At 37.6% G+C, this 72,089-nt stretch overlaps 2 protein-coding genes and 1 long non-coding RNA gene across 3 annotated transcripts; all 3 read right to left on the bottom strand.

Annotated features, from left to right (window-relative positions):
* Positions 1-19,550: 19,550 nt before the first annotated feature.
* On the bottom strand, positions 19,551-21,168 carry LOC133853793 (uncharacterized). Its single transcript, XR_009896741.1, has 3 exons — positions 21,093-21,168; positions 20,053-20,198; positions 19,551-19,895 (listed from the first exon to the last, which is right to left on the bottom strand). It is a non-coding gene; the product is annotated as an uncharacterized LOC133853793 (long non-coding RNA).
* A 3,251-nt stretch (positions 21,169-24,419) lies between these two features.
* On the bottom strand, positions 24,420-61,317 carry LOC133854001 (phosphoacetylglucosamine mutase-like). The gene is made up of 9 exons (XM_062290025.1): positions 60,732-61,317; positions 60,356-60,446; positions 58,989-59,108; positions 58,408-58,869; positions 57,991-58,209; positions 57,790-57,814; positions 57,322-57,498; positions 55,885-56,004; positions 24,420-24,563 (listed from the first exon to the last, which is right to left on the bottom strand). The coding sequence occupies exons 5-9, from the start codon at positions 58,143-58,145 to the stop codon at positions 24,420-24,422; spliced, it is 621 nt and encodes a 206-aa protein (XP_062146009.1). The 5' UTR covers positions 58,146-58,209; positions 58,408-58,869; positions 58,989-59,108; positions 60,356-60,446; positions 60,732-61,317.
* On the bottom strand, positions 46,198-52,331 carry LOC133854149 (uncharacterized). Its single transcript, XM_062290208.1, has 2 exons — positions 52,321-52,331; positions 46,198-49,962 (listed from the first exon to the last, which is right to left on the bottom strand). Exon 2 carries the CDS (start codon positions 49,641-49,643, stop codon positions 48,687-48,689), a length of 957 nt encoding a protein of 318 aa, XP_062146192.1. The 5' UTR covers positions 49,644-49,962; positions 52,321-52,331; the 3' UTR covers positions 46,198-48,686.
* Positions 61,318-72,089: the final 10,772 nt, after the last annotated feature.

Here is a 72,089-nt window from a genome sequence, read left to right as displayed (position 1 = left end):
CGAGCAAATGCATCTTCCCCATTTCTTGTCTACTCTCCATATAGAAAACAATATGAGTTTCAGGGAAAGAATTAAGTAGGTACTCGCTCACGAAGGACGTAATTGGCATGTCACATGTGTAATATTTATAGGCGTGCTTTTGCTCTGATGGCTCCTTGAGAGAGGGAGAGAGAGAGACAGAGAGAGAGAGTGTGTGTCATAAAGACAGAGAGTGTCACAAAGAGAGAGAGAGTGTGTGTCACAAAGACAGAGAGTGAGAGAGAGAGAGTGTGTCACAAAGACATAGAGTGTGAGAGAGAGAGAGTTTGTGTCACAAAGACAAAGAGAGAGAGAGAGAGAGAGAGAGAGAGAGTGAGAGAGAGCGTGTCACTTGTCACAAAGAGAGAGAGTGTCACTTGTCACAAAGAGAGAGAGAGTGTGTGTCACGGAGAGAGAGAGAGTGTGTCATTCATTCATTCATTCAAAAAGAGAGAGAGAGAAAGAGAGAACCGCGTCGATTTACAGGAAATTTCCACACGGTTTGTGCCTTTGCGCAGGAAGGACGTTGGCTTGAAATTAGAGCAGTCCCAGCAGATGCGCTATTTTCTTCATTTGGCTAGAATAGCGTGAGAAATGAGAAAAACTCACCTCCATCAGCTTATCTTCACCAACGCTAGTTTAGATTTTCGGAGGATTTGTGAACAGTGTCACGCCACATGAGGCGTGACACTATTCACAGATGTATTGATATTTTATTATTTTTTCTTCCTTTCTCTCACTCTCTTGAAGCTTTTTTCTTGTTCTTCTACATTTTCTCATCCACCGTCTTTCCCCTTTGGGCGATTGCTTGGCTATGGAGCACCTCAATATCTCTGCCAACAAGTTCTCCGGCGACGTCTCCGGCGCCCTCTCCTTGTGCAACCACCTCGCCTTCTTCAGAATTTCTCCACGTTTGCTTGGCGTCTTCTCCGACGCCGGATCGCCAGGTCTTAAGGAATTATCTACCAGTGCTTGAGATTGAGCGAAATGGGATACCGGCTTGAAACTCGAAATGCGAACACGAGTTTCCCATTATCTGCCGCTCGTTTCCATTAGGAAGAAGGAAGGCCAAGCACTGCCATTAAGATGAATGAGCAAGAACGAAACTTCCATTCCACTGCACTGAACCTTCAACCAAGCTGGAGGGATCAATCACCTGATTCACCTAGTTGGGCGTTGATTCTTGCTTAGTCCTATTCTGATTTTGGGCTGGAGCTTGAGGGAGAATTTGTAGGAGAATGGGATTTTTTCTAGTGAAAAATTCATGGCCATGGGTCATGTGGGGATGAGTGTAGACGAGGGGCTGCGTGGAGATGCAGATGCGTGGCAGCGTGGAGATAGGTTTTTAACAAAAATAAAAAATAAAAAATAAAAAGAATAAAAATGCTTATTTTAATAAACAGAGAAGAGTTTAGATAAGCTGATGGAGGAAGGTGTTGAAAAGTGGTTAGCTAAACTAGTAAAAGTGGGTTTTCATTAGCTATTGTAGATAAAATTTTAGATAAGCTGCTGTGTGTCAGTGGTTTAGAACTTTAAGGCAAAATAAAGTAAAAAAAAAATAAAAGAAGAGAAAATTCTACTATCATATCCGCTAAGAGGACTACTTAGTGATAGGTATGATTGTGATAAGTATGTTTGTAACAACAAGAATTTTGATTGTATTTGTTACGGTGTTTGAATTTTTAAATTTTATCTTAAAAAGTTAAATTATCTAAACATCTTTTTTAATTTTATAGTTGAATTCAAATTTTAAAAAATTGAACATTCAAGCGTGCAGTCTTCTTCTGTTAATTTTGTGCCCCTATATTGTGATTGGATTTTGATCAAATAATAATTTTTAGTTTTTTTAAAGAGACAAAAATGACGCATGAGAGACTTTCTAAATTTACTTAAAAATGTTAAGCTTACAAAACATTTTACAGGAAAAAAAAAAAAAAAAAAAAACTCCTACAAAGTGGTGTGTGTTAGAATATTATCTATAAAATGTTTTGTAAGCTTATAGCCTTATAATATCTCATCCAGAGGAATTCCAAACCATATTCACCCATACATAACAAGAGAGAGAAGTTTAGAGCATTCACGTCCGATTAAGTAAATCGCTAAAACACCGTTTTATTATTTATTCAGTTTTTAACTTTTTCAAAGCACTACAGCTGGTTGTGCATTTTATTTACTGTTTTTACTATTCCATCTATTTTTATCTATTTCCACTATTTTCAAAAATGAGTGAGGATAAATTGATTATTTTAGTTTAAAATAACAATATTTTAGCTATTTTAGTTAAAATAAATATTTTATTTAGCAAAGACATGTACATAACTTAATAATAGATTGTTATTTTTAAAATTAGTAAAAAGTGATAATGTGATATAAAGTAAAAAGAATTTGTATATAAAAGTAAAAAAATTTTGTATTATAGTAAATTTTTTTATTTGAATAATAGTAAAAAATTATTAATGTAATATAAAAAATAAAAAAATAGAAATATTTTGATATGGATTATTTTTAGAAAATATGAAAAAATGAAAAAAAAAAAAAAAAGTACATAAACAGTAAAAAATACTATTATATTCCGTTCATATTTTTGCCAAACAACACCAAAATTACAAGCAATCCTAGCCAGCATCCTTCCAATAAAAAAAAATAAAAAATAAAAAGAAAAAAAAAAAAGAAAAGAAAGGAAATTGCAATCCGTTCATGAGCATAATGACATTGACGAACTGACAACTTGATCTGTATGATAGGGCCATTAAAGCATCAAATGGTGGCCGTAGGATTTTTCTTCCCCTCTCTCCTCTCTCTCACGTGTTCGAAATTTTGACTAAAGAAATGATTTTTTTGCATATTATTTGTAATTTTTTATATATTATTTTTTTAAATTAATAATGTAAAAAATATATATAAATGATGTGCACGTAATGTCTCTTTCAACTACACCTATATATTTTGACCACTTCCCCTCTCTCCTCTCTCCCATGTGGCCTCCTCTCCTCTCTCTCATGTGGCCAAAATTTCTGCTACCCCTGTATATTTCGACCACTTCCCTCTCTCCTCTCTCCTCTCTCCTCTCCAGTCTCCTCTCTCCTCCTCGAAATTTCGGCTACCCCTACATATTTCAACCACCTCCCCTCTCTCCTCTCTCCTCTTCGAAATTTCGGCTACCCCTACATATTTCAACCACCTCCCCTCTCTCCTCTCTCCTCTCTCTTACGTGGCCTCCTCTCCTCTGCAGTCTCCTCTCTCCACCTCGAAATTTCGGCTACCCCTATATATTTCAACCACCCCACACACTGTGGAGCCCACCCCATGTGAAAGGGTGTTGGTACATTATTTGTACACTTGGTGTACAAGAATCACTTTCCCTCTTCTCTCCGGATAATGATAGTTGTACATCACCCCTACAACAAATGTACAACACCCCTTCACATGGGGTGGGCTCCACACACTGTGGAGCCTACCCCATGTGAAGGGGTGTTGTACATTTGTCCCTTCTCTCCTCTCAAGGATGATTCAGCAACCATAAAAAAAAATAAAAAAGAAAAAGAGGATGATTCAGCCTGTAATTATTTGCTTTTTATGTTTTGTTTAACTTGGTGATATGTTGAGCTGCATAATATTTGTTTCTTGATATTAATGTACCATGTAGAAAAATTTAGGTCCTTCAGGAAACAATATGCCCCTAGTCTGTATTTTTGCTTTACCTCTCAATCTTGTGCAGTAAATGTTTTGATTATTTGAAGCGAGAATGATTTAGAGATTCATAGTTTAATATCAACTCAAAAAATAAAGTAATCTCAACTTGCATGTGATCCATTTCCATTGCAAGGAAGGCACTTTGTGAGACTTTGTATGCTACCATGCTTGCTTTTTGGGTGGCTAGCCTAGGAAAGTAAACTATTAAAATGACATCTTTTTGTTCAATGCCTCTGCATGTTTGTTTCCTTAAATAAAGCTATCGATCAGCTTGACTACTGTTGACTGCTAAAAACTGATATAAGGAGTTGTTGTGCCTGCCATAACGATTACATTTAGCTGTTTAATTGACAATCCCCCTCCCATCTTTCCTCTTGTATGCACAACTACATTTGTTTATCATCTAATTAAAACAAGCCGGCCAGGTATTTTGTTTTAATTTTTTGTTTCACTTGTGACTCCCAAAGCTTATCTTTGTATCTTGGAGGGATATTAACCAATGGATAGTGGTTTATGCTGAGAAAAGCACCGATACTTATTAAGCTATTGTTCATGAACAACCACTATACTACTGTTGCTGCTATAGTTAGGCCATCTCCAACAGTTGGAGTTAAAATAACTATTCAAAAAGTGTCAATCTCTACTTTAACCATCGGCTATCTTAAAAACATTCCAACAATAATCTCTATCCCACTCTTCATTTTTTTAAAATATTATTTTTTAATATTTTTCTTTATTTCTTTATTTCTTTTCGCTTCTCCCTCTCACTCTTCGGTCTCCCCCAACCCCCAACCCCAACCCCAACCCATCTCCCCCAACCACCAACTTCCGGCCAAAACACTCTCCGGTCACTCCTCCTTGCCGGTGGGTTCAGTAGAATTCCACAACAACAACAAACACAAATTCTTACAAGGTTGATTACACGGCCTCAGGCTGTGTGAGTTGCATTGGCAACCCATTGACAGTCACGCCAAGATCGGGCTCAGCCTGAGCCTCCGACGACGCAAACACCTTAAACCCAACTCTCCGGGGCTGAGCCCAGCTCGTACTCGGGTGAGTCCTAGCGAACTCGGGCACCAAGTTCTTGCCCTGAGATGAGTCAAACTAATAGACGCCATGGATCAAAAGCTCTCCGAGAAATCTTGCCCTGAAGCTGGAAGAATTATTAAGAAGAAGAACAAGGAGGTGGCGATTGGTCGAATCTGAGTTGTAATATTCTTTGGGATCTGAGAGGCTAACCCATAACCGGTCGATCTCTTCCATCCCCAACAACCGGCCAACCCCATCAAACCACCCTTGCCCACCCACACCCAAGACCCATAATCGATCGATCTCTTCCGTCCCCATCCCCAACAATCGGCCAACCCCATCAAACCCACAACCAAACCACCCTTGCCCACCCAAGACCCATAACCGGTCGATGGTGGCTAGTGCAGTCAAAGGTCCCTTGTCGGTGGTGCGGTTACGAGTCAGAAAGCGAGCTGGTGAGTCCCCTCCACCGTCCCATTTGCGCCGATCAACTCGTCGACAGTGCCGAGTAAGCTGGAGAACGATCAGAACGCCTCGCCGGTGGAGAGGGCAAGGCTGAAAGAGGTCGAAGGTGCGTCCGGAGTGACGAAGCTATTGGCCTTTTCCTTGTCCACTGCTCGTTGGGGATGACGGAGAGACCGATGGAGAGGGACAGAGAGACAAAGAGGGATAGGGGGGAGAGAGAAAATATCAATAAAATATTTTGACTTGTGTGAACAGTGAATAGGCAACTCTGCCTATTCATTGTTCAATGTTAGATGAAAATTTTTACTTTGGCTATTCTGCTGGAGAACAAAATTGAGCCAAAATAGTTAGATTTAACCATTTTGGTTAGAATAGCATGTCTGTTGAAGATAGCCTTAGTCAATAATGGCTTAATAAAAGCAGGGGAAAGACAACACTGCACTCACACACCCAAGCAATGGAGTCTCACCAAGGCAAATTGAGAGGTCTCATCTCTGTGGTTAATTGGGAGCTAATCATGAATTTCCCGATAAGAGTTGATGACTTGATGGGGTCAAATGTTACGTTCCGCGTAGAGGGTTGATGGGGACGACTGGGCAAGTGGAAACCCTTTGCACTTTGCATGATGTGACTTCGACTATGTTGCCCAATCAGGGCCATCTATGATGCCTAATAGGAGGCAGCTAGATCTAGCACGTAGAATTTGGAGGAATAAAACTATAAAAATAATAAATAATAAATAATAAAAAAACAATAATAAACCTGAATGACCTCGATAGTTGTTCAAAACAGGTTCTGATGCATTTCATGCCCTTATTTCTCGCACGCACGATCCATTGTACTTTGTGGGGTTGTCACAATTCCAATATCAATGGCAACCGCTCCAAGAATTGAACTGATTCCCTTCGACCAAACTTAAAACATAGGGCTTATTTGGTAAGGATATGTACGTAACATAATAGTGAGTTGTTAATTTTGAAATTAGTAAAAATTAATGATATGATATAAAGTAAAAAAAAGGGAAAAATATATATTAGCCCCTCAAACTACCACTCATTCTTCGGATAGCCCCCCAAACTACCATTTTTTGATTTTTTGGCTCCATCCGTCTATTTATGCCGTTAATTTTAACAAAAATTGGCCAAAAACTCGAAAATACCCCTCCCTTAACCGTGAGAATTTCAAAGTGTAGGAGGGATATTTTCGAAATTCTGTTTAGAATTAATGGCATAAATAGACGGATGGGGCCACAAAATCAGAAAGTGGTAGTTTGGGGGGCCAGAATCTAAGCATTGGTAGTTTGGGGGGCCATCCGGAGAAAAGGTGGTAGTTTGGGGGGCTAAAATATATTTTTCCCTAAAAAAAAAATTTGTATTAAAAAGTGAAAAAAATTTGTATTGTAGTGAATTTTTTTATTTGAATAGTAATAAAAAATTATTGATGTAATATAAAAAATAAAAAAAATAAAAAATTTTTGATGTTAATTGGTATTAAAAAATATGAGAAAGCAAAAAAATATATATATATATATATATACATAAACAATAACCCACATTACTGTATTCCATTCAAGTGTTTAACAAACAAGGCCATAATTAGAACGTACTTAATACATAGTGAAACAATGCCTAATCCATTTGTACAAAGCTCATAATTATTAGGGGGGGAAAGAGGCTACGTAGTACTTGTTTAGCAGCTTCAAGTAGAGACTACCCACCTCACTTCCGCCAACGGGATGTTTTCCTTCTCCACAAATTCAGTTGTCAACTGTCCCCACAAAATAAGATAAAACAACATAATTATAATCCACTTGTTGATACAGGCATTCCAAGTAAAATCCAATAAGACATACACCTCTACACCCCTACTTTTAGTAGCTAATCCTCACCCCCCAAAAAAAAACCCAAATCAACTTTAATTAACAAAAATTCTTCAAATTAGAATCTTGGAGTCTCTAAACTACCATTTGTTTAATACCCAATTTAGCTTCTTACAAAAGAAACCCACTAAAAGTAGTAAATTTGAATTGTATTTTATAACCTAAAATCTTTCTAGAAAATGTTACTTCCATTCAACCAAAATATTTATAAGAAAACAGTAGCATATCACCCTTTCCAGCTAAAATTAACATTCTCTTTGTCCAAAACAAAATGAAATCCTTCCTGACAAAAAAAGGGCACCACATACATACATAAATATGTATACATAAAGAAAAGAGAGTGGGAAAGAGAAAGACTTGAATCGTTATTAATACAATTCTTTAAGAAAGAAAGGAAGAACGAACAAACAAACAAGATTTCAGTCAATCAACTACTGAAAATCCAAAGATCAAGGTGAGGCTTCTGCGAGTGGGGGGCATGTTTGCATGAATAAAATGTGTGCTGTAACGAGTGAGAGTGAGTACATACAAGTTATGCTAGCTTTTTTCTTTCATATAATATTAAACTCTTTAATTAAATGAGAATTATTTAAGGAATTTTTTTTTCTTTTTTTCTTTTTTTAGTGAAAAAAAAAAAAAAAAGGCAGGGGAGAGGGACCATCAGATGCTGGAACTCACTTTTTGAGCATAACATTAGTAGCATCTTACATGTTATCTATTATCTCGAACTATTTATGAAAGTTTCCAGTCATTTTCTACCCATTCTAATATCTAACTTTTTTCCAACAATACCACCCAAACCAAGAACATATGACAAAGGGCTTGTCTTACTAAACACGTGATACTGCATATACAGTCATACAAATGCACATAGTCAAATATCTAGTTCTAGATTAAAAAAAAAAATCCTAAAATTCTGAGACACCTAATTCAGTGATGCTAGAATCTATATACAATTATCACTGATTCATGATGAGCAAACTTGAGCTACAAGAGACTAAAAATGTTATGAAAATGACATCCTAGTGATGAAGATGATCAGAGAAACTTAAAATATGACTTATGGCAATAGCACTGTGATGGACAAAAAATAAATACTCCACCAGTCATTGAAGTAAACTTCCTGACAGCATATCCTTCAGGGCAAATGAATCTGTCATCCTGCAAATACTCTTGCGTCCTTGACCATCTTTCCTGCAAGAACATTTCATACGCCCATGAGCAGAATGGTCGTCTCTGAACCCCATCAACCAAAGAATTCAAATACTCTTCTCTAAATGCGTAACATTTAGATTGTGTCATGTCCCCAGTTCAACTCCCGAATCTGAGTTCTCAACAATAACACTTAAGTCACAAATACGATATGAAAATTGGAGAAATACATGAGACAAGCATTTTTGTACAATGTGTTAGCTTCTAGAACCCAGAATATGATCAAAATCTAGCAATTTGCAAAAGTAGCAAACTTCATACTCAAAGGGATTTTATCAAACACGTAGCAGAGATAACATATGAATGTACATAAACAGAGATAAATTTAAACGCCAGCAAAATCAAAGGAAATGCGTCTTACAGAGAAAATCCCCATTTCACCGAAGGAATGAGCCTCACAAACCCAAACTGAATCACCAATTCCCTTACGCCCAGGTTGTTCCTATAACACTACAAACCCAATCACTTACATCCAGGTTTTCCTCTAATTCATCTCCTTTTGGAGCAACCAAACTTCCCAGAAATTTTTCTGTCGCCCAGCAAACATGCAAGAAATTAAAATTGTAGATATCGATCTATTAATTTTCCCTTGCCCAAAACCGACAATATGATAGAATTCAAATCGGCTTTTCATCTTCTAAATAAATAATAATAATAAATCCATAAAAAAGTTAAAAAGCCTTAAAAATTTCATTTCTTCTACATTTTCCCACAGTTTCTCAGCAACCAAAAAACCATTTTAAAAAAAAACAACAACAAGAAGAAAAAATCAGACATGTGGGTCGTGACACTATCTAGTCGACGCAATTACATCCCAGAGGAAATCAATAGGAAAAAGATAGTAAAGCTTACCTCTGTGGATTGATTGTGGCGTGGCTCGACTGTTCTGCAACGGAGAATGTCATAGGTATATTAGTAGTGGCCTAGTGTTATGGGTATAATAGTATTGGGCATTTGTCTTATGCTCCGTTTGTTTCGGCGTAAAATGATTTCTGAAAAATGATTTCGGCATTTTCCGGTGTTTGGTTGGGGCGAAAATAACAGTCAACGAAAATCATTTTCGGTTTGACCGTAAAAGCTTCTTTAATTTTCGGAAAACGATTTACGATTTTTAAAACCGTAAATCGTTTTCCGAAATTAAGCTCTTCATCCTTACACGCATGTTTGATATCCGATCGTTAAAATTTAGCAATTGTTGGTCATCGGGATCCAGTCGGCGCCGGAGTCCGACAACATCCAGTCGCCGGAAACCTGACGGCGCCGGAATCAGGCCACCGGAATTCTGCCGGTGCAGGAATCAGGCGGCCGGAATTCTGCTATTACCGGAAACTGGCACCGGCAGACCAAATTCCGGCCGGGATATCGCCGGATTTCGGCCAAGCAGGTCGGATCTGGCCAAAACGGCCGGATCTGGACGGATCCGGCTATTGATCCGGCTGGATCTGGCCAAAACGGCCGGGATTCGGCCGGAACTCGACGGATCCGGCTATTGATCCGGCTGGATCTGGCCAAAACGGTCGGGATCCGGCCGGATCTGGACGGATCCGGCCATTGATCCAGCCGGATCTGGCCAAAACGGCCGGGAACCGGCCGGATCTGGACGGATCCGCCCATTGATCCGGCCGGATCCGGCCGAAACGGCCGGGATCCGGCCTGATCTTGACGGATCCGGCCATTGATCCGGCCGGAACCGGAAGACTCCGGCCTGAATCCGGCCATTTTGGCCGGATCCGGTCAAACTTTCTCGCCGGAATCCGGCAACGGCGACCGGACGTTGCCGGATTCCGGCGACAATTACCAAACTCTTATTTTTGCATTTCGTAATTTTTTCGTGCGAACCAAACACCGAAAAATATTTTCGAGAAAATCATTTTTTCTGAAAATGATTTCTTCGAAATCATTTTACGACGGAAATCATTTTACGTCGAAACAAACGGAGCATTAGTAGTATAATGGGCTTTTGGCCTTATTAGTTTAGTAAGCCTTTAAGTGGGTATATATAAATAAGACCAGCAAATTGTTTTAGTCATTTAAGTTGTAATCCAGTCTTAGACTGAAATGGAGGGTGAGTACCTCGAAATGCTCTTTGGAGGCCAAACACTTCGAAAGCCTATTTTCAATATAATTTTCCTTTACTGATTTCTTTACTGTTCTTTATAATTTCTTTCACATTCTGCCATTTCTATTCAATTCCATTTACATTTCTGAAATACAAACCCTAGAATTTCCTATCAACCAAAAAACCTGTTACAAATTGGTATAAGAGCCTTAGATCCAATTGCCCACTCTGATTTTCTGTCTATGAGAACTTGATCTAACACCATTATACTACTAAGGCAAAGGCCCAATACTATTATACCTATAACACTAGGCCCACCACTAATATACCTATGACACTAAACATGGAGAGAGAGAGAGAGAGAGAGGGAGACCGAGAGGTGAGTTTCTAGGACTGCCGAGAGAAAGAGAGAGAATCGCCGACTTTCTACTGTTGGGTGTGTGGACTGAAGGAAAGGCTAAGTTGTTTTTTCTCTTTCCTTTTAATGTTTAGATGACATTAGTCAGACTGTCCATTATAAACGAATGGCCTGGATCGGATTAGTGAATTTTTTTTTTTTTTTTTTGACAACGATCGAATTAGAGAATTGGGGTTTATGTTGTTTCATGTTAGTGGGAGTGCAATTCTATCATAAAAAGACAAGTAAAATATCCACGCTTCATACAGTAACTACAAAAAGACAAGTAAACGTGTAACAATTAATCATAAAAAATGAGAGTCCAAAATTGGACCAAAATCATCATAAATTAAAATTATTCGCATCAATCATATCAATATAATTAAAGTTTTCTATATAATAGGCAAACCATAACGCACAGTAAGTGCAACACAACCTTATTAAAAAAAAAAAAAAAAGCGCACACAATTTTCCCCCACTTATTTGTATACACTATACGTCATCAGCTAGTCAAATGTTGGCTCCGTTGTTCCCTTCGATTACAATTGCTTCAACTTCAACTTCAACTTGAGGACGCTGGGGGATGCAGGTGATCAGGCTCCATTAAAGAAAGAAGTCAAATGTTAGCTTCGTTGTTCCCTTCAATTACAATTGCTTCAACTTCAACTTGAGGTACAATTGCTTCATGTTCAACTTGAGGACGCTGGAGGATGCAGGTAATGATGAGAGCAGGAATGGCTTTGAGGATGTGACAAAACCAATCCAGTATCATTTCATACCAAGGAGATACGATAAGGAGCAGAGGAAACACAAACCAGAAGAGTGACAACGGGAAAAAGAGGGAGGCCACCAATGAAAGAGTGAGGGGACCGGAAAAATCTCCTGGCCCCAACTGAAGTGGCTCCACATTGAGAGTAAGAGGCAGCTTGGCAGAGGTGGTCAAGAAGAAGAGAAGTAGTATGGCATTGACAAGAGACGTCACAAATATTTCAGTATGGAAGTTGGGATCTAGAGCCCAAGGCTTGGCTTGGGGGATGAGGAGCCAAAGGGTGAGATTGATGAGTGGCGGAAAAACATATCGCAAATCTAACAAGAACTCCATTTTTCTCTGCTTTCCAAAAAAAAAAACAATACAGAGAACAGAGAAGTAGGCTAGGGGCGTGAATTTAATCTCTAAGCTTGTTGCTACTTTCTTTATAAAGGGTGACAGGGTGAGCGTGGGACCAATTTAGGTACTTCTCATTTTCGTGACAAAATACATTTTGATATTTTAAATGGGAGTGTTTCACTAAAATTAAGCTTATTTTCTTTAGGTAGGTTTTTAGGAAATCATTGAGAAAATTAAAGGAAACCCAGTAGATGTTATGCGAAGAAGGGATATACGAGAAATGGGAGGGAAAAGGAGGAGGCAAAGAGAGCCATTATTGCCCAAAAGCGAAGCAGGCAAAGAGAAAAAAAACAACGACTTTAAGACCGTAGGAAAACAGAGAGAAATAGAGAGTAGAGTACCAGCACAAGATAACAAAACGAAAATGACCACTTTATCTTAGATTTATGGTGGAGAAAAAGCCAGAAAGCTACTTGCTCGGCCAAAACTTTTATGGGTTCGATGCCATTCAGAGACTATTTTGACATATTTGTGATATATAGTACACGGTTTATGTGGTAACTTGTAAACATTACACAATTAACATAACAACAAACATCATCCTCACATACAACATTGCACAATCACAACATTTTTTTTTTTTTTTTTTTTTTTTTTGGACAATAACGTACAACATTACAAAATCAGAACAAATTCCAAAAGTAAGAACATTACAAATTAAATCAGACTCTCATACTCTCATTTTGTAAATACGTGGTCAAAGCAACGTTATTCTTGAGGCATTGAACTCGATCTCTGTTAGAAGAAAAGTATACCAACAAGAAAAAAACAAGAGCCCATGAACGTGCTAGTGCGAATTGGTGAATGCCGCATGTTTTATGTTTTTCTAGTTTCAACCTCCATTTTGGACTTGTATTTCACAGCTTCATTCTCGATTTCACACCATGCTTGTTCAGCCTTTAGACTTGCATGCCTGTCCCTCAACTTTGTTAACACTATCACCGCCCACACAAATTTCAGGATTGAGCCATTTCAATAAATCACAAGACCGATCATGCTGCATATATTATCTCAAATAAAATAAACCACTTTAATGTTTGAATCCTACTTATTAAAAAAAAAAAAAAAAAAAATGTTTGAATCCTCGTTTTATCTCAAGTGAAATTTTATGTTCCTATTTAATTTTGGCTAAAAGCAAATTTAAGTTGAAGGAAATTTTTATCACTGCACTTACCTTTATATCAGAAAACCAAAACCAACTGATTTAATAATTGCCCGCGGTGTTTATTTGACTTTAAAACTCGAGAAATTATGCGTTAGCAATCACATGTAAGACAACAAATGGTATCCATGGCCTGCCCCCGCCCTCTTCCCCTTACTGAGCAAAATGTTCATTACTTTTTCATATTTCTGAATAAATATATCACCATTACTCAATAAAAAGAATAAAAATCACGTGAATTCTTAATTTTTATTAAGAATTTACTAAAATGATTACAAATTGATCTTTATGTCTTTGTAGATTCTAACCAAAAAAAAAAAAAACTGATCTTTTGATTGGAGATTAATATGTTTTTATTATATTTTAGTTACATCAAGTTTACATTGTCAACTTTATTTGTATTTTATTCTTTTCTTTTTGAGTAATAAAATTTAGGGGTAATTACCTTTTCCCCCCATGAACTACCGGCCAATGTCATTTTGCCCCCACGAACTACCACTTCGACCAAAAGAGAGCATCAAACTTCCATTTTTATACACGTTGCCCTCTTCCGTCAGGAATTCCGTTAATTTTGGATGGAATATGCCATTTTTTACCGTTAATTTTGACTTAAAGACCAAAATACCCTCTACAGTAATTAATAAAAAAATATTAAAATTAATATATTTAAAAAAAAAAAAAAAAACCAAAAATCTGAAGGAACCCGCCACCCCTTTAGGTGGCCGGGTGGCCTGCGAGCCACCCCCAGAGGTGGCTCCGGCCACCTCTGGGTGGCTCGCGGCCCACCCCGGCCTAAGGGGTGGCCGCACGGCCTCCCCAGAACCTGGGGGGGCCGCGCGGCCACCCTAGGTCATTTCTAGGGTGGCCGCGCGGCCACCCAGCTTCCGGGGTGGCCGCAAGCCACCCCAGAGGTGGCCGGAGCCACCTCTGGGGGTGGCTCGCAGGCCACCTGCCGCCACCCCTTTCATTCAGTCTTTCTTTCTTTTTTTTTTTTTTAAATGAGGGTATTTCAGTCATTTTCAAAATTGAGTTAGGGCATTTACGTCTTTGCATGAATTAGACTGACAGAAGGGGGCAAAGTGTGTAAAAATGGTAGTTTGATGCTCTCTTTTGGTCGAAGTGGTAGTTCGTGGGGGCAAAATGACATTGGCTGGTAGTTCATGGGGGAAAAAGGTAATTACCTCTAAAATTTAACATATATTTTGTTTATATATGGAGGCATGAGTCATACTCATGGAATGATATTTTAAGATAAGAAATATTTTCAATATTTAATGTTAAACAAATCTAGTATAAATACAATATCATATTCATTAAACCTAGTGTCACGACCTAAGTGTCTGATTTTCTTCTTCTTCTTGTTGTTTTTTATTTTTTATTTTTATTTTTTAAAATGGTTTTTTGGTTGCTCAGAAACCGTCGGAAAACGTAGAAGAAATGAAATTTTTAAGGCCTTTTAACTTTTTTATAGATTTATTATTATTATTTATTTAGAATATGAAAAGCCCATTTGAATTCTATCATATTGTCGTGTTTGGGCAAGGGAAAATTAATAGATCGATATCTAAAATTTTAATTTCTTGCATGTTTGCTGCCTTTCTGGGCGACACAGAAAAATTTCTGGGAAGTTTGGTTGCTCCAAAAGGAGATGAATTAGAGGAAAACCTAGACATAAGTGATTGGGTTTGTGGTGTTATAGAAACAACCTGGGCGTAAGGGAATTGGCAATTCAGTTTGATAAACTGTATTTGGATTAAGGACTGATTATGGAATGGAAATGCAATGAACAAGTGAGATAAGGTAATTTGAGGAATGAAATCGGATTGGAAATTGTTGGCAAATTCGAGGATGCCTTCCCTCCAAATTTCTCAAACAATACAATTCAAAAGCTGGGTTATTCTAGAGGCTGGGGCCTTATATACTTGCCCAAACACTCCATCAAAACGCATATTACTAAACATAAAATGACACTACTGCCTTTCCACTTAAAACGAAACATACTACTAAACAAAACGCAGACTTCCTTCAACGCCCCATTTGATCAATTGCCCCCAGTTGTACGCTTGATCACTCAAGATGCCTCCAGCTGTTTCGCAACACCTTATAAACTTCATTCTCCTAATGCCACGTAGCCTTATCCTCACGCAGCTTCTTCACTTCAACTTCCATCTTCACTTCCACTCAAAGTTCGTTCCTTCATTTTCCTTATTTAGAACTGCTCGTGAGTCGGCTGGCAAAACGGGTCACCCGACACGACCCGTTTACGACCCGCTAAGACCCGCGACCCGTTTAGCATAGACCCAGACACGACCCGTTTATGTTAACGTGTCGGGGCTCCAGACACGACACGAACACGATAATTTCACGGGTCACCCGACACGACCTGTGAATCCGTTTATCATAATGGGTCGAATCGGGTCGACACCACCCGACACGACCCGTTTAGCTTAAAAGTTTTTTTTTTTTTAATAAATAAAATAAAAATTATTATTATTATTATTATTATTATTTTGGGAGGGGGGTTTTTTTGTTGGTATTTAAATTAAATAATAAACATTTATAACATGTGAAATTTGAAGTGAACTTCTCTCTAGGTTCTCAACTTTGGCGCTTAGCTCAAAAATCAGATAGGTGAGACCCAGCCCACCAGGGTATTAATGGAATCAAGGTGGTTTACATTAATTAGGCATATAAATTTTTATTGCGAGATTCAAATCTATACCCTAATGTGTGAATTTCGACCTTTTCAATTCAAATGAATTGAAGAGTATCTAGCTAGTATAATGTGAACGGCAAAATTGTTAACAAAAATGTGTAAAGACAATTTTTGCCCTTCACATTACACTAACCGGATACTCTTCAATTTATTTGAACCAGAGAAGATCATTGTCCCTAATGTGTACATTGTACCTAATCACTTTAAAAATTTCCTTAGGCCATTAAACCACCACCTTATATAATTTAGATAATTTAAAAACAAATAGTCCAGCACCCAGACACAGATTTAGTGCATAAATATATACATATAGAATGAGCCAAATAGAATTTTTAGAGCAAAGGACAATGTAATTTGCTTTGTGTAGGCCTTTTATTTCGTTTTACATCCATTTTTTTTTTAATAAAAAAATTACAATAAATAATGAAAAAGTACACATATCTCCCTCAAACTACTATTTAATTGTCAATGTATCCCCTAAGACCAACAAAAAGACAAAAAAGTCCCTAATTTTTTTATAAGACAAAAATATCCTTATAAATTTTTTTAAAAAAAAATACTAAAACTAAAATTTTTTTTAAAAAAATTAACTAAATTAATTAAAAAACAAAAAAAGGACAATAATTTTTTTTTAAAAAAAATCAAATGAAAAAATAACTGAAAATTATAAAAACAATTTTTTTTTTTTTTTTTTTTTTTTTTTTTTTTTAAAAAAAAACGAAAAAATAGAAACCAGTTTTTTTATTAAATTAAAAAAAATAACGTTTTTTTTTTAAAAAAATAAAGAACAATTTTTTTTTTTAAAAAAAATCAAACAAAAAAATAACTGGAAATTATTTTTTAAAAAATAAAATAAACAAACGAAAAAAAAAAGAAGCATATTTTTTAATATTTTTTTGGAATAAATTTTTGTTATTTTATATTTTTTTTAATAATTTTTTAAGTTTTATTTTATTTTATTTTAATAATTTGATTAAGGGTATTTTGTCATTAGGGGGACATTAACATTTTTTGGTAGTTTAGGGAAGGACATTGACACAATTGGTAGTTTAAGGAGTACATTGACAATGAGGTGGTAGTCTGAGGGGATTATGTGTACTTTTTAAAAATAAAAAAATAAAAAAAAATTCCTGTAATTCTTTCTATTCCGTTTAATTCAACAAATCTTGCCTTCTTGCAACTGGCAATATCTTTGCTGTCATGACATGGTGCTAGCAGAAGTATATGTAGCAATTTGCTTGTTATTGTTAATTTTGTCTTAAAATACCTCTATACTGCCATTAAGAGGGATTTGTTTTGACTACTTTGAATGCGTTGTTAAGTTTGTTTTAGGATACCCTCCGGATGAGGTGTTAATTTTTTCAGAGAAAAAATAATGGGCATCAGCAAGTTCCAAGGCCTTTTGGTGTGTTTTTCTACAACCGCTATTGTTTTTATTTTCCATTCTTAGTGATATGTATTGCTAGACTAAAACAAAAACTAATGCTAAATATCACATTTTATTTCATAATTATCTTAAAATGTTGGTGTAACAATTCTAACCAAGTAATGTTAGAAGGAGGACTAGAGAGCCATTGTGTCCTCCCATATGTCATGTAGCTTTTAAAATCACCATTAAATATTAGATGATCATTATTAGATTTTGATTCAATAGTGATTTTAAAAGTCACATTACATTTAATTCATTTGAAATGAGTCGGATAACGAGTAATTCTACATGTATATTAAGTGTCCATCAAATGTCTATTAAAAAATGAGGTGGTTTATAAAATCATCATTGATCATGTGATTGATCAAATGATGATTTTGATTAAATGGTGATTTTAAAAGTCATTTTATTTTTTAATGGACACTTGATGAACAATTAATGTACTATTAGAATTACTCTCGGATGACATAATGAGGACTCTCCTGCTAGCATTACTCATTCCAACCAACTGTTGGATTAGTCTTTGTTATATATATATATATATATATATATATATATATTCTGAGTTAGTTGGGACTTTTACATCAACATTATAAGATAAAAATACAATTTTTAACGTTACTCAAACAAATGAAATTTTAGCCTAATGGTGGATTCATATGGGATATAAATTTATGCAAATCCCTCCAACTATCTCTAAAAAGTGTCACAACTGTCATGTGTTGCTCATTCAGCGTTTGAGACGAACGTTGCCTCCGCCCTAGACGAACGCTGCCGCCACCCACACCGGGACTTCTGAGAAAATTCCACACCGGTAACTCTCCGTCTATTTCTTTGTCTGTGTTCTCTCTCTCTCTGATTTTTTCTGTCTGTCTTTCTCCGTCTCTTTCTCTGTCGGGGTCCTCTCTCTCTGTCTGTCTTGTTCAACCACAAAGTAGTGATGGTCGTGAATACGGTGAAAATGGGTTCCATTGATGTCCAACTAGATTATTATTTGGGTTTGATTGGTGATAGTTGGATTTTTTTGTTTCTTGTATTTTCTATTAATTCATTCTTTAGTCCTGATTCAAGTGTAAAGCAATTATTTCATAAGTTTTTGTATGTTCTAAAGGAAACAAAGTTGCATTAACGCACACAAGGTGTATGATAAAATGTCTCAACCAATTTTCCGAATTACTGATTGCAGGGAAATCAAGACCAATGAAGAATCACCGAGTTGATACTGGATCACTCTCTCCGGATTTGCTTTGAAAAGAATGTGAAAGTCGAAACCAAAGTAATTCTTGGTGATCCAAAAGAGAAGATTTGTGAATTTGTTGAGAATTTGCAGGCCAATTTGCTTGTGATGGGTTCCCTGTGCTTTTGGTCCTATTAAAAGGATGTTTTTGGGAAGTGTAAGTAACCATTGCACCAACCATGTGCAATGCCCAGTGATCATAGTCAAGGGCAAGGGGATTGCCTGATTAGCTAATAGGGGCTGTTTGTCTACTACAATTTGTGCTGATGCTAATGGGGCTCCAAGATCATGTTGTAATTTGGGAGTGCATTTGAGATTTGTGACCAAGTTTTAAGTGCCAAGTTGTTGTATTCAGGGCTGCTACTTGACCAGCTATGCTGTATTATCACTCTCCTGCATCCTTTTCAAGCTGTTTTGAAGTAGAAATTTGAGTATGGTGCATTATCTTATGTTTTCTGTTGTTGTAAATCGACGTTGTACTTGTGTGCTTATTTTTGTTGTAAATCAATGTTGTATCAAACATAGCTTAATGCTATTTAGAGGTCTAACGGATTTCTCCTGACAAATCATTATTTGCAAGGTCTAAGACTTGAATGCGTGAGAGAAGACATAATTGATTTTGGCTCAATAACAACATCGTTTTCTTAATTAAAATATTTCAATGCTTTTAATTCAATATCGAAGTTCATTTTGATTTTTCTTGTACGGTTTGTAACTAATCTTTAAGCATTTTGAGTTATATACGTTTGACACCAAACAACAATTTGTAAATCTATATATTTATTCAATGAACACTCTGCTTTGGTTAAGTTAGCCAAAACAGTTCCTCAATTTCTTTCACCATAAATATGTAGCTTAGCAAACCTCTCCCAAAAGAAAATATGAACTTTCAAAAACCAGGGATGTATTGAATTTCTAAAATTCATGCAGAATCATGCATGTCTTGTTCACTCACGAAAACATGCAAGAAACAGAACTTTCTCAAGAAAGCTGGTACCTTATATGCATGCATAAACCAAAACCTGAGAACTCGTGTACTCATGCATTTATATTGCCTAAATAGAATTTGGACATGGCACCTTAGCCTGGTATGCTGAGCATAGTTTCTATTAATGATCAATGATGTACAATTGAAATGTATCTACTAAGCTAAAAGATTACAACTGAACAGAGCATAATTCAAATTACAAAAAATATAAGCTATATCCTATTCTTTGGCTGTATAAGAAGCGGTGTAATCATCTTGAGCAACTGCAGGCTTTTCCTCTGTTATTGGAATTGTATAGCAAACTAGAATTTGAGTCTCTATGTGGATACAATGGCTGATGTAGATTCTGAGTTGGAACACTTTGCGGCAGGAAGAGACGAGCTGGAATTTATGGGATTGGTCATCTTACCATAAAACTGCCTAAGGAGTTGGAGATTGGACACCTACAACATTTCATATACGTGCAGTCATATACTAGCGAGTTTTAACTGTACACAAGACAAAAATCAAACAAACCAACAGAAATTCAACTATACCCACTAAATAGATAAATAAACACGCAGGGAACAGAGCAGCTTGTTTCAATCCTCTGCGACTTACCAGTTCGTCATTGGAATCCTTCAAATAAAGAGAAAATCACAGTTAATGAAGCACCCAATGGCTCCAACATGCAGTTAGGGAAATGAATGCCCGTCATTGGTCCTTAATTATCATTCTTATTCTTACAATCAATAAGAATTCTCAAGCTGTTCCACCAAAATCAACAACAAAAAACCAGTTATCATAGACACAAATTAGTTGAAAATCACAACTTCAGTGCATTAATAACTTCCCAAATACTTAGTTGTAGACATATACAAAAGCACATGTAGTACTCATTTACCATAGATGTTCATAACTGAAAAACCAATCACATATAGCCACATACAACCAAATCTTGTGCATTACAACCTCACAAAAAAGACCAATCAATGACAATGTAAAGCAATGAGCCTCTTCTATTACAATGTAAAGCGCCAATCAATCCCATCTATTTCTTTGTTGGCTCATCCAAACTTTATTTTCAGATTAGAGGATATGTTTTTACCCAATAAATGCCATAGTTTTAGAGTATTTAAGAAAAGAAAGACATTGGTGTACTGAATAACTAGACATTGAAACACAACCTTATACCTCTTTTTCAAATATTCAAGAAGCTAAATAACTAACATCACATCCAGCATTTTATTTTCCAAAAAATCAGAAGTGAAGTAGAAGTGGTTTTCAACAGAATGTTTCCTTCGTATTAGAGGGCACTGTGACCCTAATTTTTTTTTTTTTTTTTTTCTCTTAATTCGTGGCCTTTTCTTTTGTAATTAATCCACTTATCCATGGCTTCATGGGTCGAGCTTCTGCTACAATGTGAGTTATGCTTTTCCCAACTAATCTTTAACTTCATGTATTCAGTTTATGGTTTATTTGGCTTAAAAATAGGTGCTGATGTTCATAAATTACTGTTAGAATCTATCAGAAGTGAAGTAAAACTGGGTTTTTGCAGATAACTTATCTGGGTTATTCAAGCAACCCATTTTTTGATTCTTGAAGCTACATAGAATCAGATGTGAGGAGAGAAAGACAGAGACTAAGACTGAGAGACTTACCTGTGGAGGAGCAGCGCTTGAACCGTCAGAGTAGCAACGTTGGTGGAAAGCCCAAATAGTTATGCTTCTACGAGACCTACAGAAGCATTGCCAAATTATTGCCAAATTTACACCAATTACCAATAAATCCGACAACTAATTTTGTCTTATGCATCCCAACTTTCAAATTTTTTATACCCATCTACTTATTCAAAACCAACAAATCAAAGATAAAAATTTAACACCCACATGAAAGGGGCCCTCCATAATCTATGGGAATAAGAAACACCCCAAAGAGCTAGTCCCAAAATTCAAAACCAGCACCATCATTCCCACACCCCAATACACCAATATATCAATCTGAATCATTCATCCGCAAGATAAGTTCATACAAAGGAGGGTGCTATGGACTTAGTCTTCTCCTTGAGCAACCTGCAGATACTAATAGAGATTACGTTGTTATAGCTGTGGTGTAGAGCTTCACATATAAGTCTAAAGAGTCGTTTACACCCACCCAATGGTGGCGCGTGAAGGCGCGTCACGCTAGGGCTTTGAGGGATGGATAGACGATTTCTGGTGGAGGCAAAAGCGTTTGTATTCTCGGTGATTGAAGGGGCGTCAGTGCTAAGGGCGGAAGAAAAGCGGAAATTTTATTCCAGTGCGGTACTTCTTAGTAACCAGTGCATCGAATGGCTGGTTTCGACTATGGAGGTGCTGAGGGGTGGTCATGGTCTGTCCGATTTTGACAAATCTTTCAGGGAGGAGGCGAAGGTGACGATAGTTCGTATTGGAGGTAACATTAATGGCCGGTTTGTGGAGGCAGCGGTCTATGGGGTGGGCGTTCAGAGAGGGTTTCTTCGTATTCCTGAGGGGCGGGGTGGATGGGGTTGGCTCAAGTTTATTAGTGAGTTGCATAAGGCTTTAGAATTTTTTGGTTCTTCGGTAGGGTGCGGGTTCGGTGTTTCCTCGCCGGAGGAGAAGTTAAGGGGGAAGAAGGTGGGGGTTTGTTTGGGAAAGGCAGCGGGACCACTGTCTTTCGCAGAGGCGGTTCGCTCGACGCCAACCATCAATGCTTTTGGTAGTCGGAATCTGGTCTTACAGGAGGAGGTGGCCTGGTGCGAGGAGGAGCAGTTCCCGATAAAGGAGCGGTCTTGCGCGATTGTCCGGCAGGCGGTGGACTGTTCCGCCTAGGAGAGAAGCCTTTTGGATCCGGTGGGTAAAGACTTCTGTGGCGTTGGTTCCAAGGTTCGAAAAGTCAGAGATTACAGTATAAGGGACAGCGACGTCTCAGTCTGCAGAAAGATTCTAGAACAGGTTGGAGTTTGGCTGGATTGGGTGAGTGGGTCTAACGTGGGCTGGAGCAGGATTTCTTCTGTTGGGCTGAAACTAGGCCGGTGCAGGATCTCTTCAGCAGTGCTTAGAAGGCCACGCTGTAGGGATGGTTTTAGGAAGTTGGGCTTTAAGCCCAACTCTAAGAAGGCTAAGAGGTTATTCCCGGATCAGGTTTGTGGTCTCGACGAAGCGAGGTTGGACGCTGGAATGTCAGGTTTGGGCTCTTCGGCGCCGGAAGCCATGGACGGGTCGATTTCTACCCTTCCGCTGGATTCGGGTTCTAAAGGATTTGAGTTTCCCTCTTTGGGGACGAATGCGTTGGGAGAGAGGATTCGTCTGTCTCTTCCAGTGATGGCGGACAGTGGGGCTCCCATTTACCCGTCAGAAACAAAATCGGTCATGAGGTATCAACGGAAATCGAAGGCCAAAGCGAGTAAGTTGGATATTTCCCTGATTGATGAGGCAGTGACAGCTTTGAGTTCGCCGATGACGCAGTATTTGGGTACTTCCCAGGCTTTGGACGGGTCTGTGGTTCAGAAATTGCCGATGCCAAGTGGGGGAGTGGGTCTACGGCGTGGGTTCCTTCTCCCGAGAGTTCCCTCCCCCTTGAGCGATTGCAAAGCGATGACTATTGATAAGGGTGAGACTCCCAACTCGAATGGCTTGATCCAATCTCAGGAGTGGCCGGTAGGGTTCAGCCCATCTGGGGAGATTGTTTTGTGGGACCAGGGAGAGAAAGGTGACTCTCCTCACCCCTTGGGCGTTATTCCTCCCGACTTACTTTTGGAGTGGGAGTCGGATGGTGCTGAGGATGAAGATTTGGCCCTAGCTTTATTGGATGCCATTGAGGAAGATTTTCATCGGGGGAGTATGGGGAAGTGGTATAAGATCAAAGGAAGGAGAGAACTGCAGAATCTGAAGAGCTCCATAAACTACGACGGTGCGAGTGTGCGTTCTAGGAGTAGAAGAGGAAAGGCTCAGGTTCTGTAGTTTGTGGGTTGTGTGTGGGTTACGGGTGTTGTGTTTTAGGGTGTTGGTTCCTGTGGGTTCTTGGGTGGGTTTATTGTGTGTTCATTGAGGGTTTGGGTTGGGGTTTTTTGTTCTTGTAGGTTTTGGCTCTCGTGGGTTGGTTTTGGTGGGCTTCTTTCTTTCTTTTTTTGGTCTGTTTTTTTTATTTCCAGCTTTGCGTGTTCTCTTGTATACTGCCGGTGTATTAAGGGGCGCCTGACGCTTTTAATAAAGTCAGATTATTACGTATCAAAAAAAAGTTATGCTTCAAAACCCCATCCATTCAAACAACCGAACAGGAAACCAAAGCCCCAAAGTAGAACAAACCCATCAAAGAAAAACGATGAAAAAGGTTCACAACAGCTTCACTTGTGGAGGAGCAGGCCCCACCTCGTCAATCGTTGTCTTCGTGGTCTTCTCCGAAGGCATCTACATCTTAAATAAAATAAAATAAAACCCCTTTGGTGGCTGTTTTTTTTCTCTTTCTTTTTAATGTTTAGATGGCATTATTTGGACCGCTGATTATAAACCAATGCCCTGGATTGAAAATCCTCTTTCACGTCGGTGAGATTTAAGGGGGGCCATATTTGCCAGCTGCCGGGGTTCGAGTATGAGAAATACAAACCAAAAAAGTGGTAATGGGAAAATGAGGGAGGCCATGAATGAAGGAGGGAGGGGAGCGGAAAAATCTCCAACAATCAAGTGAAGTGACTCCACCATAAGAGTAAAGCGAGCAGCTGCACTCACTTGAAGTGGCTCCACAATAAGAATAAGAGGGAACGTTTGGTACGCAAAAAAAAAAAAAACTCCAGGAATGAAATGATTATTTTTATAGAATAACTATTCTTTTGTTTGATTGCACATCATTATTTGTTTCTAAGTATGAAGTAATTAGCCACATTTGTATTGATCAATATCACAATATCAAAATCAAACTGGTCCAATGATGACCCTTTCTATGTCGCATACCTGTCAACTTAGTTGCAGGACAAAAGATAGAGGTTGCTTTTAAGGACTGCCCAAACCTAAGAACTCGTCCACAAGTTCTGAAGCATTTATGCCCTTATTTCTAGCACGCACCATCCAATGCACTTGTGGGGTTGTCACAATTCCCATATGAATGGCAAACACTCCAAGAATTGAACTGATTCCCTTCAACCAAACTTAAAACATAAGCAAAACATACTTAATGCAAGTGAAACAATGCCAAATCCATTTGTACGAAGTTCATAATTATTAAGGGGAAAGAGGCTATGCATTACTTGTTTAGCAGGTTCAAGTAGAGACTCCCCACTAGGTCTCGTATCTCTCCCCGACAATATCGCGACCTGCCTCACTTCCTCCAACGGGATGTTTTCCTTCTCAACAAATTCAGTTATCAACTGTCCCCACAAAAGAAAATAAAACAACATAATCATAATCCACTTGTTGATACAGGCATTCCAAGTAAAATCCAATAAGACATACACCCCTATACCAACTTTTAGTAGCTAATCCTCAAAACCCCCTCACAAAAAAAAAAAAAAAAAAAAAAAAAAAAAAAAAAAAAAACCCAATTGAACTTTAATTAACAAAAATTCTTCAAATTAGAATCTTTGAGTCTCTAACCTTCCGTTTGTTTAATACCCAAATTAGAAGCCCACTAAAAGTAGTAATTTTGAATTGTATTTTATATCCTCAAATATTTCTAGAAAATGTTACTTCCATTCAACCAAAAATATTTATAAGAAAACAGTAGCATGTCACCATTTCCAGCTAAAATTAACATTCTCTTTGTCCATGTTAGATTATATATTATTATATTATTATATATTGTGTATTGTTGTCCCACATGGGCTATGTTGTGTATATACCTTTCATGTACTAGCCTATATATATAGGCCTCTCATGTACAGTATTTGTGTAATTCAATATATATCCTTCTCTCAACATGGTATCAGAGCATAGGTTCTCAATCACCAATTTATTTATTCTTTTATCTTCCGGCCTCTTCCCAGCAATTTTCCGGCCCCGCCGTTGCTTCCGCCGTATCTCATCGCTCTGTCTTCCTCGGTTCCCCGTCTTCCAGTCCTTGTTTCAACCTGGTTTATATACCATTCGAAACCTTGGGAGACCACCGTGATAGAGCCGCAAAGAACAGCCCGATCGGAGCCTCCACGCGCCTCCACGCCCCGCTTGAAGATTCTGCCGCCGCCACACTCTGCTGCCGCTCCACCGCCAGACGATCCAGCCGTTCGATCGCTCCAATTTCAGCACAGATCCATAGATCCGCCGCCTAGCTGCTCAGGGACACCAATTTTGTCCAAATCCGACGGTGGACGCGCCTCCACGCGCCGCTAGAAGGTTGCAGTCTGCTGATTCACGCGCCCACGCGCCGCCACACCTCGCGCGTGTCCTCCACGCGCCAGCCTTTTGTAGCGCCACGTTAGCCCTAGTGCCACGTCAGCTGCTGCCACGTCAGCCCTAGTGCCACATCAACTGCTGCCACGTCAGCCCTAGTGCCACGTCAGCTGCTGTCACATCAGCACTAGTGCAACGTCAGCGTTGACTTTGACCGTTGACTTTGACCTTTGTCCGTTGACCGTTGACCTCTGCTGACCAGGTATTTTCTACTTATTTTCTCGTTCTGATTTCATTTTTCTGGTCTATTTCTGCATTTGGCATCTCCAGATGGCACAAAACGAGATTCTTCCTCATATTCATGCTACATTGGATGGCACCAACTACGTTGTTTGGTTCCAATCTATGAGGAGCTTTCTTAAAGGCCGCAAGCTCTGGCTTTATGTGACTGGGGATATCCCCAAGCCTACTAAAGTCGATGCCGAAACTGATGATGCTTTCCACACTCGTCTTATTGATTGGGACAGCAAACATCATCAGATTCTTACGTGGTTTCGTACCACCACCATTCCCTCTATTGCGGCTTTATTTGGCAGTTTTGATGATGCTCAGGGTGCTTCGAATATGCTTGCTTCTCGCTACTCATCGATTGATGGTTCTCGCGAGTACCAGATTATTTTTGATCTCTATCGTCTGAAGCAAGAATCAGATCAGACTATTACGGATTTTTTTGCTCACATGCAGTTCTTATGGGATCAGTTGGCTCTTTCTGATCCTGCTTGGAGGCACCCTATTGATGCTCAGATGTATGCTGCCCGCAGGGATCAGAATCGTCTCTATCAGTTTCTGATGGCTCTGCGGGATGATTTTGAGCCCGTTCGTGGGCAACTTTTGCATCGCTCTCCTCTTCCCACTTTGGACCAGGCTATCTGTGAGCTTGTTCGAGAGGAGACCAGATTGTCTACTTTGCGCTCTCAGCACACTCCGCATACTCATCCAGTATTAGCTGCTCCATCTCCTCAGACCGAGCACTCTGACAGGTCTGTTCGTGGACCCTCCAAGAATCGTGACAATCCTTTTTGTCGCTATTGTCGCCGTCGTGGGCATACCATTGACAAATGTTGGCGCAAGGCCAAATCTTCTACACCTGCTGCAGCTGTTACCACTACTGAGAGTGCTTCTTCTTCGGCTGCCCCAGCTACTCCCTCTGGCAACTCTACCGGATCTACTCTCACCTTATCTCCAGCTGACTTTGAGGCAATTATCAACCAGGTCCTCGCTCGTTCTGGTAATGCATCTTCCTCTGTCCTCTCCGTTTTGCCAGGTAAATCTTCCTCTTGGCTTTTTGACTCCGCCTGCTGCAACCATATGACGCCATATGCCTCTTCATTTACCACTTCTGTCCCTCCACCACATACATCTTTAATTCACACAGCTGATGGCTCTTCTATGACGGTTCAATCCTTAGGCACTGTTCATACACCTTTCCTTTCTGTTCCTGATGTCTTTCATGTGCCTAAATTATCCTTTAATCTCTTATCAGTTGGGCAACTGTGTGAATTGGGTTATAGACTTGTTTTTGACTACTCTGGTGTGTATGTGCAGGATCCTCGGACGGGCCAGACACTTGGGACCGAGTGTAGAATTGGGCGACTGTTTGAGCTTTCCTCCTTACTCATTTCCATCCCTGGTGTCTCTGCTGCTGCCGCTTCATCGCTGCCATCTCTTGCTCTTTGGCATTCGCGTCTTGGTCATGCATCTGTGTCTCGGGTACAGGTTTTGGCTTCTAAGGGTTTATTAGGTTCAGTGTCCAATAAGTCTTTTGATTGTATTTCTTGTCAACTTGGGAAACAACCAGCTTTGCCTTTTAATAATAGTGAGTCTTTTGCATCTGCTTCTTTTGATTTAATTCATTCTGATGTTTGGGGGCCTTCCCCTGTTCCTAGTATGAGTGGCTCACGCTATTTTGTGATTTTTGTTGATGATTTTTCTCGTTACACCTGGGTGTTTTTAATGAAATCACGTTCTGAATTATTGGATATCTATCGCAATTTTGCAAAAATGGTTGAGACTCAGTTTTCTAAACACATTAAAGCTTTTCGTTCTGATAATGCCTTAGAATATACTCAACAGGCTTTTCAAAATATTTTAAAACACTATGGCACTGTTCCTCACTTGTCTTGTCCAGGCACCTCACAGCAAAATGGAATAGCTGAACGTAAACTTCGGCACATTCTAGACACTATTCGTGCTCTTCTTCTTTCCTCTTTGGTTCCTACTCCTTTTTGGGGTGAAGCCACTCTCACAGCTGTCTACACTATCAACAGGTTGCCTACACCTCTTCTTGCACATTGTACCCCTCACGAGCGGTTGTTTGGCTCTTCTCCCATTTACCATCAACTTCGTGTTTTTGGTTCTGCTTGTTTTGTTTTGCTCCAATCTCATGAACGTACCAAACTCGAGCCTCGTTCTCGATTATGTTGCTTTCTTGGGTATGGGGTAGAACAAAAGGGTTATCGGTGTTATGATCCCTTGTCACACCGCCTTCGCATCTCTAGAAATGTGGTCTTCTGGGAGCATAAGTTATTTCATGAAGTAGGGAAATTTTGCATGCCCTCTTTCCCTCCCTTTACCACACTTCTAGAGACACCTCTCTCTCCCTCTACCTCTGATGATATTTGCCCCGAGTCTTCCTCACTTGAGTCGCAGTCTTCCAATGCTCATGATGACGCTACGCCTGAGTCCCCAGATTCTGTTCCTTCCGAGGCTCCGACTCCTGCCTCCCCACCTGCTCTTCGCCGATCCACTCGGGTAAAGTCTCTTCCATCTCATCTCCAGGACTTTCATTGTTTTCATGCCTTAGCTGCCTTACATGAACCTCACTCCTATCGTGAGGCTTCCACTAACCCTCTTTGGCAGGACGCGATGAAAGAGGAACTTGATGCATTACACAAGAACCATACATGGGATCTGGTTGACTTGCCTCGAGGGAAGTCTGTTGTTGGGTGTAAGTGGGTCTACAAAATCAAGACTTGTTCTGATGGTACTGTTGACAGATACAAGGCTCGTCTTGTGGCCAGAGGTTTTACTCAGGAGTATGGTGTGGATTATGAGGAGACCTTTGCTCATGTTGCTCGCCTATCTTCTGTGCGTGCTCTATTGGCTGTTGCCGCCTCTTGACATTGGTCACTTTCTCAAATGGATGTAAAAAATGCCTTCCTTAATGGCGATCTCAGTGAGGAAGTCTATATGCAGCCACCTTCTGGTCTCTCTTCTCCTCCGAACAAGGTCTGTCGTCTTCGTCGGGCTCTCTATGGACTAAAGCAAGCTCCACGGGCATGGTTTGCTAAATTTAGCGCCACTGTCTCTAGTCTTGGCTACTCCATCAGCTCTTATGACTCTGCCTTGTTTATTCGCCACACAGATCGAGGCATCATTCTTCTGTTGTTATATGTTGATGACATGATTATCACTGGCAATGATTCTCTTGGTATTCTGGAGCTCAAGCAATTCCTCAGTCAGCATTTTGAGATGAAGGATCTTGGCACTCTCAGCCATTTTCTTGGCCTTGAGATTTCTTCTTCTTCTGATGGTTTATATTTGACACAGGCTAAGTATATATCTGATCCGCTTTCACGGGCCAATCTCACAGACTGTAAGATCGTCGACACACCGACTAAGCTCAATGTCTGCCTCAATCTACAGGATGGCGAGCCTCTCCGTGATCCGTCTCTCTATCGGCATTTGGTTGGTATCCTTGTCTATCTTACTGTTACTAGGCCTGATATCTCATATGCTGTCCATCAGGTGAGTCAGTTTATGGCTGCTCCCCGTTCTACTCATTTCTCTGCTGTCCTTCGCATCCTTCGCTACCTCAAGGAGACATTATTTCATGGGCTTCACTTCTCCTCTCTGTCTCCTCTTGAGTTGTATGCTTATACTGATGCGGATTGGGCAGGTGATCCTACAAATCGTCGCTCCACCACCGGTTCTTGCTTCTTACTTGGCACCTCTCTTATTTCTTGGCGCAGTAAGAAGCAATCTGTTGTTGCTCGCTCTAGCACTGAGGCAGAATATCGTGCTTTAGCTAACACCACCTCGGAGCTCCTTTGGTTGCGATGGCTATTACAAGATATGGGTGTCACTCTTTCTTCAGCTACTCCTGTCTACTGTGACAATAGAAATGCTATTCAGATTGCCCATAATGATGTTTTTCATGAACGGACCAAACATATTGAGATTGATTGTCACTTTGTCCGTCATCATCTTCTTCAGGGTTCTCTACAACTTCATTCTGTCGCGTCTCATGATCAGTTCGCGGACCTCTTCACAAAGTCTCATCCTCCAGGGCGGTTCCACGATCTTGTGTCCAACCTCAAGATGGTCTCTTGCACTCCACCTTGAGTTTGAGGGGGGGGGGGGGGGGTGTTAGATTATATATTATTATATTATTATATATTGTGTATTGTTGTCCCACATGGGCTATGTTGTGTATATACCTTTCATGTACTAGCCTATATATATAGGCCTCTCATGTACAGTATTTGTGTGATTCAATATATATCCTTCTCTCAACAGTCCAAAACAAAACGAAATCATTCCTAACAAACAAACAAGCACTACGTACATACATAAAGAAAAGAGAGTGGAAAAGAGAAAGACTTGAATCGTTATTAATACAATTCTTTAAGAAAGAAGAAAGAAAGAAAGCAAGAAATAAAGAGAGAAAGAATGAACAAACAAACAAACAAACAGGATTTCAGTCAAACAACTGCTGAAAATCCAAAGATCAAGGTAAGGCCTCTGCAAGTGGGGCATGTTTCCACGACTAAAATGTGTGCTATAACGAGTGAGAGTGAGTACATACAAGTTATGCTAGCTTTTTTCTTTCATATAATATTAAACTCTTTAATTAAATGGGACATATTTAAGGACTATTTTTTTTTTCTTTTTTCTAGTAAAAAAAAAAAAAAAAAAGGCAAGAGAGAGGGACCATCTCACTTTTTGAGCATAACATAGTAGCATCTTACATCTTATCTATTATCTCGAACTATTTTATGAAAGTTTCCAGTCATTTTCTACCCATTCTAGTATCTAACTTTTCTCCTACAATACCACCCAAATCAAGAACATATGACAAAGGGCTTGTCTTACTAAACATGTGATAGAGCATATACAGTCATACAAATGCACATGGTCAAATATCTAGTTCTAGATTAAAAACAAAATCCTGAAATTCTGAGATACCTAATTCAGTGATGCTAGAGTCTATATACAATTATCACTGATTCATGATGAGCAAACTTGAGCTACAAGAGACTATAAACAAGTGAAGAAAAGCAAAGAGATCAGCACAAACAGCGTCAAATGCAACAAACAGATAAGAGTAGAGATCGAATCTTTGATTCAGCATCTCTCAACACTTCCATCTTATATAATAAGCATAAATTGGGATATGAAACCCCCAGCATCAAAAGCAAAAATGTTATGAAAATGACATCCTAGTGATGAAGATGATCAGAGAAACTTAAAATATGACGTATGGCAATAGCACTGTGAGGGACAAAAAATAAATGCTCCACCAGTTATTGAAGTAAACTTCCTGACAGCATATCCTTCAGGGCAAATGAATCTGTCATCCTGCAAATACTCTTGAGTCCTTGACCATCTTTCCTGCAAGAACATTTCATACGCCCATGAGCAGAATGGTCGTCTCTGAACCATCAACCAAAGAATTCAAATACTCTTCTCTAAATGCATAACATTTAGATGGTGTCATGTCCCCAGTTCAACTCCCGAATCTGAGTTCTCAATAATAACACTTAAGTCACAAATACGATGTGAAAATTGGAGAAATACATGAGACAAGCATTTTTGTAAAATGACTTAGCTTCTACAACCCAGAATATGATCAAAATCTAGCAATTTGCAAAAGTAGCAAACTTCATGCTCAAAGGGATTTTATCAAACACGTAGCAGAGATAACATATGAATGTACATAAACGGAAATAAATTTACAAAGAAAAAATCAGACATGTGGGTCGTGACACTATCCAGTCCACGCAATTACATCCCAGAGGAAATCAAAAGGAAAAAGATAGTAAAGCTTACTTCTCTGGATTGATTGTGGCGTGGCTCGGCTGTTCTGCGACGGAGAACATAGAGAGAGAGCGAGGGAGACCGAGAGGTGAGTTCCCAGGACTGCCGAGAGAAAGAGAGAGAATCGCCGACTTTCTGCCGTTGGGTGTGCGGACTGAAGGGAAGGCTAAGTTGTTTTTTCTCTTTCCTTTTAATGTTTAGATGGCATTAGTCAAACCGTTCATTATAAACGAACGGCTTGGATTGGATTAGTGAATTTTTTTTATTTTTATTTTTTTGATATCGATCGAATTAGAGAATTGGGGTTTATGTTGTTTCACGTTAGCGGGAGTGCAATTCTATCATAAAAAGACAAGTAAAATACACACACTTCATACAGTAACTACAAAAAGACAAGTGAAAGTGTAACAATTAATCATAAAAAATGAGAGTCCAAAATTGGACCAAAATCATCAAAAATTAAAAGAGTAATGATTCATCACGACTTAAAGATACAACTTTTCACCACCTTGTCTATGTGGCAAGGTGGTCTCCCACTACTTTTTGAGTTTTTTAATTTTTTAAAAATAAATTAAGGTGAGGGACCACCTTGCCACATAAACAAGGTGGTGAAAAGTTGTATATTTAAGTGGCGTTGAATCATTACTCAAATTAAAATTATTCGTATCAATCATATCAATATAAGTTGAGTTTTCTATATAATTGGCAAACCATAACCTACAGTAAGTATAACAGAACCGGGAAAAAAAAAAAAAAAAAAACAGCACACACAATTTTCCTCCACTTGTTTGTATACAAAGGCCGATCAGGATCCATAAAAGAAAGAAGTCAAATGTTGGCTTCGTTGTTCCCTTCGATTACAATTGCTTCAACTTCAACTTCAACTTCAACTTCAACTTCAACTTCCAACTTCCAACTTGAGGACACTGGGGATGCAGGTGATCATGATCCATTAAAGAAGGAAGTCAAATGTTGGCTTCGTCGTTCCCTTCGATTACAATTGCTTCAACTTCAACTTCAACTTGAGGATGCTGGGGGATGCAGGTGATCAGGCTCCATTAAAGAAAGAAGTCAAATGTTGGCTTCGTTGTTCCCTTCAATTTCAATTACAATTGCTTCAACTTCAACTTGAGGTACAATTGCTTCATGTTCAACTTGAGGACGCAGGGGGATGCAGGTAATGATGAGAACAGGAATTGCTTGGAGGGTATGAAAAAACCAATCCAATAGCATTTCACACCAAGGAGATACGATAAGGAGCATGGAAAACACAAACCAGAAGAGTGATAATGGGGAAAAGAGGGAGGCTAACAATGAAATAGTGAGGGGACCGGAGAAATCTCCTGTCCTCAAGCGAAGTGAGTCCACACTAAGAGTAAGAGGAAGCTTGACAGAGGTGGTCAAGAGGAAGAGTAGTATGGTAATGACAAAAGACATCACAAATATTTTAGTTTGGAAGTTGGGATCTTGAGCCCAAGGCTTGGCTTGGGGTATGAGGAGCGAAAGGGCGAGATTGATGAGTGAGGGAAAACCATATCGCAAATCTACCAAAAACTCCATTTTTCTCTGCTCCTCCAAAGAACAACGATATAGGCTGCTCTGTGTGTGTGAGATAGAGAGAGCTAGGGAGAGGGAGAGGGAGAGAGGGGGGGAGGTCTAGGTTTTGTTGGCGATTTTGTTGTGTCCAAATTGAGGGATCGGAGTCCGTTTATATAGCGGGTCGATGTTGTTTGGGTCCGCTTGCTTGTTTGTGTGTGCAGGATCTGGCCGTTGAATCTATTCATTCTAGATCTTTCTGATCTAGAATTTATTTGGACAAATTCCACTGCCTGTTGGCTGTTGCATTATTCTTTTCCATTGATATTATTATTATTATTTGTATTGTGGGTTTTTATAAAACCAAGTTATCGAAAGAAAAAGCACAAGAAAGCCTAGCAGTTCTAACTCACCACAACAATGTACTGAGAACAAAAAATGAAAAAAATGGGTACCAGCAGTTCTAACTCACCACCACCACAACCTGCATTATGACATCATAATCAAATGGTCAGAAATTGTCTTTGGGAAGAAAAAAAAGTAATAAAAGAAAAGAGCTATTGAAACTCTGAATTGCCTCACTAGTACTCAGGCTAGGTATTTTTTAACACCAGATCACTTATAATTATGTCATCTCACCAGCCAGAGAAAATACAAAGAACAAACCAATTGCCCAGGAAGAATCTTTGTTTATATATATGCATGACCAAACACACACAATTCAAGGTACACCTGATATACCTACCTCTTTCTGAAGTTACACACACACAGAGCAGCCTGTATTGTTTTTTTTTTTCTTTTTTTTTGAGGAGCAGAGAAAAATGGAGTTTTTGGTAGATTTGCGATATGTTTTTCCCCCACTCATCAAACTCACCCTTTCGCTCCTCATACCCCAAGCCAAGCCTTGGGCTCAAGATCTCAACTTACATACTGAAATATTTGTTATGTCTCTTGTCATTGCCATACTACTTCTCTTCCTCTTGACCACCTTTGTCAAGATCTCTCTTACTCTTTGTGTGGAGTCACTTCGCTTGAAGGCAAGAGATTTCTCCGGTCCCCTCACTCTTTCATTGTTAGCCTCTCTCTTTTTCCCATTATAACTCTTCTGGTTTGTGTTTCCCCTACTCCTTATCGTATCTCCTTGGTATGAAATGCTACTGGTGTTATGAGCCTGATAATTTGAGTTTGGTAGGCTCATAACAACTGGATTGGTATTTTCACAACGAAGCCAACATTTGACTTCTTTCTTATCTTGATCGGCCTTTGTATACAAACAAGTGGGGGGAAATTGAGTGTGCTGTTTTTTTTTTGTTTTTTTTAAAGGTTGTGTTACACTTACTGTGCATTATGGTTTGCCAATTATATAGAAAACTGTACTTATATTGATATGATTGATGCGAATAATTTTAATTTCTGATGATTTTGGTCCAATTTTGGACTCTCATTTTTTATGATTAATTGTTACACTTTCTCTTGTCTTTTTGTAGTTACTGTATGAAGCGTGCGTATTTTACTTGTCTTTTTATGATAGAATTGCACTCACACTAACAAGAAACAACATAAACCCCAATTCTCTAATTCGATCGCTACCAAAAATAAAATAAAAATTCACTAATCCGATCCAGGCCGTTCATTTATAATGAACGGTCTGACTAATGCCATCTAAACATAAGGAAAGAGAAAGAACTTAGCCTTCCCTTCAGTCCGCACACCCAACGGCAGAAAGTCGGTGATTCTCTCTCTTTCTCTCGGCAATCCTGGAAACTCATTTCTTAGTCTCCCTCTCTTTCTCCATTTTCTCCATCGCAGAACAGCCGAGCCACGCCACAATCAATCCACAGACGTAAGCTTTACTATCTTTTTCCTTTTGATTTCCTCTGAGATGTAATTGCGTCGACCGGATAGTGTGACGACCCACATGTCTGATTTTTTCTTGCTGTTGTTGTTGTTGTAGTTGTTTTTTTTTTTTTAAATGGTTTTTTGGTTGCTGAGAAACTATGGGAAAACGTAGAAGAAATGAAATTTTTAAGGCTTTTTAACTTTTTTATAGATTTATTATTATTATTTATTTAGAAGATGAAAAGTCCATTTGAATTCTATCATATTGTCGTGTTTGGGCAAGGGAAAATTAATAGATCAATATCTAGAATTTTAATTTCTTGCATGTTTGCTACCTTTCTGGGCGACATAGAAAAATTTCTGGGAAGTTTGGTTGCTCCAAAAGGAAATGAATTAGGGGAAAACCTGGATGTAAGTGATTGAGTTTGTGGTGTTATAGGAACAACCTGGGCATAAGGGAATTGGCAATTCAGTTTGATAAACTGTATTTGGATTATGGACTGATTATGGAATGGAAATGGAATGAACAAGTGAGATAAGGTAATTTGAGGAATGAAATCGAATTGGACATTGTTGGCAAATTCGAGGATGCCGTCCCTCCAAATTTCTCAAACAATACAATTCAAAAGCTGGGTTATTCTACAGGCTGGGGCCTTATATTGTTGCCCAAACACACCATCAAAACGTATATTACTAAACATAAAATGACACTACTGCCTTTCCACTTAAAACAAAACATACTACTAAACAAAACGCAGACTTCCTTCAACACCCCGTTTGATCAATTGCCTCCAGTTGTACGCTTGATCAGTCAAGTTGCCTCTAGCTGTTCCGCAACACCTGATAAACTTCATTCTCCTGATGCCTCTTAGCCTTATCCTCATGCAGCTTCTTCACTTCAACTTCCATCTTCACTTCCACTCAAAGTTCGTTCTTTCATTTTCCTTATTTAGAACTACTCGTGACATTTCCCACCCCTTTCAAAACACTTTGCTCACAAGGTATGGGTAGGCGTGTTTCAGGTTGTAAAATTCCTCCCAAATAGCGTCATCAAGGTTACTGCCCTTCCCAACAAATAAGCAGTTCTATGCACATTAATAAATGAAACCAGCGTGTGGGGGGAACATTTATTTCCCTCAAATTCCCCACCCACCCCCGAAAACCCTCTCTCCCTCTCTCTCTCTGTCTCTTTCATTCCAAGCCAGCAGGACGAGCTCTACAACTGTCGTCCAAAGGTGGCCAACCCTCTTTTTTTCTCTTTGTTTAAATTAAAGGGTTAAATACCGTATTAGTACTTGAGTTTTTAACTTTTTTAAATTTAGTACTTGAGTTTTCATTTAGTACTTCTATTACATTTTTTGTCCAAATATTAACGATCTGTCACGTGTTAACCGCTGACTTAAGTACCAATAGGGTATTTAATCCTAAATTAAAAGTGATGTTTGTTGTACACAACTCCTTTGTTTTCATTTTAAAAAAAATAAATAAATAAATTTGCTTGACACATTTTGTGTTAAATTATTGAAAGAGAAGTTTCTAAGTTTCTTAATATAACACCGATGAGTCAGCGATGACATTCCAATAAAAAAAAAAAAAAAAAAAAATTGAAGATGTTGATGGGGACCACTCAATAACTAGAACTAGAAGCACACGCTTCTTTGCCACTAGGAATGTAAATAAATCAGTCCGTTTGATAACCCGCTCGATATCTGTTCGGTTTAGCCTAATCCGAACTCGAGCTCGATACTATTGAAACTCGTTCGTTACTGTAGAAATCCGCTCGATTAGTAAATGATACATACCCGACTCGCTCGACAAAACTCGATAGGAGCTCGCGAGCTCAGTTCGTTTAAAGCTGAACCGGATCGCTCGCCTGATTCGTTAGTCCAACTTGTTAGCTCGTTCATATCTCTTATATATTACTAAAAATGAGTTATATAAATTTAAGCATGTATATTAGTAATTAAGTAATATATGTTATATATGTTACTTAATATTTATGTGTGTGTATTAGTTAACATACTAACTAGTTAATTCATAATTCCCAAGGGGTAGCTCAATCGGCTGGAGACCACGCCTCATGAAGCGGAGGTCACTAGTTCGAATCCCCCCTCTTGTATGGACATGTCAAAAAAAAAAACTAGTTAATTCATAAATTAACGTATTATCTAGTTTATTAACCTATAGTAAATAAATGTAATTAACTATATGTTACTCAATATATATATATATATATATGTAGGAGAAAGTACACTTTACCCCCCCTGATGTATCCACCCATTGGCAATTTGACACCCAATGTTTAATTTTTGGTAGATGACCCCCCTGAAGTTGTAACTGTGTTTCACAATAGACCTTTCGTCCACTTAGTCCGTCCAAAGAGACGGAAAAGAGGTCACGTGCAACGCACATGACCTTTTAAAGCCAAACTTTCCAAAATTGTCCCTGTTCAAAACGGTGAGTTTGAGACAAATTGTCACTCACTATCGGACAACGCCTAACGTCCCCACCAGACAAATTTTCGCAGTACTAGACCCCCCTAATGGTGGTGGCGTTGGGTGAACTACCAACTGGTGCTGGAGCATCGATTCTCGTGGCAGTACGAAGACGGGTTTGACGTGCTAAGATTCTCAAAAGCTCCATTAATGGCAATATCATGCCTGATTTAACTGCTTTCTCTGCAAGGTGTTAAAATACTTTAGCATGCATCACCCTGTAAAATAAAGCTCAACGACAAAATATGCAAGAGAAGCACAAGTGAACAAGACTGCATACACTCAGCCATGTCAATTCTCCATGATTAGCAAGACACAAAGCTAGTCCTCTTAACTCATGACCCTGTAAAGCTCCTTTTACAAAGCCTGCATGAGCTAACCTCTTAAGAGCTTCACAAGCAATCACCTTGTGCAGTAGCATCTGCAACATCAATAAGATCCAAAAATTCCTTTGCGAATTTCACTATTCCTTGAACAGCTTCCACAACATTTTCTTTCTTAGCTGTTAAACTGAGAATGTCATTCAAATCAAGCCCAGTAGTGTTGTTTTTCTCTACCCATTAATAATCCTATGTTCAACCCTGTTCTACCCAACAGAAACAGAGGCCCATTGCTTCACGTTTTCTTTGTGTTCTCTCCCTTTTCTGAAGCTGGTATAGAAAAGCATGAAGTCACAACGTAGACTACGTAGTCACAACCGAAACAGAGGCCCATTTGCTTCGCGTCTTCTTCGTGTTCTCTCTCTCTCTCTCTCTCCCTGTCTGTAACGTGCACCACTGTAGATTTAACGTTTGTTTTGGTTGTTCCCTGTAATTGAATCTCTCTGAATGCTTTAAGATTGGCAGGTTATAATGAAAGAGGGGCAAAAACCTGTCGCGCCACGTCGGCGTGTTTGGGCTCGAGTACCACCACCATCTCTCCCTTTGCTACTCTTGAGTACTGACTGTGTCTCCGACAAGAACCGCTTATTATAATTTTGAGACGTAAAAAGAAGCAAGAGAAATGGGCTTCCCCTTATTAAAAATCCTACCTTCAGGAGAATCAGTACACTTTGGTGACTTAATTAGACCCCAAACCGTAGACTTTTTGAGTTAAAGATGCAATCGAGCAATCGATGCAACAAAGAAGCTGCTGCTCCTCCTTCCCGCTTTCAAGCAGCAGCCAGCTAGTTCCATTTTCAGCTTTCTTGCTTGTGGACTGACTTTGTAGATCACTGAAGAAGCAGGTGCATGCATGCATGGGCATTGCGTACGTGTTATTAGTTTCCTCTGTTCTTCCCTATGCAAGTGCTCTCGTGGTGCCGCGGCAGTGCTATTGGTTCTGGGCTTCTATTTACGAAGTTAAAGAGTCGAAGTTAGCTATTAAATGAAATGGTGCAGCGTAGAGTTAGAGCAGGAGGATCTACGAACAGCAGTAATGGTGATGCTACCTTTCGGCTCTGGTGGCATCGGTCTCCGGCACCACCATTAGTGATGGGTCATCGGTCTCCGGCACCACCAATGCCAACTCCTCCACACCTCACCGCACAGAAACAAGCACAAAACATAAACAAGCACCGACAGGAACAAGCCCAAGACACCTCACCGCTCGTGTCCACCATGGAGGCCCTGGTGGCAGACGACGGCGTCATCTTGCTCGGCTACCAACTCAAGTCCCCGGAGGCCGACGAGCTCTTCTGGGAACTATGCCAGATTAGTGGGAATTGGGACCGAATGTTGGTGCCGGCGATGAGCTTCGTCGGTAAGTCGTTGGCACTCGTTGATGGCAACGTGTGGAGACAGCTTGAAGAGGGCCTCAAGGTAGCAAGAGTATATTGAGTCGCTGCACACCGTTTTGAGTAGGGCCGGCAATTTTGACACGACACGACAATCCGACACGAACACGACACGAAATTAGCGGGTTTGGGTCATAAACGGGTAGAGACCCGTTTATCTTAGTTTGAGGGGTCGGGTTACGGGTCACCCGCGGGTGACCCGCCAGACACGATTAGCTTTTTATATATATATATGTTCACTTATTTGTCCTTAATGCCTACGGGGCAAACTTAGGAGTCCAAGTCCAGATCTGTGATATCATTGGGATCTTGGGCATCTTGGAAGAGATCAAAATTATAATGATGTTGAGCAGAAGATTCTGCAGTGGATGCTTTATATATATATATATATATAAAGGAAATGGGATTAGATTTAGTGATTTAGAATTTTAGGATTATTAGGTATTTAGGTAATTTAGGACCGGTTGCCCTAACTTCTCCATTTCTTCAGTTTTCTTTTCTTTCTCCTTCACACCGCGCCGCCCCGCCCCCGTTTCTTCCATTTTCTTCTTCTTCAGCACCGCACCACCACCGCCGCCACTCCCTCTTCTTCTTCCATTTTCTTCTTCTTCCTCTCGCTAGACCCACTAGATGCAGCGATGGGTCTTCTTCAACGCCGGCCCTTCTTCTTCAGTTCCCGATGAATGGCAGCTGGGTCGTGGGGGAGTTTGGACGGGGATTGGAGCTGGGGAGCGCCGAGCACATAGTTCGAGGACGTTAGTGGTGCGAATCGGGACGTTTCAGGGACTAATCGGCTGATCCAATGAGTTTGGACCTGGGAGCAAATCACGGCAGTGGAGTTGAGTTTGAAGGTGAACAAGTGTGCTTGATTGATGAGAAAGTATAGGAAATTGAAGGTATTTAAATCTTGGTTGCTAATAATTTGTGTTTTTAAATGTGATTTTGGGCTGTATTATTAATTTATTTATGGGCTTTTGACTTACAAGAATACTCTACCTGCAGTTTAACTTTCAATGATAAACATCATAAACTTATATAGCTGATTTTCATTCGATTGTTGTATTGATTTTGCATTTATTTTCTTGATTTTGGAAGAGGCTGAGATTAAGTAGGGTGATTTTTTTTTTTCTTTTCTGTAATATATATATATATATATATATATATATATATATATATATATATATATATATATATATATATATATTTTCTTTTAAACGGGTCGTGTTGACCCGATTTGACCCATTATGTTAAACGAGTTTCACGGGTCGTGTCGGGTGACCCGTGAAATTACCGTGTTCGTGTCGTGTCAGGGTATAAGCTAAACGGGTTGCGGGTCTTAACGGGTCGTGTCGGGTGACCCATTTTGCCAGCCCTAGTTTTGAGTGGGGCAAAATAAGAAAATTGGGCTTTAAAAGGTCATGTGCAACGCACGTGACTTCTTTTCCGTCACTTTTAACAGATCATATGGACGGAAGGTCTATTGTGAAACACGGCTACAACTTTAGGGGGGTCATCTACGAAAAATTAAACATTGGGTGACAAATTGCCAATGGGTGGATACATCAGGGGGGTAAAGTGTACTTTCCCCATATATATATATATACACACACACACACTAAATAAGCATATAGTATACTAGCTAAGTAAATATTGTACATATTAAGTTATTAATAGTTAGTATGGAGGTATTTCACAAACTCGAACTTGAACTCCGCTTTGATTACACATTGAAAAATTTAATAGCTTATTTCGAGTTCTAGTTGAGCCGAGCTTATCAAGTAATCTGGCTCAACTCGGCTCGAATGTCATTCTCAACAAGCTCGAACTTGAGCTCGAGCTCGTCTAAGTTTTAAACGAGCCTATCTTGAAATCGTAAAACTCGACTCGGCTCACTTCGGTTAGATCCATATTTGCCACACTGGCCGGTACAAAGAGAGAATTGTCTGGTCCCTTCTCTTTTTTCTTTTTATAAAAACAATATTAACAAATAATTTTCATCCCAAAGAACCCAAAACTCTTTATCAAATCGAAATACTTTTTCAATATCCAAAAGGTTGCTTGATTAAACCCCAAATGTCGCAAATCTACAAAAGAAAATGCAATTATGCTCTGCTCTCCTGCCTCTCCAAAAAGCAATGAGTTTGGGGGAAAAGAATGTAGGGGCTAAATAGAATAGAATTTCTATTAGGGGTTTGCGCCAATGAAGCTTTTAGGGCTTTAACGAAGTCTGGTTGTCTCAAGTATTTGGTCCAAAGTTCTACTAGGATTAGACCAACTAAAAAAAATAAGGATAATAACAGTGACAATGATATGATGAATTCCAAGGCAAAGAAATTACTAGCTAGTCTTTATTGGTGGGATCATGGCTTTCCCATTAACTTATCACAACATATAATAATTTAAGGGTAAATTTACTTACTCCTTTAAATTATTATCCAATTGATAATGTTCTACTTAAGTTTTTAATTTGAACAATATCCTTTCAAACTATAAAAAATTGTCAATATTTCTTAATGATGAAAATGCCTTTAATAAAAAAAATACTAAAAATTCAAAAAATAAATAAAACTAAATAAATAAATAAATACATAAAAATCAATGGTGGCCAAATTTAAAACTTAAAAGAAAACTTAAAAAAAAAAAAATCCTTTTTGATAAAAAAATATATTAATTGCATTTTTTTAAATAAAAATTTTTGTTTAAAAAATTAAAAATGATTTTTTTTTTCTTTTTTGAAATTTATTGGAGTATTTTTGTTTTATTGAAAAAATTGTAAGGTCATTTTTGTCTTTTTACTGGCCTTGGTCGACATTGACAATGTTTTAGCAGTTTGGGGCCGGAGACATTGTCCCAATTGAATTTTTGGGAGAGACTTTATCAATTAGGTGGTAGTTTAAGACGGGTATATGAACTTTTAATCCCATAATTTAAAGAGATGAAAGCATGAAAGAAACATAAAATTAAAGTGGTTCAGCCTATGACCTAAGTCTACATGTCAAAGTCTTTTCTTGGTTACATCTTTCCTTTATTATTCGATTGTATACAAAACTGATATTTTTATAAAGAGAGTATGAACGTTACACGTCTCTTCCACTTGTACATTAGAAAAAATAAATTTAATTTACATAAACCATCTTCTAACTCTTATCTCAATAAATTCAATAATAATGTAAAGATAAAAACTTGTATGGCATTCTCCTTTTTTTCGTATATGACTTTCACAGCTTCATTGTGGCCTGCTATTCCTTCATGAGTGGATATTGGAAAAAGTTCAATTTCTATAACAAAAACAATATACATGAACAATCATTGTTCAAGTGTATGCATCTTGAATTAACTGGGTATAGAGATGATCTTTTTCTTTCACCTCTTCAATTAACTGGCTACGTATAAAAACTTGGTGGCGTTGGAAAGCTTAATCAGAGGGCTACAATTTTGTATTTCACGAACATTTTGTAATTCCAACATTTATTAAGCAAAAGTTGTCGTTTTATATTATTTGTAATGCAAAGTATTTTTATTTCATTTCTTTTATTATTATTTTTTAGGGTTTGAAATTTAAGCTCTATATAAGCCTATTAAGATGGCTTTAACCTCCGGTTTATATATTTTTATCAGTTTATCAATATAAAACACTCAATGAGTGATTTTTTATCCCTATTACCTCGATTTCTTGATAGAATTTTAATTTGATAGGAAGAACTATAATTTCATTATTTTTGCTATTATGAGCCCACTTCGCCACTCTCGATCAACTATTTTCTCATTCTCAGTCAAAGGGCTCAACCTAAAAAATTACATGAATGTCTTTCCGACTTCGACCACAAAAAAAAAAAAAAAAAAAAAAAATGTATTTGCCTCAACTTTGATTCCTTTTTTTCACTCAAAGGGCACACGTGTGTGTATATATACATCATACAAAGGGTTTACCCTCATAAAATATTTTAATCATCCTCAAACTTCTTTAGAAATATGATAATGATTTTAAAAGTTGCGTTTACTTTAAAACGACAAGAAGAAGAAAAAAAAATGATTATTAACATTACTCGTATGGATAGAAATTTCCTACGAATCGATTTGTAGGAAGTTTTATGCAACCCACATATAAGAATGACATGTGTCCCTTCACATGTGAGAAGCACATATTTTAATAACATGTAATTCTCTCACATGCTTTTTTAAAAGCATTAATAAAAAAAAAAAAAAAAAACATGTATTTTTCATATGTTTAAAGGACACATATCATTCTTATATGTGGGTTGTATGAAATTTTCTACAAACCGATTTGTAGGAAATTTCTATCGTTACTCATATAGCTTGTCAGAAGGAAATAAGCCCAATTTTGACCCTAGTCAACTAACTAGGGTTGATGATTTATTTATGATTGTCAAACCGAATCTTAACACTGTCCAATCATATGTTCGCACGTATTACTAAATTGTAAAGGAATTGTAGGTCCAGGTTCAACATTATTAACTTTTTTTCTTTTCTTTTTTCTTTTTTTTTTATTATATATATAAAAATTAATCTTTCTAATTGTGGAGGGAGAGATGTTTTCTATGTTCACTAGGAGCTTACAAGCGTAATTGCTGAAATGTTTAAAAAAAAAAAAAAATAGGTTGGAAAATTCTGTACAGAATGATGACATTATATGATATGATATATGTCCACACAAAGAAACTTATAAATAATAATTTAGCATATATATAGTAACATCCCATATTCAGAGTAATCATATATATATATATTTTTAATGAAACTTATTCCAAATTAATTTCACCTTCAATTCGAACAGGTAATTGCAATAAAATAAAATAAAATCACACACAAATTTGTTGACAACTAAAAGAAAGTTCTATCCGCCCTCTTCCATTTATTAGTTGACAAGAGCATTCCCAATAGTTTTCTTATAACCCATTCTCTTTCCTACATATAAGGAAAATCAAATACCCTATCGGGCAAGCTTGGTTGACTTCTTCTTGCGAGGGCAGGGTGGAGTGCCTAGCACGTTGAGATCGCCCCTGTGTGAGGCTATAGTATATCTGTGTGGTCCTTAGGACAAGCCTAACATTTTTCCCAACCCCTCTAACCCTGTTCAAGTACTTAGGCTTATTCCTAAACGTCAAGGCATACGTATCACTCGGAAGCTAGCGCACCGTCCCTTCAGTGATAGTATCTGATGCAACGAGTCATTTGGCATTAGCTGCTCCATTCTTTGCTGTATTTAATTAGTGACGTTAAACAAATGTCAATTGTAAATAAATAATTAATAAACAAAAAAGCATTTTACATACACATCTCTCTCGTGTTATGTCGTTTGGATAGGTTCCATCTTTTTTTTTGTATGACTTAACAAAAAAAATTGCATGGGTCGGAGGAGTGCCGCCAGACGTTTGTGCTTGCCAGGAAAAAACATATATATATAGGTAAATTAAAGTTGGTATACATACATCCTTGTGTGACAAAGCTCTTGGTGCCGCAACAATGCGATGTATCGTTTAGACATAGCAAACCCTTCATATGAGTGGCATAGTCCTACACAATTAACATTTCCAATAGGTTAGTTATGTGATATGCACAATGACATGAAATTAGGAAAAGTAAAAAAAATAGTAATATAAGTACTCGATTATAACCTACACACCTAAAATGCCTCGTCACACCATTTGGCCAATAAAACTGTCACGTCTTTGGGGTCTCACCCCGTCAAAGGCGCATCCCCTACTCTAGCCCGTACCATCTCGGGCGTTTTGCCCGATTGAATTTCAAGCTTCTACTTTTTTAGGCATCTCCAGGTCCGCATCTTCTGGCTCACGTCCTTGAAGACTTCTTTTTTGACTTCCTCGGGATCAAATTGAGGCAAGATGTAAAACTTTGCCTACACAATATAAAATTTGACATATTAAATTCTAGAATTTTTTTAAAAAAAATACAAAAACAAAAAAAAAATCAAAAACAAAAAAAACAAAAAATAAATAAATATAGATTAATAATGTGTTACGGATACGAAATACCATCAATGCCTCCCATAAACGTTGCCTCCTGACAGGGTCTATATTCCCCCATTCATCCCGCATATGGACGAAGGACCCGGTTCTAATTTACTTGCCGCAATTTCATCTGAATTTGTCGGTGCTCAGTCCTAATGGCTGGTACGAATTATTGAATTACATCAATATCTTCTTTCCCGATGGGATCTCCCACTACAAAGCCAAGTCTGTAATTATTTCGTATTGAGTGTCCCCATTAGAATTTGTACCTAACACATGCACATTATTTGTTAGCGATATAAATTTGAACTATATATATGTATAAAAATATTTTATATATATATATATATATATATATATATATATACACATACTGATCAACAGGAGCTGGTCAGGGCACGGCTCTTGTTCAGTAGAGTCCATGGCATGTGCACCCAGTGGGCCTTCCGGACCATGTCTCGCCCCTTGGTCGTATGCCACCAAAGCATCCCCATGCGGGCCCTGCAAACCCTCCGGACCACGCGGCACCCCAGCATTCAGATGTTGTGTCTCAGCACCACTAACATCCGGCATACCCACCTCAACGAATAAGTCTGCCATCTAGGTAGGGGAAGGAGTATCAAAGATTGTCGAGAGAAAGAGAGAGACAATCACCAACTTTCTACCGTCAGGTGTGCAGATTGCAGATAGACTGAGGGTCTGTTTGAGTTTGCGATTTCAAAAGGTGCATGTTAGTTTATAATTGGCCACATTCTGTTGGACAAAATCACTTATATGTAAAGATGCTTTTTATCAGAGATTCCGCTATTCAGAAGTGTTCCAGAAGATTCTGCTCAGTTTGCAAGACAGAAAATTTGGTTCCCTGCAATCCGTCCGGACGACGTGTCATCCCGTCCGGACGCCCAGTTGTCCAATGCATTAGCCATCCAGACGACGTGTCATACCATCCGGACGCACATCAGACTAAAGCATCATCCATCTGGACGACGTGGATTTCCGTCCGGACCTTCCTCTGTGTCGAGAAGCTTCGAACTGCTCCAGCTTGCATCCGTCCGGACGTTTCAGCAGCCCGTCCGGACGATTCTCAGTGTTCAACCAAGCTTCAGATTTTCTTTCCAAAAGCAAATATGGGAAGATTGCTACAACCGTCCGGACGACGTGGATTCCCGTCCGGACGTGCTACTGCTTAAGGCAAGTTCGCAATTCAAACTCAACCGTTCGGACGGCAATCCTCCTGGTCCGAACGCGCTAAGCCTTTATAAGGAAATTACTTACAGCGGATGTGCGACAGTCCGGACGACAGTGCTTCACCGTTCGGACGCGGCTATCAAACAGGAAAGATTTTCAGCGAAAATCTCGAAATTTTGGTCGCACAATTGTCCGTCCGGACGCCCTGTGTCCACCGTCTGGACGGCGCCCAGCTTTATCAAGCCAGATGCTCATTTGAGCCCTCAGCCTATAAATAGAGGCCCCTGTGCTTGAGAACTGTAAGAATTCGGTATTGAATTCCACTAGAGCTTAGAGAGTTATTTTGTGAGGTTATTGAGCTGATTTGTTCTCTTTGAAGCCGTTGTTGTGTGTGTTGTTGCTGCGCTTAAACTGAAATCTATCTTAGGGGTCGGCCCTAAGGTAAAGGATTCCATTGAAGACCTCTTCAGGTAGGAGACTTGTAGCGGACTAACCGGTTACGTGGATTTTAAATTTATAAGTTTACTACTCGCAATAATACGTATCGATTGTACTATAGTAAGGGTGATCGAACCACAGAGATTATTGGTTGTTTTGCGTAATAGGATATCTAAAGGAATGTATCTAACTTAACTTTGAAGTAAAAAAAAAAACAATATTAACAAATAATTTTCATCCCAAAAAACTCAGAACTCTTTATCATATCCAAAAGGGAGCTTGATTAAAACACACATGTCGCAAATCTACGAAAGAAAATGCAATTCTGCTCTGCTCTACTGCCTCTCCAGAAAGCAATTTGAGTTTGGGGGAAAAGAATGTAGGGGCTGAATAGAATAGAATCTCTGTTACGTTTGGGTTTGTGAGGCTCATTCCTTTGGTGAGAAAGGGATTTTCTCTGTAAGACGCATTTCCTTTGATTTTGCTGGCGTTTAAATTTATCTCCGTTTTGTACATTCATATGTAATCTCTGCTATGTGTTTGATAAAATCCCTTTGAGCATGAAGTTTGCTACTTTTGCAAATTGCTAAATTTTGATCATTATCTGGGTTCTAAAAGTTAAGACATTGTACAAAAATGCTTGTCTCATACTTATCAAAAACAAAAAAAAAAAAATGCTCATCTCATGTATTTCTCCAATTTCACATCGTATTTGTGACTTAAGTGTTATTATTGAGAACTAAGATTCGGAAGTTGAACTGGGGACATGGCACCATCATCATTCTTTTACTTTTTCGCTTTGACATCTTCAGACAAGAAACACCATACTTGTTTGGATTACTATATCACTCCTCTGGGATCTGATATTTTTATTATAAATGCCCGAGCTGCATTTAGAGAAGAGTATTTGAATTCTTTGGTTGATTGGCGTATTTGAATTCTGCTCATGGGTGTATGAAATGTTCTTGCAGGAAAGATCGCCAAGGACTCAAGAGTATTTGCAGGATGAGAGATTCATTTGGCCTGAAGGATATGCTGTCAGGAAGTTTACTTCAACAATTGGTGTATCATTTCTTTTTTGTCTGTCACAGTGCTATTGCCATAAGTCATATTTTAAGTTTCTCTTATCATCTTCATCACTACGATGTCATTTTCATAACATTTTTACTTTTGATGTTGGGGGGTTCATATCCCAATTTGTGCTCATTATATAAGATGGAAGTGTTGAGAGATGCTGAATCAACGATTCGATCTCTACTTTTATCTGTTTGTTGCATTTGACGTTGTTTGTACTGATCTCTTTGCTTTTCTTCACCTGTTTATCTTCTCTTCTCGTAGCTCAAGTTTGCTCATCATGAATCAGTGATAACTGTATATGACGTAGCGGAAGACTAAGGTAACTAATCAAAGAACAGCGTCTTCGATTCTGCAAGGAGAAGCATCTTCGTCTTCTACCCCAAAAGATAAAACAAGCCCGCAGACTAAAATAAAGATAAAACTCCGCAGAGTATTTGAGAGAGAATTCTCTGATTTTATAATAATTCAATTGATTCTGAGTTTTACATAATAAGCAAGCCTATTTATAGAAGAGAAATACTTGTAGAAAAAGTAAACCTATCCCTAGTAGTAAAAGTAAACCTTTCCTAATACCAATAGTAAACCTTATTCTAGTAGTAAAAGTAAAACTTATTCTAAAAGGAAAAGAAATACATAAAGCAAATCTAGTCCTAATGAGAAAAACATAAAGTCTTGGCTTGACGATCAAGTCTTTTCTTTTGTACTTCCATTGTCTGCGAATAGGTAAGCTTCTAATCAAATGGTGCTGCTTCAGTATTATTTTGGACATTTTTTCTATTTTCGTTTTCATCGAAAATATTAATAAATTCCGTCCTACATCAGACACCCCCACTTGAAAAAAACTCGTCCTCGAGTTTTCTTTGCGATAAGTCACACGAGGCTCTTCCGGAGAAAGATACTTGGAGAAATCTATGTAGATAGCATGCGGCTCTTCCGAAGAAAGATACTTGGAGAAATCTATGTAGATAGTGCTAAGACACGACTTTTCCTTTTCGTCTCCTTCCAATAAAATTTCTCCTAATATTTTTTTCCTAATGTTACCTTCAACTTTATTGTCTTCAAAGGAATCACCATTGTTATTTATTTCTGTGGTGATCTTGATGAGCTGCGCTTGTGGTGGATATTCTTCCACTGGTACAGTAGCTGGGACCAATGGTTGTTGTTGCACATATTGTTTGTCTGACGGCAACTCCACTTTTTCACTGTAACTAACATTCTCTTCATATATGGGTTTCCTATTCGGAGATTCAGAAATATGGTTAGAAACAGGTTGAACATCATCATCACTAAGATCTTCATAGACCGGTGGTTGGTTTATGGGTGCAAGTCGTTGGAGACGAGTAGGCCTCACTCGGATCCCATAGTCAACATGGGTATCATTGTACATGTGATTACGATTAGGACTTATGTGCATGCGCTCTATCATCTCCCACATCTGGCGCATCTCTTGTCGCATCGCCTACTGGAACTTTTGGAAATCGGCTCTCCAAAGAGCCTCCCTGTCACGAACAATATCGTTATAGAAGTTATTACTGTAGTATAAGTTGGCCATCGAATCCGGATAATGCCGGCTCGGATACCCCATGAGTTTGGCTCTTAAAAGAGCCCCTCCCCTACAAACAGCGTTGTTGGAGAAGTTCGTCACCGTTGCGCTGATTGGCCATGATCAGGATAAAAGCCTGCTCTGATACCAACTGACGTAGCGGAAGATTAAGGTAACTAATCAAAGAACAGCGTCTTCGATTCTGTAAGGAGAAGCGTCTTCGTCTTCTACCCTAAAAGATAAAACAAGTCCGCAGACTAAAAGAAAGATAAAACTCCGCAGAGTATTTGAGAGAGAATTCTCTGATTTTATAATAATTCAATTGATTCTGAGTTTTACATAATAAGCAAGCCTATTTATAGAAGAGAAATACTTGTAGAAAAAGTAAACCTATCCCTAGTAGTAAAAGTAAACCTTTCCTAATACCAATAGTAAACCTTATTCTAGTAGTAAAAGTAAAACTTATTCTAAAAGGAAAAGAAATACATAAAGCAAATCTAGTCCTAATGAGAAAAACATAAAGTCTTGGCTTGACGATCAAGTCTTTCCTTTTGTACTTCCATTGTCTGCGAATAGGTAAGCTTCTAATCAAATGGTGCTGCTTCAGTATTATTTTGGACTTTTTTCTATTTTCGTTTTCATCGAAAATATTAATAAATTCCGTCCTACATCAGTATATAGACTCTAGCATCACTGAATTAGGTATCTCAGAATTTTAGGATTTTCTTTTTAATCCAGAACTAGATATTTTTGACTATGCGCATCTGTATACGCAGTATCACATGTTTAGTAAGACAAGCCCTTTGTCATATGTTCTTGGTTTGGGTGGTATTGTAGGAAAAATGTTAGATATTAGAATGGGTAGAAAATGACCGGATACTTTCATACATAGTTCAAGATAATAGATAACATGTAAGATGCTACTAATGTTATGCTCAAAAAGAGAGTTCCAGCATCTGATGGTCCCTCTCCCTTGCCTTTTTTTTTTTTTACTAGAAAAAGAGAGAGAGAAAAAAAAAAAAAAAAATTCCCTATATATTTCCCATTTAATTAAAGAGTCCAATATTATATGAAAGAAAAAAGCTACCACAACTTTTATGTACTCACTCTCACTCGTTACGGCACACATTTTAGTCGTGGAAACACGCCCCACTAGCAGAGGCCTCACCTTAATCTTCGGATTTGCAGCAGTTGATTGACTAAAATCCTGTTTGTTTGTTCGTTCTTTCTTTCTTCTTTCTTAAAGAGTTGTATTAATAACGATTCAAGTCTTTCTCTTTCCCACTCTCTTTTCTTTATGTATGTATGTAGTGCTCGTTTGTTGGTTAGGAAGGATTTCGTTTTGTTTTTGTCAAAGAGAGTGTTAATTTTAGCTGGAAAGGGTGATATGCTACTGTTTTCTTATAAATATTTTTGGTTGAATGGAAGTAACATTTTCTGGAAAAATTTGAGGATATAAAATACAATTCAAATTTACTACTTTTAGTGGGCTTCTTTTGTAAGAAGCTAAATTGGGTATTAAACAAATGGAAGGTCAGAGACTCAAAGATTCTAATTTGAAGAATTTTTGTTAATTAAAGTTGAATTGGGTATTTTTTTGGGTGAGGATTAGCTACTGAAAGTAGGTGTTGGGGTGTGTGTCTTATTGGATTTTACTTGGAATGCCTGTATCCAAACAAAAAAGGAATATAGGTATTGAGATATAAATAACTTTCCAAAATACCAATCCATATTCACCCACAACAGTAAAGACAAAAAAGAAAAAAGAAAAAGTAAACCTAGACATAATTGCATATAGAAGACAGAGAGGCTAAAGAATATCAAGATTCAAGAGTTAAGGCATGTTTGGTATGCAAAAGACACTCCAGGAATGGAATGACTATTTTTATAGAATAACTACTCTTTTATTTGGCACATCATTATTTGTATCTAATTCATCAAATTTAAGTAATTAGCCACATTTGCAATTATCAATACCACAATATCAAAATCAAACTGGTCCCGTGATGACCCTTTCTATGTAGCACACCTGTTAACTTAGTTCCAGGACAAAAGATAGAGGTTACTTTTAAGAACTGCCCAACCCTAAGAACTGGTCCACAAGTCATGCTACAGAGTTGGCTAGGCTGTCAGCTGCTTCCTGCGTGGATGCTTCTGAATACACAAGTATCACATCCTTGATACCTGATGGTCGTATGAAAGATCGGCCTTGTGGGTATTTTTCTGCCCTATTGATTAAAAAGTCATATTAACAATTATCATGGCCTGTTCCCTCTATAATATTGGAGAAATAAGTTAATAAGTTATGATCATATCATATCAAACACTCATGCAATTATCCAGGATCCATACATTTGCAAGTTTCTCTAGTTGTGCAAAGCCAAGGGACACAAAACACACTGTCATGTCCTTGGGGTATATATGGGTGAATTTATGTCTTGTATTCTAGTTGAAATTTTGGTAGTAGCCTAAGTGCGCTTAATTGGATTGTCTAGACAAATTATCACATTGAATAATAATGATGCATGACCAAGGATTAATAATACCATATCAGTTTTATTGAAAACAGTTATCAACAACATGTCATTACCGGCCTCAGCATTAATGGCTTCTTGATTGCCAAGGGGCCTCATGACCATATATAGTTTCTGCATTCTCTTTGATAAACGCAGTTTTGTCCACAGCTTTTTTCCTGACAGCATAGGAAAGGTAATAAAATTAAAATTCTGACCTATAATTATAATAATAATAATAACAATAGAACAATTATATTCATTGTAAAGAATGCTAATGTAAGCTGAAAAAAAAAAAGAAAAAAGAAAATACATCCCTGTTATACAGGGCACATTTCCTAGCTCCTTCAGCATAAAAATATTGAAGGAACATCAAATTTCGTAAAGGACCATGCAACTAGGAGCCGAATACAAGAACTCTAACTAACAAGCACCAGTACACGTTTGCAGATAATATCACTATTAGACAAGTTCTACTGGTTTTGATGAAAGCCAAATCAGATAAAAACTAAACTTTGTTATCATGACATGATCCGGTCTCAAGCAGAAGATGCAGCATGTAAAACTAGTTACTCAGCGAACCCTATCAAAATATGTCATATACTAACATGAGCATGTGGAATTTGTTCCATCCCAATGTCTAACATCAACTAAAGCACACATGATTTGCAACAAATGTGGTCAGGTTTTGTTCAGTTATCAAGGAGAAAGCAGGATTCATACTTCACTAAACAAAGCCTTATCCCAAAAACTTGAGGTTTACTGCAATAAAACTTTTGCACTTAGTCTTTCATGATTTTCTTGTTTTTTTGTTTTTTTTTTTTTTCTTCTTTTAACTAAGTGTTTTCTTTTGTATACTTCCTATATACTTAAAGAGTCCCTAACGCATTTTATATACATCTGATTACTTAAAAAAAAAATAAATAAATAAAAACTTTTATCATATTTTCGTCAAGTTGGACCAATTTGCTAACTTCATCAACCAATCCTTATCTGTTGCAGTCAATCACTTAACAAAATACGATTATTATACCATGTCAGGTCTTCCCTTGTTGCTCAACATCCTTCCCTTCTTAATTATACTATTTTACCTTTGAAATTAGAATGGAAGATTTTCCAGTGGGTGTGTAACGACCCGGGAAAAAGTACTAGTCATATTTAACAAAAAAATCAGTCAATTTGGAGCTTCCCTATAATTAATTATAAAGCTCAATTTCACCTAATAAGTAACCAATGTGGAACTTAGCACCCATGAGTTTCTTTCTATAAACCACTCACTCTATATGGGCAACTCTTCTTCCCAATATGGGACTGAGGTGTTACAGGGTGACATTCATAGAATATCCTAAATCCAATTGTCCACTAGGGCTATTAATTCAAAGAAGAATCACAAAATCATGTACTTGGCTAGTTTTTTTTTTTTTGGAAGGGAGGGGGGGGGGGGGGGGGGGGGGGGGGGGTCTAATGGCACACTCATTCACTCTTTCAAAGGAAATAATCCTAGCATGTTGGCTATTTTAAATTAAAGATGTCTCCAAACCATTTTCATCCAGCCACTAGAAAGATTGAAGATCAAATTAATCTTCCAACACCCATTGTTAATTAGAGAACAACTAAATCTCTTCATAAATACCAACACTGAAGAGTTTAAGACCCTTTTTTTTTGTTCTCTAACGATTCTACAAAACTTCAATATTTTATTTTCAGCATATGAGCGAATAAACATCATTTAATGATACAGAGGAACACTAACTGGCCCTTAAGTTAACATTTCATACTAGACCCTAAAGTTAGAACAGACTGAACCAATTATGTATATAAAGCTCCATTTAAACTTTAGAATTCCCAACAAAGAGCTCATATATAGAAATGAAAAGCACATTCACCTTTGAATTTCAGGATAACAATATTATCTTCATAGAAAGTGATCAAGAAAACTAGCCTTAAGCTGCCTACTCGGAAGATCCTTATAAAGCTCACTCCACCTCTGTATTGACCACCCCATATGTTGCAAAATTGCCTCCACCAAGAGCAACCCACTCAGTGCATCTCTGACTGCTTGGTTAATCAACTTATTGACTGCCAATAGTCTCAAAGCAGCCCTTTTCTGTTCTGAATCTGAATCAAACAACGAAATAATTCATGAAGCATATCACTTCATCATCATATTAGAACTACTACTATAGAAGAAAATATGATATAACCTTTAGATACCAAAGAAAACTCCCTACATCTAGCCTCTAACCAAAATCAGAAAGATTCTGAGAATAGGATGGTTCCATGGCCATTAGACTCAAAATAGATCCCAATATCATACTGACGAAGCAAAAAGCAACCAAGCCTTCAAAACAGAATAAAAACAGGGGAAAGACAACACTGTACTCACACACCCAAGCAATGGAGTCTCACCAAAGCAAATTCAGAGGTCTCATCTCGTGGTTAATTGGGAGATAATCAAAAGTTTCATAGATAACTGATGGCTCGGTTACAATGATATGTAGGCATCAGCCGATTATTGATAAACATGAGAAAACAACCTACACTGGTAGATAAACATAACAAAAGTGGCTAATCAGTTGAATAAACTACAACCACATTTATTGGAATAAACATAAATAGATAATTGTAACTAGATAACTTACTCCGTCACATACTCAGCTGCTTTCTCGTGCAAGTATTTGACTCCAGTTGGAGTAAACATAACTTCTAAGCCCAACTTTTTGAGGTAATCTGTTGATGCTCCATTCGCATGTGCTTCTAATATAACACCAAGACGAGCATGATAACTACTACTCATATTTTCACCACCCTCCTTGTTGAGAGTGCTTAGTTGCTCCTTGATGAAGATAGAAAACAAAGATAACTTGTCCCCATCAACAAGATCAATCTTATTGCAACTTTTTGATGGCACAGAAAAATATACCAGTCGATCAGCATCCCCATCCAAACTAGCACCGCTGAAATACTAGAACCAACGACGAAATTAAACCCAACTCACATCAGTCAATGTCATACTAAGCATCAAAGATACTTAACTAATTGATAAATTTTCAAGTTTGATTTGTGTCGAAGTCAACTTAGAAAAAAGAAAAACTTTATTGTACAGTTGACAATCAAGAATCATTTACTATCAAACACAGAAGAGATGGCTGACCTTAGTCCTACGTCCTGGGAACCAAAGCCACGTGGAGCAAACTTCTCCTTCTGCGCATAATCAGCACCAACACCTTCATTGAGCACACCTCCACCTTTCCCAGAATTACAAGTCTCAACAACCATACCATCCAACATTTTCCTTAACACTTCAAGCTTTTCTCCACCCACAACATTAGCCCCATCAACAACCAATGTTTCATCCACCTCACTTATCTTACTTCCACTTGGGATCAAATCAATCAAGCACCTAACCAATTACATATAGCAAAGGCCTTCAAAGACAAAAATATCAAACAAATCATAGTCACCTTTAGCTCAAACAAACCTGAATGACCTCAATAGTTGTTGATGTTCAAAATAATCAATTTTCTGATGCATTCATGCCCTTATTTCTCGCACGCACCCGACTAGGCCACCCGAGTAATAAGGGCATGAATGCATCAGAAAATTGATTATTTTGAACATCAACAACTATTGAGGTCTACTTGTTTAGCAGGTTCAAGTAGAGACTCCCCACTAGGTCTTGTGTCTCTCCCCGACAATATCGCGACCGGCCTCACTTCCTCCAACGGGATGTTTTCCTTCTCCAAAAATTCAGTTATCAACTGTCCCCACAAAAGAAAATAAAACAACATAATCATAATCCACTTGTTGATACAGGCATTCCAAGTAAAATCCAATAAGACATACACCCCTACACCTACTTTCAGTAGCTAATCCTCATCAAAAAAAAAAAAAAAAAAAGCCAAATCAACTTTAATTAACAAAAATTATTCAAATTAGAATCTTTGAGTCTCTAACCTTCCATTTGTTTAACACCCAATTTAGCTTCTTACAAAAGAAACCCACTAAAAGTAGTCAATTTGAATTGAATTTTATTTCCTCAAATCTTTCTAGAAAATGTTACTTCCATTCAACCAAAATTATTTATAAGAAAACAGTAGCACATCACCCTTTCCAGCTAAAATTAACATTCTCTTGTTCAAAACAAAACGTAATCCTTCCTAACAAACAAACGGGCACTATATACATGCATAGATATGTATACATAAAGAAAAGAGGGTGGGAAAGAGAAAGACTTGAATCGTTATTAATACAATTCTTAAGAAAGAAGAAAGAAAGAAAGAAAGAATGAACGAACGAACAAACAAGATTTCAGTCAATCAACAGATGAAAATCCGAAAATCAAGGTGAGGCCTCTGCGAGTGGGGGGCACATTTGCACGACTAAAAGGTGTGCTGTAACGAGTGAGAGTGAGTACATACAAGTTATGCTAGCTTTTTTCTTTCATATAATATTAAACTCTTTAGTTAAATGGGATATATTTAAGGAATAATTTTTTTTTCCTTTTTTCTAGTGAAAAAAAAAAAAAAAAAGGCAAGGTATAGGGACCATCAGATGCTGGAACTCTCCTTTTGAGCATAACATTAGTAGCATCTTACATGTTATCTATTATCTCGAACTATTTATGAAAGTTTCCAGTCATTTTCTACCCATTATTATATCTAACCTTTTTCCCACAATACCACCCAAACCAAGAACATATGACAAAGGGCTTGTCTTACTAAACATGTGATACTGCATATAAAGATGCACATAGTCAAATATGTAGTTCTGGATTAAAAAGAAAATTCTGAAATTCTGAAATACCTAATTCAGTGATGCTAGAGTCTATATATGGTTATCATTGATTCATGATGAGCAAACTTGAGCTACAAGAGACAATAAACAAGTGAAAAAGGGCAAAGAGATCAGCACAAACAACGTCAAATGCAACAAACAGTTAAGAGTAGAGAATTAAGTATAAAATGGATGAATTAGAACATAATAGAGTATGATAATACTTATTTTAATAGGGAAAATATGCACTTTTAAGCTATTATCAAATATTCTCTTCATAGAAAGTGATCAAGAAAACTGACCTTAAGCTGCCTACTCAGAAGATCCTTATAAAGCTCACTCCACCTCTGTCTTGACCACCCCATATGTTGCAAAATGGCCTCCACCAAGAGCAACCCACTCAGAGCATCTCCAACTGCTTGGTTAATCAACTTACTGACTGCCAAAAGTCTCAAAGGAGCCTTTTTTCTGTTCTGAACCTGAATCAAACAATGAAATAATTCATGAAGCACATCACTTCATCATCATATTAGGACTACTAATATAGATGAAAATATGATATAACCTTTCGATACCAAAGAAAATTCCCTACATCTAGCCTCTAACCAACATAAGAAAGATTCTAAGAATAGGATGGTTCCATGGCCATTAGCCTCAAAATAGATCCCAATATCATACTGACAAAGCAAAAAGCAATCAAGCATTCAAAACAGAATAAAAACAGGGGAAAGACAACTCACTACTCACACACCCAAGCAATGGAGTCTCACCAAAGCAAATTGAGAGGTCTCATATCTGTGGTTAATTGGGAGATAATCAAAAGTTTCATTGATAAACATGAGAAAACAACCTACACTGGCAGATAACACTGGTAGATAAACATAACAAACGTGGCGAATCAGTAGTTGAATAAACTATGACCACATTTATTGGAATAAACATAAATAGATAATTGTAACTAGATAACTTACTCCGTCACATACTCAGCTGCTTTCTCATGCAAGTATTTGACTCCTGTTGGAGTAAACACAATTTCTAAGCCCAACTTTTTGGGGTAATCTGTTGATACTCCATTCACATGTGCTGTCTGTACAACACCAAGACGAGCATGATAACTACTACACATATTTTTACCACCCTTCTTGCTGAGAGTGTTTAGTTGCTCCTTGATGAAGATAGCATTCTTTCCCCTAAAAAAATCAAATTCAAAACATTCTGCTTTCTATATCACATCAATAATTTTTTAACAACTTTTTTGACCTTTTATATCACATCAATCATTTTCAAGTTTGAGTTGTGTCGAAGTCAACTTAGAAAAAAGGAAAACCTTTATTGCACAGTTGACAATCAAGAATCATTTACTATCAAACAAGGAAGAGATGGCTGACCTTACTCCTACATCCTGGGAACCAAAGCCATGTGAAGCAAACTTCTCCTTCTGCACATAATCAGCACCAATACCTTCATTGAGCACACCTCCACCTTTCCCAGATTACGAATCTCAACAACCAAACCATCCAACACTTTCGTTAAAACTTCAAGCTTTTCTCCACCCGCACCATTATCCCCCATCAACAACCAATTTTTCATCTACCTCACTTATCTTACTTCCACTTGGGATCAAATCAATCAAGCGCCTAACCAATAACATATAGCAAAGGCCTATAAAGACAAAAATATCAAACAAATCATAGTCACCTTTAGCTCAAACAAACCTGAATGACCTCAATAGTTGTTCAAAACAATCAAGTTTTGATGCATTCATGCCCTTACTTCTTGCATGCACCATCCAATGTACTTGTGGGGTTGTCACAATTCCAATATCAATGGCAACTGCTCCAAGAATTGAACTGATTCCCTTCAACCAAACTTAAAACATAAGCAAAATGTACTTAATGCAAGAGAAACAATGCCTAATCCATTTGTACAAAGTTCATAAATTATTAAGGGGAAAGAGGCTATGTAGTACTTGTTTAGCAGCTTCAAGTAGAGACTCCCCACTAGGTCTTGTGTCTCTCTCCAACAATATCTCGGCCCATCTCACTTCCTCCAATGGGATGTTTTCCTTCCCCACAAATTCAGTTATCAACTGTCCCCACAAAAGAAAATAAAAAAAATCATAATCCAAAAAAAAGAAAAAACACCAAATCAACTTTAATTAACAAAAATTCTTCAAATTAGAATCTTTGAGTCTCTAAACTTCCATTTGTTTAATACCCAATTTTGCTTCTTACAAAAGAAACCCATTAAAAGTAGTAAATTTGAATTGAATTTTATATCCTCAAATCTTTCTAGAAAGTTACTTCCATTCAACCAAAAATATTTATAAGAAAACAGTAGCATATCACCCTTTCCAGCAAAAATTAACATTCTCTTTGTCCAAAATAAATCGAAATCCTTCTTAACAAACAAACGGGCACTACATACATACATAAATATGTATACATAAAGAAAAGAGAGTGGGAAAGAGAAAGAATTCTTTAAGAAATAAGAAAGAAAGAAAGAACGATCAAACAAACAAGATTTCAGTCAATCAACTGCTGAAAATCCGAAGATCAAGGTGAGGCCTCTGCGAGTGGGGGGCGTGTTTGCATGACTAAAATGTGTGTTGTAACGAGTGAGAGTGAGTACATACAAGTTATGCTAGCTTTTTTCTTTCATATAATATTAAACTCTTTAATTAAATGGGACATATTTAAGGAATAATTTCCTTTTCTAGTGAAAAAAATAAAAAGGCAAGGAAGAGGGACCATCAGATGCTGGAACTCTCCTTTTGAGCATAACATTAGTAGCATCTTACATGTTATCCATTATCTCCAACTATTTATGAAAGTTTCCAGTCATTTTCTACCCATTATAATATCTAACATTATCACCCAAAACCAAGAACATATGACAAAGGGCTTGTCTTACTAAAGATGTGATACTGCATATACAGATGCACATAGTCAAATATCTAGTTTTGGATTAAAAAGAAAATTCTAAAATTCTGAAATACCTAATTCAGTGATGCTAGAGTCTATATATAATTATCACCGATTCATGATGAGCAAACTTGAGCTACAAGAGACAATAAACAGGTGAAAAAAAGCAAAGAGATCAGCACAAACAACGTCAAATGCAACAAACAGCTAAGAGTAGAGATCAAATCTTTGATTTAGCATCTCTCAACACTTCCATCTTATATAATGAGCACAAATTGGGATATGAACGCCCAGCATGCAAAGCAAAAATGTTGTGAAAATGACATCGTAGTGATGAAGATAGATGATCAAAGAAACTTAAAATATGACTTATGGCAATAGCACTGTGATAGACAAAAAAGAAATGCTCCACCAGTTATTGAAGTAAACTTCCTGACAGCATATCCTTCAGGCCAAATGAATCTCTCATCCTGCAAATACTCTTGAGTCCTTGACGATCTTTCCTGCAAGAACATTCCATACGCCCATGAGCACAATGGCCGTCTCTGAACCCCATCAACCAAAGAATTCAAAAACTCTTCTCTAAATGCAGCTTGAAAATTTATAATAAAACTATCAGATCCCAGAGGGGTGATATAATAATCCAAACAAGTATGGTGTTTCTTGTCTGAAGATGTAAAAGCAAAAATGTAAAAGTATGATGACAGTGCCATGTCCGCAGTTCATCAAAACCAACCATCAAAAATCATTCCAATAACAAAAACCAAATGAAATTATTAAGAATTTACCTTGATGATTTTCCACAGAGAAATCAATCGGAAAATTTCGCCGGAAATCGTCTCAGATCACTGGAATTCGTTACTTGCTCTCCCTCTCCGTCGAAGGTGCTTCCCCAAACTCCTTCGACTCCTTCCCCATCTCTGCCACACCACTATTTCAATTTCAAGCTCCCTTCCCGGCACCGTCGATCCTTTGCCGTTGTTCCGCGAGGTTCCCGTCTCGGAACGCCAGAGCATGTTCATCCGAAAACCACTGGGGCGATTGCGACGCTGGCTCACTCTCTCTGTCTCTCAAGTCTGAAGTCACCATCGTCCATCGATAGCACCGGTTCTGGGTCTTGGGTGTGGTTGGGCAAGGCTGGTTTGGTTGGGGATGGGGACGGAAGAGGAAGAGAGAAAAAAAAATAAAATAAAAAATAATATTTAAAGAAAATGAATAGTAAAATAAAAAATATTATTAGAGTGTTTTTAAGAAAATAAGTTTTTAAGAATTTAACAATAGTGAGCATGAGAGAGAGAGCCTTCAGCGTTTGTCTTTGCTTTAGGGGAGGGAGGTTTCCACGCCTCCCTCCTCCCGGTGGATGCTCCTTTTTTGTTCCTCTTTGATGCAAACTAGTGGAGGGTAGGCCTTTCTTGGTCAATATTGTTCTCCCAGCTGATTCTATGGTGATTGACTTTCTCGTAGCCCTTTCAAGGCTATGGTGGTTTGTGTTTATGTTTTTTTGTCTTTTTTTTCTTTTGTTTTATGCAGAAAGGCTCAACTCAAGATGTCTGATTTTGGGAAATGGCGAGCCGAACGTTTCATTAACGGTGTGCTTTGGCTGGATTTTCACCATTTTTTCTTTGATGTTTGGAGCCAGATCTACACATTTTCGTTATCTCTTTAAAGACACGCGCCCTCAGACGCGCTCCTTATCGTCCTCCACTACTGCTGCCAAAAGCATAGGTCGTGTCGGTCGTTGGTACTCAGCGCGTGGTCTTCACACACAAGAGAGCTTTTTACTCTTTAGCCCGTGTAACGACCATGTTCCACCTTTTCAGGCGGTGCACGGTTACAGTTGGGGTCTACGACGTCCAATCTGCGTTTGGGTGTTATCGATGACAACGCGTGGCCTGCACGAGTTGCCATCTCCAGCAAAGCCAGCCTCTATTCCACTACTGGCGGCTTGTTTTTTGGTGTTTTTTCTGCTTATGTGTTGTTTATTCATCTTGTTTCTCCGATACAATTTGTCTGTGTATTACTCAAATTTTATTGGAATTTTTGTTCAAATGTAAGTCCGATAAGATTTGTTATTTCTACTCCGGCAGCTATTTTTTAAGGCAAATCCTTCTAATTTAGAGTATAAGAGTTTTGTACATCTTTTCTCAAGTTGTAAGTCTTTGGAGCCTTTTCAGCAATATATAGTAGTACATGCTACATGTTTTAAAAAACAAAAAAAAAAAAAATGAGTAGCCAAAGTAGATATTGATACTTTTTCGGTAGCTATTTTAACCACAATTGCTGGAGATGCTCTAAGTCACAAATGTGATGTGAAAATTGGAGAAATAAATGAGACAAGCATTTTTGTACAATATCGTAGCTTCTAGAATTCAGAATATGATAAGAAGTGGAAAAAGTTCAAATATTTTGATGTTAATTGTTATTAAAAAAAAAAAAAAAAAAAGTAAATAGTGACACCCACTATTCTATTTCTTTCCTGCCTTTTCCAAACAAGCCCACACATTTCCTTTAAGTCCAGGTTGTTCCTGCAACACCACACACCCAATCACTTTCGTCCAAGTTTCATCAAATTCCTCTCCTTTTGGGGGAACCAAACTAACCAGAATTTTTTTTCTGTCGCCCATAAAGATAGCAAACACGAGAAACTTTCCAGATATAGATAGGGCAGGTTTTGGTGAGCAATTATTCTGTATTTTTTTTTTATTATTGTTTTTCAAAATTGTGAATATATTAAAAAAAAAAAAAAAAAAAAAAAACCAAACAAAACAAAAACAAAAACAAATTTGTTTTTTGAAATTGTGTTTAAATAATTTAGAACAAAAAAAAAAACAAAAGAGAAAAATTGGTCCAAACATACTATTTAGTTTGGGTGAATTAAATTAAATATAATACATGTATTCTCTTCTTGGTTTTCATGTGTGAATTCACTTTCAAAACAAATTCAGCTAAAATAAATTGAGTTGAGTTGAGAAAAAATAAAAATTGAATTTTGAGTTTATTGACCCAAACATGAATTCAAAGAAAAAAATAAAATTGAGTTGGATTTAGTGGCTTCCCAAAAAATAAATTTCCCTTGGACAAACATGGCTATATGATAGAATTCAACTGAGCTTTTTATCTTATACGAAAAAAAAAATCTATAAAAAAGTTAAAAAGCCTTCAAAATTTCATTTCTTTTCACTTTCTCACACTTTCTCAACAACCAAGCAACCCATAAATTAAAAATAAATAAATAAACAAGAAACAATTAGATCTGTGATTCACAGTATCCCGTCGACGCATTACATACCACAGGAAATCAAAGGGAAAAAAAAAGAAAAAGAAAAAAGAGAAAAGCTTACTTCTATGGATTGATTGTGGCATGGCTCGGCTGTTCTGCAATAAAAAAATAGAAATAGAGAGATGGAGAACGAGATGTGAGTTTCGAAGACTACCGAGAGAAAGAGAGAGACAATCGCCAACTTTCTGCTGTCATGTGTGCAGATTGCCGAGACGAAATAAACGGCTTTGTTGTTTTTTAATTTTTTAGGGGGGGGCCGGGGGGCTCCAATATTGGCGTTCGAGCGTTGCAAAATACACACGCTCATATCAGAATATTTTCTCTAATTTTTTTTTATATGAAATTAAATTTAAACAGATGAAAAAACTATGTAATATTTTTTTTTTTCAAACAACTTCAAAAAATAATGCTAAGTAGAATTCTCTATATGTAATGAGGAAACCATCACATTCAGTGTAACACAAGGTTCTCTTTTATTAAAGATGGAGTTTCATCAAAACAAAAAAAAAGCAACGCGCACAATTATATATATAAGAAGATAAAACCAAAGCTCTATGCCGCTCCGTTGCAGCTACAACCTGCTATAGTAAGACCATATGAACACTTGATCTTCTATTAAAGATCCTTAAAAACACATTATCCACTATCCATCCGCTATTATATTATTACACGTACAACGTACACCATATAATTAAGACAGGGCCGATGAAGCTCCATTGAAGAAACAAGTTATACGTTGGCTTCGTTGTTCTCTTCAATTACAATAGCTTCAACTTCAACTTGAGGACGCTGAGAGATGCAGGTAATGATGAGAGCAGGAATGGCTTGGAGTGTGTGACAAATCCAATTCGGTAGCCTTTCATACCAAGGAGATAAGATAAAGAGTATGGGAAAGACAAACTAGAAGAGTGATAATGAGAAAAAGAGGGAGGCTAACAATGAAAGAGTGAGGGGAGCGGAGAAATCTCCTGCCCTCAAGCGAAGTGGCTCCACACTGAGAGTAAGTGGCAGCTTGAAGGAGGTGAAGAGGTAGAGAAGTAGTATGGGAATGACAAGAGTAAGAGATGCCATCACAAATATTTCACTATGGAAGTTGGGATCTTGAGCCCAAGGCTTGGCTTGGGGTATGAGGACCCAAAGGGTGAGGTTGATGAGTGGGGGAAAAACATATCTCAAATCTACCAAAAACTCCATTTTTCTCTGCTCTCAAAAAAAAAAAAAAAAAACAATATAGGCTGCTGGGGGGGGGGGGGGGGGGGGGGAAAGAACAGGGAAAGAAGGCTCGGGGCGTGAATTGAATGGGGTCATTTCTTTATAAAGGGTGATCGGGTGAGTGTATCAGCAGTCAGCACTATCATTTTCAAGCTACAGTAGTGATGGTAGCATTAGAATTCAGCCCTCCGCCTATCATTTTCAAGCTACAGTGGTGATGGTAGCATTTGGATTCAGCCCTCCGCCTTTCATTTTCAAGCTACAATGGCGATGGTAGCATTAGGATTCAGCCCTCCGCCTTTCATTTTCAAGCTACAGTGGCAATGGTGGCATTCTATTCAGCCCTCCGCCTTTCATTTTCAAGCTACAGTGGCGATGGTAGCATTAGGATTCAGCCCTCCGACTATCATTTTCAAGCTACCAGCTCCGCCTATCATTTTCAAGCTACAGTGGCGATGGTAGCATTAGGATTCAGCCCTCCGCCTATCATTTTCAAGCTACCAGCTCCGCCTATCATTTTCAAGCTACCAGCTCCGCCTATCATTTTCAAGCTACAGTGGCGATGGTAGCATTAGGATTCAGCCCTCCGCCCATCATTTTCAAGCTACAGTGGTGATGGTAGACAGTAGACAGTAGACACGAAGATACCCTTACCGGATTTTGCCCTCCTCCATCTGAACAACTGGTCCGAAATTTTTAAAGGTTTAATAATAAAATAATGCGTAGTGGTTGAGAAATGAGCACGAGAAGAGCAGTGCTACGGAGAAGGAAAAATTTCGGATTTCATCTGAAAATTTGGCTGTACAGTGGCATTCTTGTAATTTTTCAGATGAAATCCGAAATTTTTCCTTCTCCCCAGTATTACCCGCATGAGAAAGAGCTAAAGACAGACTATATATTAATCCTCTACAGTACTATGTTAAAATAATATATATATATATATATATATATATATATATATATATATATATATATATATATATATATATATATATATATATATATATATATATATATATAAGTTAAAGTGCTATTTAATATATTGAATGGTATAACATTTTTTTTTTTTTTTGAAACAAATAGCATGTGCTATTTCAAGTCTAAAATGCCCGAAGGCTACATCGTGAGCAATGAGGGACATACCCCCCACACACTCTTAAGTCAGAAGGATCTGACTTAAAAAACAATTACATATGTAGAATCCCAAATTTTACTAAAATTACAATCAGCCCCTAACAAAGAAAATTCTAGTAAAATCTGAGCCACACATAGGCAATTGTACCTAGAAACTAGAGAATGCACAAACAAATCTAGCAAAAATCAACCCAACACGTCGGAGGATAACACTGTCTTCGCCGGAGACCGGCGCGTGTACGACACGCGCCTCCCCCGAAACCGCCAACCAACAGATCAGTCCCCCAGAGCCCCGCCACCGCCTTTGCCCGGCGAAAAAACGCCGGAGCGAGACCTCCACGCGCCCAACGAAGAGAAAACTTCACTGGCGCGTGACGATCACGCGCCGGCCACCAATGATCCCGACAACCGGAACAAACAGCAGCGGAACAAGGCAACGCCGGTGAACCCATCTGAGCGGCGCGTGTCTCTAGAAAACCGATGACTAAGCGTAGATCTAGCATCCAAAGAAAGACAGATTAGGCACAAAACGCCCTCCACCGGCGAGACAAAAACGAAATTAAGTGCACCCCGCCGGACGCCTCGGGAAGAAACTTCCTGCCAGAAGAGACGAAAAGAAAGAAGAAAACAAAACAAATAAAACACGAAACTCCAGAGTCCGGAGGACTCGGAGAACATCAACTCCAAAGCCTAAACGGCTGGGAGAACATCAACTCCACAGCCTAAGCGGCTGGGAGAAACAGCACCCAACCCCATGGAATAAGCCACGGGGGAAGCAAAAAACACCACCGGGGAAGGGAGGCGAACAAACCCCCCTTCCCGGCGAACAGCATACGTCCAAAGTTGTGATCAGAACAGTCGCACTCGAGAGAGTCTCTCTCCTAACTAGTGTTTTTAAGTCTTTGCGTTAATTATTAATGGTATAACATTTTTAATGTTTAAGGAAGCTTGTGGCTTTTAGTAGATTTCTTGTTTTTTTTTTTTTTTTTTTCTTTAAAAAAAATATTTTTTCTATATTTAAAGAAGGAAAAATATTATAGGAAAGTTGTTGTTAGTGCTCTAAGTAATTTTTTTGTTTTTAAAAAATCGCTATATTTAAGAAAAGAAATTAGCTTTAGGATAGTTGTTGTGAAAGTTCTAAATAGCTTCTCTTAGATTTCCTAATACCATTTAGATATTATTATTTATTATTATTATTTTATTTTTTTTTTGGCAAAATACAAGTTCTCTACCTAGTACCTAGCTACCTGCCTACCTGTAATAACCCCAAAAGAAAATCCTATTTTTTAAAATAGCTGTAATTCTGAATTTCCATAATGATGTTTAAAGGAAAGTAGACTGCCTTGTCAATTTACATAATAAATAAATAATAATAATTTTGTTATACACCCTAATTGAACGTTCGATAAGTCATTGGAAAGTTCGATATGGACCTCTTTTGAAAGTTTGAAGCATCTTTGGAATGTTCGATGTGGACCACTTTTGCACGTGTTCAGAATAGTACATCAAAAGTTCAAAGAAGCTTTGGAAAGTTTGACGTGGACCCCTTTTCTTTTTCATAAGTACACCGAATGCTCGAGCTAGCTAGTACACCGAACATTCGATATAGCCTGAAAATTAATTTTAACCTACTATCCACCTCATTCAGCCTTATCCCCTCATTATTCCCCTATATAAACTACCATCATGATCCTTAGATGTCTCAACATCCCCTTGTACACGTTTGCTACCTTGCTTCTTGAGTGAGAGGGAGATTTTAGTGAAAGAAGAGGTGATCTTGGTGTTATATATCCAACTTTCCTTGAGTTAAACCATGAACTTGAAACTCTTTCTCATATTATTGGTAGCCTAACCATGTGTTGTAATGAACCTTAATGTATCATAATGTGTTTATAATTAATCTCTCTTGAAAATGAATGTTTCCCTAAGAAACTATGAGCTTACACTTATTTTCCCTAAGAATATATATATATATATACATATTTGTTTACAACAAATGGAGATGCTCATATATATTAGCTAAATTTACATCATTTAAGAGTTTAGAACATCTTTATAGAGATGCTCTAGAGCATTTTGAGCTAATTAATCACTTTTTTCTATTTTAATTGCTTATTTTTTTTAAAGTGCTTAGATCTCATTCTATATTTTAACTATCTATCTTTACTATTTATTTTAAATTCTATTTTTATCCACTTTTACTATTTCCAAAAAGAGAAAGAATCAAATTTTTTTTTATTAATTTATTTATGTATTGTTGGTATAAAGTACTCAACAAATTTGCTAAAAATGGGTAACAGAATGGGGCTAGTTTCTTTAACCCATTTTTGGTATAAGGCTAACCTTTTTTTTTTTTTTGAACAAAGATCCCTTCTTATTAAAAAGAGACCAAAGGTCTAATAGTAGGGTTACAAGGACTCCCTAACATACCAAACCTACATGAATACAAAGACTCCCTAACTAACCTATTTAGAATGCTATAACGTCCATTTGTTTCAATGTAAAATATTTTTTAATATATATATAATTTTGAGCTAATTAATCACTTCTCGATGAATTTCCTATTAGGGTTGATGGCTAGGGACAAATGTTATGTTCCGCGTAGAGGTGGAATTAAATATTTTGCTTGTGTTAGTTTATCTATGTTGTCTAATCAGGGGCGGAGCTAGCATGTAGCATTTGCAGGGATAAAACTGAAAAAAAAAAAAATATATATTAATCTTTTTATAACTTTGTGTGGAAATAAAAACACTCGTAAAAGGTTTATATTAATAAAATTTTTAAGTTACGTTTGGTATGCAGAATTGCTATTCTACTAAGAAAATAAATATTTTTTAGGGTTAAATAATTTGACCCCCTGTGGTTTAAAGATTTTATTTTTTGCTCATATGGTTCATTTCATATCGTAGATGGTACCTCCGTCCAACTTCTATTTAAAAATTAACGGAAGTCCACATCAATTTTTGGATGGAAGTTAGACGGATGTACCATCTCCATCTTTAACTATAAACGAAGTATCATCTATGATACAAAATGAAACCACATAGAGCAAAAATTAAAGTCTTTAAACCTTAATGGGCAAAAACGTATTTAACCTTAATTTTTCTTAAAAATGTAAAATGCATGAGTAATGCTACAGTAAGTAAAAATTTGCGAAATCCTTTTTTTTCCTGTTTCTTTTTCTTCAAGCAACATGGGAAAGGGAAAATGCATAAACTTAATAGCGGAGAGACTTGTATGAGGAGAAGATGCCTTCTCCACTTTTTGTTGATTAGGCTTCATCAGCGCTTTAAGTGCTATACTTTCCAAATTTTTATACCTAAAAGTGGTTCTCAAATGATGTGTTATCATCCCATGAGATGATGACACATTTCTCAAAATGATAGATCACATGAGATTTTGACACATTATTTGAAAACCAAATTTTGGAAAAAAAAAATTGCGAGTGTAACACTTCTCTTTTTATATATGTATCTTTGCGGGGAATGTGTTTTTAAGGAATAAGAATGATTTTTACACGACAATCTTGTGCACAACATATACACAATAAGACACATTGGTGGGACCTATGTCTCACATGCATAACCCACATGTATGGATCCCACCTGTTATGCCCCAGATTTTTTAAATTATTATTGGCACAATATTATTTATTATCATAATATTATCAGTGTAATAATGTTGTTCAAAATTATAATATTAACAATGAAATGAACTGAATTCAAAATGAATTTAGATTGATTTTTAATCGATTAGATTAAAATAGTAAGATAAAAATATCAGTGGTAAAAAGTAATTGGTAAGTTTTTGATAAAAATCTTACAAAACTTAAGTATTAAGTTAACTTTAAGATATTTTGTAGATTAAAATATAAAAACTTATCAAGTAATTGGTAAGTTTTTGATAAAAATCTTACAAAACTTAAGTATTAAGTTAACTTTAAGATATTTTGTAGATTAAAATATAAAAACTTATCAAAGAAGTTTACTTAATCATCAAGTTAAAAAAAAAAAAAAAAAACAAAAATCAAAATCAACTTGCTGTGCAAGTTGTCTTCCTTTTTATTCTTTCTTCTCTCCTCATTTTCTCTTAATTTCTTCGTTCTTCTTTTCTCCTTTCTTCCTATTCTCTTCTTCCTCACTTCTCTCTTCTTCCGCCTAAGACACACGGAGAAAGAGAGGCAGAGAGTGAGCGAGAGACAGAGAGAGAGAGAGATGTCGACAGAGAGAGAGATGCTGAGAGTGAAACAAAGAGAGAGATTGATGGGAGACCGAGAGAGAGAAATCGAAGAGGGAGAACAAGTGAGAGAGTCGGTGGGTGAGCCACCGGTTGGGGCGGACGGCAACGCCGGGCCGTAGGCCACAGCTTGGTGCTGGCGTAGCCACACGGAGCTCGATTTCGGCAATATCCCAGAACCCAAACCAAAGGCAAACAGTTTTAAGTAAGTAGAATTCTCAAACTTTGGTTTTCAATTGTTGGGTTTGATTTTTCGGTGGAGGAACAGAATGTGTATTGTTGAATTTTTGGAGATTTTGTGAAAGTGTTTTTTTTCGATGGAACAATATGGGTATGGAAAAATGATGGAATTTTCTTTAATTGCTGAATAGGTTTTGAGAGTTGATTTATTTCCTCTGTTTCTGTTGGTGTTGGCTGATTAAGATTGAAGAACTGATTATTGATTGTGTGATTTTTTGGTGTTTTGGATGGATAGATCAAATGAATTGATTTCTTGTGTCTTCCTTTTGTTGAGTGAGTGTTGATTTCTGTGGGTTTTAGGCAGGAGAAACTTATGGGTTATTTTGATGGCTGATTTATGGGTTTCATTTTTTTTAGGAAAGAAGCCGAATGGGTTTTTGTTAATTATTTTTGGAGTTTTGATTTCATGGTTTGATTTGGGTATAGTGTAGAAGTAAAAATTGAATTCATTGTGTTTTAAGGGTTGAATTTCTGGTTGTTTGTATACTAATTTGGGGTATTGATTTATGAAAGTATTGGTAGAATTCTAAGATGATTGGGTGTTGTAATTTTGTGGATGTCCCTTTTAATTAATGATCAAATAAGGTGTAAGAAAATAAATAAAAATACTGGGTTATTGAAGATGAAAACCGGTTGGGTACTGTGAAAATTATTCTGGGTTAGTTTTTGTATGAAGATTTTTAATGAATTCTTATTTGAAAATTCTAAGGTTGATGTCATACACTTGGTTTGGATTATTAATGCTAGAAGGTGGGAGTAGTAAGTAATTTTGATTTCCTGGTTAGTTTATGGGGTTTAAATTATGATGGGTGATTTAAGAGTTGTTTTGATTATAATGTTGGGAGTTTTTATGAAAGACTTTGGTTATTGGCTGATTGGGTTGAAATCTTGTTTATGGGAAAATTCTGTTTGGGTTTCAATATATTGGAAATTGTTAATCCATTGGTTAATTTGAGAATAAATTCTGAGTTTGCAGAAGAATGTTGTTTTTTTTATTTTACGATTTATTGTTCGATGATTTTTAGTGCATTGAGTTCCTGCTTAAAGGCTTGAGGATTTATCATGTTATGGACAAATTGATGAGAACTGAGTTCTCTCTCGATGATTGGATGGTGTTTATGTTTTGGAAAAGGTTCTATTATGTTGCCATAAACTTTAATGTGTTCAACTTAATATTCGTTTGTTTGGATATGAAATTTCGGACTAAGGATTAGTCAATTCAAGAGAGTTGCTGTTTTAGGGGAGTTTCTGCGGGTTAGGCCAAATGAGTTCATATTAAAATTCCTAGAGCGTTGATGATTTAGTCACTAAGTAGTAATATGGACTTATGAATATTGATGGGTAGAACATTTTGGAGACCTCTAGTTACGTGTTATGTATAATTTAATTAAGTTTTAGACTACAAATTTTAGAATATTCTTCTAAGCTTCTTCTTTCGATTTATTTAGGTAAAAGCTCGACTTCGATGCTAATGGCCAGTCTAGGTAAGGGAATACAACCTAAAAACCCCGGCAAAATTTTAATAAGACTTTTCAAAAGAAAAAGTCGGGGATTTTTCCTAATCACCTTTATTCCTTTATATTAATTATCTCTTTAATATTTTGTCATGATAATACTCTTATTATCGAATGTGATTGAGAAATCATGTGATTATAAGATATCAAATGTATATGTGTTATATGATGATTTCATGAGGTTTTGGTATAGTTGTATTTGTGCACCATATTGTATATGTTGCATGTGCTCCATATGAGCGAAAAATGATGGCATCATTGTAATTATACGTGCTTATATCACATATAGTTTTATCCCACGGCTGCATCGTGTTTTGATCCGGATCCATATGGGTAGCGTGGCAACCAAATCAAAAGTGTGGGCTATCGGTCGGGAAGGTTTCACCTAGGGAAGTTCCTAATCCGTCGGCTCTTCTCTGTGATGACAAGATGAGTGATTAGGTCCTTCGGGATCGGTCCTTCTGGACGTGCCAAATGTAATGTGCGCCACACATGGTTAAATTGCGGAGGTGGGCCCGTGGTGGGTAAAA

This window comes from Alnus glutinosa, chromosome 13 (assembly GCF_958979055.1).
Source record: "Alnus glutinosa chromosome 13, dhAlnGlut1.1, whole genome shotgun sequence".
Taxonomy (NCBI): domain Eukaryota; kingdom Viridiplantae; phylum Streptophyta; class Magnoliopsida; order Fagales; family Betulaceae; genus Alnus; species Alnus glutinosa.
This window is presented reverse-complemented; position numbering and strand designations above follow the sequence as displayed.

Excerpts from the sequence above, each read along its gene's own strand:
- LOC133854149 (XM_062290208.1), bottom strand. The coding sequence starts at position 49,643 with ATGCGACAAGAGATGCGCCAGATGTGGGAGATGATAGAGCGCATGCAC.
- LOC133854001 (XM_062290025.1), bottom strand. The coding sequence starts at position 58,145 with ATGTGTAGTAGTTATCATGCTCGTCTTGGTGTTGTACAGACAGCACAT. Across the intron at positions 57,815-57,990 it reads GCAGCTGAGTATGTGACGGA|ATATGAGACCTCTCAATTTG; the intron begins GTAAGTTATCTA and ends AATTAACCACAG. Across the intron at positions 24,564-55,884 it reads TACTTGAACCTGCTAAACAA|GGAATCAGTTCAATTCTTGG; the intron begins GTAGACCTCAAT and ends GTTTGGTTGAAG.